This window comes from Galendromus occidentalis, unplaced genomic scaffold (assembly GCF_000255335.2).
Source record: "Galendromus occidentalis unplaced genomic scaffold, Mocc_1.1 scf7180000077515, whole genome shotgun sequence".
In the NCBI taxonomy this organism is placed as follows: domain Eukaryota; kingdom Metazoa; phylum Arthropoda; class Arachnida; order Mesostigmata; family Phytoseiidae; genus Galendromus; species Galendromus occidentalis.
Genome location: NW_003805503.1, coordinates 854965 through 922871, shown reverse-complemented (window position 1 = coordinate 922871; position 67907 = coordinate 854965). Strand labels below are relative to the sequence as shown.

Genomic DNA, 67907 nt, shown 5'->3' with positions numbered 1-67907 from the left:
ATTTGCTTGAGAGCCTTACTCAAGGCCGGTCCGATGCGTCTCCCGCTAATAGGGCACTTGAGGTCGGCCAACAATTTGTCCTTTTGTTTAGTATCGTCACATCTATCGAAGGCTTGAACTAAGGCCGTAACAGTCGGATAAACCGCGACTATTGTCAAGGCTCGCTCTAAGGACATCGCTCTGATCACCATGAGGGCGCGTATGAACATTTCCCTCGTGCAGATTTTTTTCCGCTTGTAACCAGCCTCGTTGTATTCCTGCCATGTCATCAAATGATTTTCATACATTTGGGCCTCTTCCTTGAGACAGGAACGTAGATGCAAATTCCTGTATTTGACTTCCAAGGCTCTGGTTAAGGTTGTCAGGTAACGTGCACTTTCCTTGGTGTTTTTTGTGATTTTCACAATGAAGTCGTTGATAACTTGCGTATTCATCTGAGCTTGCAGCAACGCTTGGTCGGTGATGCCTCCCGTCGCGAATCGGTTGTACTCTTCGATAAGGTAGATCTTTCGCTTTATGCCCGAAGTGAGTAAACGATGCTTCTGTTCGGCGTAGCGTCCATCCTTGATGGACGAAGCGAGATCATCGCTCCGCTTGCGTTCAACGACACAATCTAACACCAATTCGTGATCACCGCTCTTCGCGATCCAGGCAAAATCACCGACGTTCATTTTACGAACTTCCATTTTCACGCCAGAGTCCTGCAGAGCCTGAATCATGGCCTCTTTTTTCTTCGTCGCAACACCTAAAAATAACGATTCTTTAGGGAAGCCCGCAGCTCTCGGCAACCGAATCGATGGCCGCACGGACGAGGTCGACGACAGGAGCTAAGGTCAGAGGCTATGACGTCGAGTATATTACGACAGGGGTGAAGGTTTTAGACGTCTGAGCGATTCTCAGCGTCGATTCGAATCCGGATTCTCGAAGGAAGCTCATCATGGAACTCCCTTCCTGGCGTTTGAGACACCATGGAACTCACCACCAGTGGCTTCACAGCTGTCGACGCAGAGCACGATGTCGAATGTACCAGATGGCATTGAAATCCGATGAGGACATTTCGAAGCAGGATGACTTATATGATTCGATACCGGAAGTCGGCTGCCTTCAGGGACATAACGTAACTTGAAAACTCGAGTCGGAACTTCCTCCGCGGTTGGGCCCTTGTTCTTTTGTTTTCTTGCTGAAATAGGAGCGATCTAGAGCCGCGGCATTCGACAGGAAAAATCTCCCATAGAAAGATCGAGATGACTGGGAAACTATTATTCACTTGAAGAGTCGATGAATCTCGATTCTTAAAATCGTTCCCTTCCATCGGAAAGAATGAAATCCAATTTGATACTAACGCTTCTTCTTCGGAGCGGCATCCCCATCCAGATTCGCTTCCGTCTCCTTCGATCGTTTCCGTGGCCGCTCGATATCCGGTTCTATGACAGCATCGTTCTCAGTTGATTTCATGACTCGACAGACTGGTGGTGTTTCCAAGTTTTCCACCAGGAGCGCGAAAGAGTCTTTCCGAGTTGGAGTCTCGGCTGGTGCCTTATTCAGTTTCAAGCGTTCGGATAGTGGTACCAAGAGTTCGTCATCGGAGTCCTCGGAAATCACAAGCGGAGCGTTTTCCCTCGTGGAAGTCTTCTGTGCTTCTCGGAGCTCATCTGGAAGCTCGGCCCCGCAGTGGTTCTCCTGACAATGAGGATAGTCCGGAACGGTTACAGCGACCGATGAGCTCGGAGAATTGAGGAAACTCGAGTCTGGAGCCTCCGAAAGGATAGCCTGCTTCGGAGGAGCTTGTGAGGCGAGTTTCTTCAAAAAACTCTCTCGTTTCTTCCTTATTCCGGCCGTTATATCCAGGATGGAATCATCTTCTTCGATCAATGCTTTGTTCGGTCGCGGAAGGAGATCATCGAAAGAATCTTCGATGGCTTGATCTCTGACCTTCTGCTCTCCTATGCGATCCATCAGAGAATCATCGGAGCGCCGTTCTAGAGATAGAACTCCTCTCGCCGGAGACACCGTTGGCGTTGTGCTTTCGGTGGGTGGACGAGACCGTCCCACGAAATTATCTGAATCATCTTCTTCCTCTTGATTTATATCACAGTGATCCTTCTCATTGTCAGCGGTAATATTGGGCATCCCAGTCCCCGCTGACGCTGCGGCGAGTAGATCATTGGTCAGCAGGAGAAGAGAATCTACGTCTGGCTCGGGCGGGTCGTCTTGCTGACTGAGATCGATGACTTCTGGAGCGGGTTCGCGAGCCTTCCCGATCGGCGACACGGGACTGTCGAGTGAGAATCGGGGCATGAGAGCTCTCGGAGGCGATGCGGGGGCGGGTGGACTGGGCGAACGCGGTTGAGGCTCGATGACCGCGACCGGAGCTTGCTGACTAGAATTCTTCCCGCTGGATTTCCGAGAGCCGATTTTCACGCGGGGTGCTTTGGTGTTGACTTTTTGGATCCTCAGGCTAGCCATTGCAGAAGATTTAAGAGCTGGCTTAAGTCGGGCTTTGGCCATATTTGGGACTCCTTGGAATTTAGAGCTGGGCTTGGCAACTTGTGGGTTGGGTCCCTTCGATACAACGCCAGCGCGCACTCCCGAAGGTCCCGGCTGTTGTTCGGAGGAACTTGCGGGAACCCGCTTTTTCTGCGGCCGGTTGGCCGATTTTTCTCTCGGTAGCGGTACCGATACCGTAGCATTTTCTTCGAATTCCGGGTGGAGTCTCCGGTATTCTTCTAGCTTCTTGTCTAGCAGATCACAGATTTTCTGACCAAAATTTTTCAATATATTACACTCCTTCCCCGATTTCAGGGGCAAGGGGAACTTGTTGAGGGATTGCAAAGCTCTCGCGTAGATGAGCTTCGAGTGCGAATTCTTGCTGGCAGCTTCGTCCCTCCACTCCTTGAGCCACTCCGTGAACAGAGGGTTGGCAGTGTTTTCACGTACTTTTCTCGCTCGGGGATTCTGCGACATTTCTGATCCACGGCGCAGCTGACCCTCATCAAATCTCAGAGGTTGTCATCTCCCACACCTGGAGCGCGTATCCAAGTCTAGTCATGGACTGCTGTGAGAACTGGCTTCCCGCCGAACGCGGTACTCCTTCTCTCCGTCTCGAGAAACTATACCTTCAGAACGAAGTCATATCCGATGAGACATTGTTCTCGAGCTCTTCCCGCGCGTTCGACTGAATTTCAGACCGCAGTGAAGAAATTTGCGAGCGCAAACCATGGATTTCTTGTATTCCGTTTTGGTCGTTTTTAGCGCTGAAATCGAACTCGAAAAAGTAAACAGGCTTCCGTCGTTTAAGGATTTGCCAGATCGCGCGTCGGAGAAACTGATCGATTTCTCTAGCCAATGTCTCGGTTAACTGAGACTATAGACGAAATCGATCATCGACAGTGATCCGGGAGATTCGTCAGACGGGGACCAGCCATATCCATTTTCTGAGCTAATCGAGTTTACTCGGTATCCGACCTTTAGGCAGAATGTTCGAGGTGTTCTCGAAGCTTCCATCGTAGCAGCACTGCAGCGTGGTGGCCCTCTCATCTATCCCGAAGTCGAGTCATTTCTCGTCCGGCTCCAAACCTGACTAGTCGCACCATGGTCAAAGAAACGAAGTTCTACGACATTCTTGGGGTGAAGCCCAACGTGACCAACGATGAGCTGAAAAGAGCCTACAAGTGAGTCTCTCTTTTCCCCTACTTTAAAGGGCTTGATCTTTTATCCCGATTTATCCGAGTCTTTCTGCCGTCGTTTCTTCCGTGCTCGGGGAACACATCAAGCTTTGGGTTTGCGACGTATTTTGCGAGAATGCGGGCCATCTTTCCCGGTTCCGTCGGTGCGCAAAGTCTGAGCCCCACAAAGGCCAATGGAGGCTGCACCGATTTGCCGAGTCGCGGATTAGCTCTGACTGAGAATAAGCGCTCGATCTCTTGTTCGGGCTGGCTCGGATCTGATGCGGCGAACGTGTGAGGAATTCGAAATTTGGGAGACTTCGATAGGTATTCGTGCGAATTCCAAGATCTCATTCCTCCGAGACTTTCCTCCAGACTGTGTGCTCCCGGTGGCAGCTCTGTGATCGCAGTCCAATGGTGCGCGTATTTTCTAGAATGGCAGCGAACGTTCCACTACGGCGCGGCGGTGTATCGGTACTCCCAGCACGACGCTCACAGTCACGAAATATTACTCAGATCCCGAACGACATCCTACTACGAAAATTCGCTAATCGAAACGCGTTTCTGATCAGATCTCTGTAGCTGTTGTCCAAGAGCACATGGTATAAATCTGTGCCATCTGCGACGTTCAAGCAACGTGCGAGCGGAATCCAATACTCATTCTATTCTTTGTCCCGTAGGAAACTCGCTCTGAAGTACCATCCGGACAAAAATCCAAATGAGGGCGAAAAGTTCAAACTCATCGCGGCGGCCTATGAGACTCTCAGCGATCCCGAGAAACGAAAAATCTATGATCGTGGCGGTGAGCAAGCTCTCAAGGAAGGTGGAGGCGGCGGCGGCGGATTCCACAATCCGTTCGACATTTTCGAGATGTTCTTCGGCGGCGGAGGCGGTGGTGGTCGTCGACGCGCGAACCGAGGCCGAGATAAGGCTCATCCCGTCAGCGTGTCACTCGAAGAACTCTACAATGGTTCCGTGAGGAAGATGGCGTTGAGAAAACGCGTGATCTGCCAGGCCTGCGAAGGCAAGGGAGGCAAGAACGTTTCGGTTTGTAGTTCTTGCAAGGGTCAAGGAGTTGTCATACGCGTCGTGCAGATCGCTCCTGGCATGGTCCAACAGAGCCAGAGCATTTGTGACGATTGCTCGGGCCAAGGGGAGAATTGTGCGCCTGGAGACCGCTGCAAAGTCTGCGATGGCCAGAAAACCATTCAGGAGCGGAAGATTCTCGAAGTTCACATCGATAAGGGAATGGAACAAGGACAAAAGATTCCCTTCGTCGGCGAGGGTGATCAAGAGCCAGGAATGGAGCCCGGGGACGTCATTTTCGTTGTCGACGAGAAGGAGCACGAGACCTTTGCCCGCGAAGGACTCGACCTCAGCATGAAAATGGAAATCAGTCTCACCGAGGCCCTCTGCGGCTTCCAGAGACCGATCAAGACTCTCGACAATCGAATGCTGGTAATCACTCAGATGCCGGGAGACGTGATCAAGCACGGCGACATCAAGTGCATCATGAACGAAGGCATGCCCACGTACAAGAATCCATTCGAGAAAGGAAGGCTCATTGTCCAGTTTGCCGTCAAGTTCCCCCAACGTGTGGATCCGGCGATCGCTTGCCAATTAGAAAATCTTCTCCCGAAGCGCGAAGAGGTCATGATCACTGAGGACGCCGAGGAGGTGTTCATGGAGGATTTCGACCTCGAGAATGAGCGTCGTAGACGACGATACGAGGAGGAAGGTAGGCGCGAAGACGGCGAGCGACACTACATGGGAGGTGAGGGCCACGGACAAGGAGTCAGCTGCCAAACGAGCTAGACAACGACGCACCGGCAGCAGTATTCCCCTCTGATGGATAATGTTCGGACCCTGAGGGATCCGAAGTTTAGAAAAACTTGAAATTGAGTTTCCGTACGGAAAGAGAAAGCGAATGAGAGTGAAATAGGATACCGAAATCATGCAACTCAGTTGAGGACAGCGTTGAGAGGTGTCCGTCATCTGTGTAAATAAACTATTTATATCGGTAAACAGAAGCACGACGAGTATGGGGAAAGCGTGTGGCACGACGTTTCCAATCCTAACACGCCGTTCCCGAGTCCCTCAACAACGGTCCGAAGTCGCCAGCCATCTAATCGGCGACGGGCGGTGAGGGGGGACTCGCGAGCGACCCGTACCGGAGTTAGCCTTCGTTATGTACAATTAGCTCTTCTTTAGACGAAGTCCACCTGCAGCGTGCAATTCTGTATTCCCTCTTAATGCTGTTTTGTTCCGGCTTTGAGTTGATTAACACGGACTGCAGGTCCTGGATCTGATCTTGATGCATTGGTGTTGAGCGGGTATTCCCAGTTATTCCCTCCAAATGATTCCATAGGAAATTAAATTGAACGAATAAAGCCCCGATTGCAACCCGAGTCGATTCGTCGCCCTCAGTCAGACTTTTCTCGAGCCCTTTCGATCGTGCAAGTTGCGTCGGTGGCTCCCTCGTCCTTGAGCTCATGCCGGCATCGGTTTCCACGTTTTCTGGACACGGCCAGAAGCGATGGAAACCCGACATGCACCATCCGCGACACCGGACTGATCCCCTTTAAATTTGATGATTCAACGGATTCCAACGACTATCCGTCCCCCTAGTGTCCAGAATTATTAGAGCGCCGTCTAGCGAATATGCGAGGCCAGCCCGGGAGCGACGCTGGAGACGGATGAGGAGTTCAAAAAAGGCCGCCACAGCGACCCATGCTTTGAGTCAGCAGCAGAATCATCAGTGATGGAAGCGCCCACGATTTTCGAATGTTTTGCTGGCAGCGTACAGTAAGAGCTCACACGTCAACAACATAGGACAGGGGGAATATCTACCGTTTCCTTAGGCCGTGTTCTACGGAATTTCCGGGAGTATAATTCGACCATGCTTTCCACGGGGTTCGGTGGCTGTGCGTAACGTCAAGCTGAAAGTGCTCGAAGTAAGTGTACTGAAGTCCTCATTTGTTCCCTTGACTCGATCCGTCAAATCTTTTTGTTTCAAACATCGCCAATTCACCTTGACGGTCTCCATGTGCATTTATGACGGATTCCGCCTCATGCTTCTGATTGTGCATCTCCACCGATCCTTTAGGGCCGGATGGATAGCGACGAGGAACCGGCTGTAGTGTTGCGGCTCCGATGAATTGAACGAAATGTCCCCTAGACTGAGTCTTGGATATCTTCTCTAAACCTAATTCTCTCGATTCCCATCAGATGGCATCCTTCCTGGACGAGTCCTCTCATGATCTCTGCTTCGATCGGGAAATATTTTTTAGTAGCGACTTCTCCGTGGATAAGTTCGTTTGCGAAAAAAGGAAAGCAGTCGGGCTCGAACAGTTGCGCCAGGATCTGCGATCACATCTGAAGTATCTACAGGAATGTCTGCTGGAGCTCATCAACGAGCACTACACTGATTTCGTCAACTTGTCATCAAATCTCGTGGGGCTCGAAAAATACATCGGAAACATCTCCCAGCCGCTGACGAAGTTGAAAGACGAAGTCACGGACGTCAGCAACCTTATCGAGGCGGTTCTGCGAGAAACCGAAGAGAAGCTCGACCAGCGCCAAAAAGATCGCCAGCTCAGAGGTCAGATACTGTTGGCCCTGGAAGTTTACCGGGGTGTGCATCGACTCCCCAAAGACAACCAACCCTGGAATCCAGATCTCGTTGAGCGGACTGCCAGCCAGATCCACAGTCTGGCGGTTTCCCTTGAACGTTGCCGGGGAGTGTCTCTCGCGAGACGGGCGGCCGAAGCTATCGACGAAGTTAAAGCGCGCTTGCAGGCTTACCTCGAGATTAAATTCCTCGATGCTCTACAGGACCACGATGAGAATCAGCTCCATCACGTACTGCAAATCGCGGTTCTCGTCGACCGGGTTCACTTCATCGAGGGCTTCTACTCGGACCGAATAGTGAAACCTGCTCTGGAGGAGATCGTCACGGAGAGAGTGCTCCGTGAGGTTCTCAGCGACGGTCTTTTCAATCAGGTGATCATGTTCGTTACGACGAATACCGCACCGCTGACCAAGTGCTCGCCCCCCGAATACGACTTCATCCTTCGGGCCGTATTTCCGGTTTTCGTTTCCCTAGCAGAAACGAGGATTCCGACCCTCTTCAGCCTGACGTCGGCAACAATGTTCCACGTGAGGTATAGCGAAGCCCGACGATTCCTAGAAACGCTCGAGAACCATCTACCCGAGAAGTCGATTCAACAGTTTCGAGACAGCGACGCGTACAAAACTTTCATGAGCAGATGGAGCATCGGGGTGTATTTTCAGCTACGGTATACAGAGATAGCGACGAATTTCGAAACGGCTCTGTTGGTGGGCAATGAGCCTTTTTCGAAGAAAAATAGTATGCTGACCGTAACGGAAAATCTGTACAAACAGATAGCGTATTGTTGGTCCGAAGGAGTTTTCATAGAGGGTTTGAAGTTAAAGTTCCTCAAGCTGACCGTCCAGCTTCTGGCGCGGTACGGCACCTTTTTGGAACATTTCGCACGACAAACGCATTCTAATGAAGAGCGGAGTGCGATAACCCTATTCCAAGCAGCCTCGGACTGCCAGCGGATTACGGTCGAGTCCATCTGTGAGTGTTGTGATGCTCATCTGCTGGAAGAAGAGAAAAAACTCTTCGTAGAATGCCTCGAACACTCTCTGGTGGCTCTGTCAGAACGAACGAAAGAACTGTCGAGCACAGCGATCGATATCCTCTGCCAAATCGCTCAATCCAGCATCAGGCAAATCACGGACATCCCTCGACTTTATCGACGCACCAACAGAGACATCCCTAACGCTCCGTCTGCCTACGTTAACGCACTGTTTGACCCGGTATTCAAATGTCGTAGCTCTTCAGAAAATTGGAAGCCGGATTGGTCAATTACGTTCGCTCAAAACATATGTGATTCGTTTCTTAGTACCACGCAAGACGTTTTGGGATCCGTCCGAAAGATGGAAGACTCGTTGAGACGTTTGAAGAAAGGTAAAGTCAACGAGACCCAGGGAATAAGCGACGACGATAAAATTCGATTGCAAATCATGGTGGATGTCGAGCATTTCGGCGAGCTGCTCGATGAGCTAGTGAGTGTAAAACCGGCGAGTTACGAAACGCTCTTCGAGACTGCGAGGAATCAAATGAATGGGAGCGTCAGCGGTGCTCAATAGAGAAAGAGCCTGAAGAAGCGCCGACGGGAATTCATAGCGAACGATCAGTCAGGCTGGATCGCGAAGCAGCCCGCCTATTCAATGTGATCCGAAGTTTATGCGAAAGTAAAACCCTAGTTTCTAGAAACTAGCGCGCTTGTATATAAAAGGAATGCTGTGTGTCATTTATTTATTCAAATACACTCGCAATCATTCCATAGCCGGTTGCTGACCTGGCACCGCAGTTCATCTAATCCAAGGGCCAATCATTCTCTTGTGGGAGGTGAGATGGGTCGTCCGACATATAGAGAAGAATTATTATGAGCTCAATCGGTGGGACCATTCAAGACTTTCATCTCTCCAGATTTGCCCGGCCGTACAACTTGACAAGATTGCCGAGGCTGTAGCGCAACTGGCTCCATATATACGTGCAATACATGCATGTGCTTCGTCGAAATCCCGCTACCTGAATAAATGCTCCGCAAACGATAGAAATCCGTCTCCTATCCTCCTACGGGGGTTCCCAGTACAGTCGAACCCGCTTATAAGAGACCTCTCGGGGAATAGGAAATGGTCTCTTATATCCGGTTTTCTATTTTAAGCGCTTTTCTTATAAGCGGGTTCGACTGTACATTTTCTGCGAGTGATCCCATTCTCAGAGAGGAATCAGAAGACAAAGCTCACCAAGGAAGAGAAGTGGTCGCCGGTCAAGCGGACCGCATCGCGAATCGGATCCGTAGGCTCTAATTATTGGGCTTCGTTCGTCTTCAAGGCTGATGCAGTTCGAGGTGTCCTTTACCACTGAGCAAAGCGCATCAGAGATCGGAGCGCCGCTTCGCGTGTATCTCAAACGGTGTGAAGTGTTCCCGGATATTTCCACAAAGCTGTATAGTCCACATCGAAACGATAATAATTACGACCATTGCGGCTTTTGCACAATACGCTCGATTCAACCCACCACGGCTTTTCGAAGGTACAGGTGTGATGAGCGAAGAACGTGGCCCTTGAATGGAAGGACTCCCATAGTTTCCAGATGAATTAATTTTATTATCCTGTGTGATACAAGAACTGTCGGCTAGTCGTAGGAAGGTCCGTCAAACTCAGGAAATCTACCAGATGAAAGTGGAGGGAATTAACGGCGGCGTTGGTGAAGAGTCACGAGTATTTCAAAGTTGTGTATTCGAAAGACGCGAAGTGATTCTTGTCCGGATACACGCAAGACTCACATAACAACACTACGTAATCTTAAAAAAAAACGCTCTCAGACTTCCGAGGATCTACCCATACCGATCACCTCGAGTCAACGACAATCGTACGATTCTTGATGCTTTCAACCAACTGTACTTTACATTTACAGGAACGAACTCATGTGCTCAGGAACATGTGCTGATTACAGAACGGCCGCAAGGAGCCGGAGCGGCCTTGAGGAGCATATCCGTTGAAGTTCGTCGTCTGTCGCGTCAGTGGCGTTCGGATCCAATCAAGTATAATTATTTAGAAGACATAGAGAGATTCCCATGTATAATATGTGAATGTGATTATTCCGATCCGATTCCGATGCTGTCTCCCTTAGTTCCGAAGTTCCTGAGGCCCACGACTCCTTCAGCGCCAACGATCGACGGGGAACGAAGAGAACACTGTACATCACGCTACATTCAGCCGACGAAGCTAGGGCTACCTAGGAGAAATTGATCGAGGATTTGTGATGATACTATCCACCCCGAGAGCCCCACATTTGCATTTACAGATCTACAATCGCGTCTGGCACACAATGTATATAGTTACTGCGATGGCCTAGAAAGCGTGCGTCGCTGTCATACGACCTCCTCTTCCAGAATGACGTCCTCGGGAACCATTTTATAGATGGAACCTTGATAATTTTGATAGGGTAAACTCTGAACTACAACGTTTGACGCGACACTGGCGGCTCTCGAAGAATCTCTCGCTCTCTGCATTATCGGGGTCGGCGTGACCATCCTGACAGGCCTGGTTGCGTGTCGAGGAGATGAGGACGCTGCCACGGCGACCGTCGTCGTCCCGTGAGAATTTTGAGCACTCGTGGACATTTGAACTATTTGAACCGTCTTCGTTTGAGGGTTTGCTGAGGACGCTGCGCTGCTCACGGGAACACAGTTGCTCGCTGATGATTTCCGTTCCGTAGACTCATCGCCCCCACCGACACTGATTCCCATCGCTTCTACCGATGTCGAAGACGGAGCTACACCTGGAGGTTTGGCCATCACCGAGTGGTCATCGTAGTTCCACTGACTTGCGGCTTTCATTATTTTAGTGGGGGGTGGTCCAGCCGAGTCCGAACTGGTGCTGGACGACGACTGCGGTGATCGACCATTCGATTGGGTGAGCCGCACGCCGACGGGCGTTAAGGTCGCCACTGGTGCGCCTAGGGCCCGTATTTGAGCTACACGAGGTCTTTGAATAACCTTTAGCTCCCCCGTTCGGTTTGTGTTGAGCAATTTCGTCACGACGGCCGTTCCAGTCGACGGTCGAACCTGAAGGGTCTGGGTCGCTCCGTGAGCGCTGATTTTATGTACAATATTATTGGGTGTCGTGATAACAATTTGTTTGCTGTGCTGATTCGCCGAGCTGCTGACAACAAGATGCTGCGATGTCTTTTGAGCATTGACCGGAGTCATCGAGGCGACAGTCGGCTTTACGACAGTTGGCATACTAACAAGTTTCGCCTGACCCTTCGAATTCACGACCACTGGAATGGTCTTACCGATCGTCTGCGAATTTATCCGCACTTGACGTTGTCCGCTGGGATTGGCGTAGACAACCGTAGGCGTAGTTTGGGTGCGAGGGGAGCTCACGACGACTAATTTGGGATTGACGATGGGCTTCGGCGGAGTGACGGTTTGAGTTTCGACCGACTTGCATGGAGCTTTGGGCAACTTCACGAGCGCTGGAACCATTTTCGGTGTGTAGGCCGCGTACGGGGCAGCCCAAGTCGATCGCGAAGGGTTCCGTGGCAACAGGAACGTATCTCGTCGGCCTTCCATGGCCCATGGCGTGTCGTCGATGTCGCTGTAGCTCCTCGCCTTGGCTACGGCGCGACGGATTTCCGCTTTGTATCGCTCAGAGGATATCGTCAACGAGTTGACCGTTAACTGCAGCAGAGCTTTCTTCTCTTGGGTCAGTGCTCCGCCTGCTCTCAAGGCGTCGATCAACGAAGAGAACGACATCAGCTGCAGCTTCCGTTTATTGCCACAGCTGAACATCTGTAATTCACTCATGATTCCGATTTCGAATGGACGACCTGAAACAGCGGCTAAGAGTGTTCAAATGTAATCAATGTGGATAGTCGAAACAATTGGTACATGGGCTGCATAGATATTCCCCATACTGCTTAGTGGCTTACTCTCGAATAGCGCTTTTGATCCTGAGACCGTTCTTGACAAAGTTACATTTTCTCTGGCACAATTTCAGGCTTGATTGTCACCAATATGAGCACCAAGAGCACTAGTTTGTTTGGAACACAATGAGTTACTCCGTCAAATATTCGCCTGCTAAACGACGGACCCGAGCAAAATAGCTGCTGCGAAGAGTGCCGCCATTTGTAAATGACTCAAACACTCCGCTCCGATGGCAGCAGCCGCCAGCCCGAGAGGAGAGAGCAGCAACTGGAGCAGCAGCGGGAGAGTGGCAGCAGACGGCACCGGCAGGGAAACGGTACAGCGATCGATATCTCTCCGATGCTACAGACACCTCAGCGATGAAGTTCCAGAGACCGATAGGTGACCTGAGTTCCTGATCTTATGGATATCCATACCGTAATCTCACGGCGAGGCTTCTCCGTCGTGTGCGGAGCGGTTGTTCGTCTTCTTCAATCACACGATTTCTAGTATCCGAATTCGCCGGCACCTCTGGGCGAATCTCACGGATAAGGCGTTTGAGCTCCCCTGTACGATAGCGAGGTCGGACCTCGCTGTCAGTTCCAGATGTGACTGCTCCCGAAACTAGTACTAGGTACCGGTGAGTTGATGTGACTCCTTTCTGCTCCTGTGATCAGATACTGCGAGCAAAATGCAACGAACCACATGTTATCTGTAGTAGCGATTCTCACTGTGGACGAGCTGCCTAACCAATGCTGGAGGTTTCAAGGCAGCGCCAGTGGCTCCTAGCGATTCAGGAAAAATCGAGTATTCTCACAATCGGAGTAGATCCTAGTGCTATTCGTTCTGGCTTGACCAGTCCAGAGAGATCGTCGGACCTTGCTCATCCCCGTCAAAGCGTGCCCGCGGCGGAGAAGGGTGGCCCGATTTTCTACTGGGAGTCGCAACTCCAATCAAGGTCGAGAGTATATCGACAGAGGGTGTATTTGAATATCTTGGCTCGTAGCATACCAACGGGATCTCGCGAGCTGTGCTGAAGTGCTCCGCGGGTCGCTAATCTTCCGAAGTAGAAAGCTGCAGGATGCTTGCCATTGATTCAAAGTTACTCGAGCTCCGCTCGGGGCTTCGAGGAGGAACCGCCTTTCCGCTCGAGTCTCGGAACCGATTAACGATATTTCCCTAAGCTCCAGGCATCAGCGAGCTACAAGGATTCCAGCGGACTTTTTTCTCCCCTGATGAGTATGAGTTTGTCCGGCATCGTGTTCTGATAATTCTCTAGGGGGGAAACTGCGTTTCCATCACGATTCCTTCTCAATCTCTGGGCCAAAACAGAAATCCGACTCAACTTGAAGTCGGAACGACTCTGAAGGATTCAGAAGTATTCGCGCGTCCTCGTTTGGGATACGCTTGCTCAGGTCCCAAGTCCCACGGGTTGGGCATTCCTCGTCGAGGTTTCGCGTACCCTACGCGGTCTTCCTAAGAACAGAAGGTACCCCATGAGGGGCAGATTTCGAAGATTCCGGCCTTGTATCGCACCTCGATGTGGAACTCCGAAATACTAACACTGATAAATGATGACGTTCCGTTGTGATTTCAAGATTGCCGGCATTCACTGAGTCCTGAGAAAGGAATGCCAGCTTCGACCTTGCGGGCCCCGGGAGGGTGCAAAGCAAACTCGACCCGAAAGAAATTCCGATATAACCATGAGGAGATACTTATTTTTCGAATGAAAATTTTTCGAATAATATGGCACCGCGAAAGATCGTCTGTGCGGAAACTTCCGGCACTCAACTTCCTCGATCACAAGCTCGATACCTATCGGTTCCTTTCCGCCGATAACCGACCGGAGCGGTCTCCCGCTCTTTTGGAGTGGTCGGAGTCACCTCTCTGATTGACAAAGTTCAATGAGTTTCACTTCCCTCTTGGTTAGCGTTTCCGTAAGCGCTATGTGGATTCGATGAAAAATATGGATTCTGAAGCTGCTCGTCATCCTATGACGTGGGGGCATGGCGTCACAAGGGCGTGAATCAGCTCTGAGACCTAGGAAAAACACTCTCAGGTGCTTGAGGAGCAAGCTCCAAGGGAAACAAAGAAATTGCTATCATATGCGCATGTTAGTCGCGAGTGTTTTCGACCCTGGGATACGTCATCGCTCTCATGGAACGTTTTGACGATTTGACGACGAGGGGATCTGCGTCTGTGGGGAATTACGTGCGTACCTGCTGGTACGACATTTCTCCAGTATCGTTATCTTTGTCTCGGGGTGGGGCCGAGTCGGCTTTCTACAGGAATGTTTGGCCAGGTCAGCCTCTTGACTCTAAGGGAGTGGCAATCGGAGCGCTCGGCAGCATCGATTTTCCCAAAAATAGTGAGGGTGCGTTCAGCTCCCTGGTCGATTCGTCGAATCATTCAGCAAAACTCTCTGCTTGATCTCAAGGAAGGACGTCTCCTTTACTTCTTAATTCCCACGAATTCATGCGATTCACGGAGAACACCGTTGGCTTGTGGAGATAATGTCGATGTGACAATGTGTCGTGTATGAAGCGCTCCTAGCATACCCCTCGATTTCTGAACCGTAATCAAAGGATTGAATACCGAAGAAAGGTAAAGCTTCAGTGGACGCGGACGGCGCAAAACAGAAACCGAGAAGCTGAGGCCCCGAGATATAAACACAAACAGATGTAACCCTTTGAGTGTCTGTAAACTGCCTCCGCGAAAACCGGAGACGCCTCTATGTACGCCGATCGACTCCAGACTACGCTGCAGAATATCACAGGATGACGTGGCTGAGTCTCTACTTAACCGTTGAGTTTCTGACAGGGAATCGGAGAACAGAATTCCAGGAATTGAGTAGCGTCCTCGATCCCAGCAAACGGTCTCTCCGGCACATCTCCGTTTATGATCGGACTGCTGAACGAACACAAAAGAGAACTCAGATGAGGGATGACCGACCTAGCGACGGACCGAACGGTGGGTTGGCCGGCCGGACGGTCGGACGGCGGGCTAACGCTCCTAAAGAAGTCTCCTCCCAGAAGACTCGAGGATTTTTCGAAGAAACCATCCGCAACCGGCATGGCTTTGGCCGGCGCCACCATCAACGACGCCGAATTCTTTGTTCGGATCTTCTCTCGGTTCTTCCTTCATGTTTGCTGGCTCGCTTGGGGTACGCGTGCCCCGTATCACGAGATCTCACGAATTTAACTCGATATCCAGCTCTCTTGGCGATAGGAATTATTTCTTTCAACGGAAGAGCTCGATGCCGAGCGCTCAAGCTTTGCCGAAAAGTCGGGACGCAAACGTAGAGTTTCCAACGCTCACGCCCGCTCGGGAGAGCAATCACGGATAGGAAGTCTTAACGACTGCAGACTAAATTCTGATGACTACAACAAAGCTGGAAGTCATTGCCGTGAAATTTTTAGAGAAGGCGTGCTCGAGCGAGCGATACCCAGAAAGCAGTCCAAAGGCCAGAATGTGCGCCTATGGATTCATCGAGAGTTCCAGACGATGCATTGTGTGGAAGGAGACTTCCGATTTCAGACGGACAAGTCTGATTTGGGCAGTTCGGCTCAGCTCCGACTTGATCCTGTGCCTGCGACCACAATCGCTCCCTCATCAGTCGGATATTCCAGACCTCGTCATTCGTTGAGCCAGCCGATTCTCGATTAAGGAACCTATTGGCAAGAGATTCTCCGGAGTCCGATGGGGCTTTCACTGGTCAACCCATATTGATTACCGGAGAACATTATCCACCTCGCGCGGAAGAGAGCTCCGGAGAGCGCTTGGTCTCCGAGAGAGCCCAAATCCTCGAACCAGATTCCAGCACCCTCTATACTCGTATATATCTGAAGGTTGCCGAGAGCCGTCAGATGGTTTCCATACGATGGAGTACAAGCAGAGACTCTGAGATATCTGATCTCATCCTGGGAAGACAGCCCAGCCAGTCTCTTCCGCCAAGCCAGAATGCTGGGCCTCTTCACCAAAGGAGACAATACAACTCGGTCTTTCCAGAGATAATTAACGACAACACTCCCTGTGGCTCAATAACTCTGAGCGCTGCTAAAGATTTTTCCTCCGTCCGGAAAATGAGGGGAGCGTTTCGCCTCCCGTGAGATCAAGACCTCGATGGGACCATCAACCTGGTCACTCCGATGCTTTTGATTGTCTGATATTCCGTCATCATCGATCTGTTTGAACAGTAAAAAAGGTTCATCACGATGGAATCTGCGGTGCACTCGACCAAAGAGAGCCGATGGATTCCGGGCGGACCATGACCGCCGAATTCTGATGTTCGTACGGGCGACATGAATACCCACAACTCGGTCGCGGATCATCTGCGTTTTTGAAAGTAACATACGCACCCTATGGAGCTGTTTCAGAGCTGTTCGGGACGGCTCCGGGAGGCCCGATCTTCGACCAGAGGGACATTAGAGGCGCACGCTGTCTTGTCACTTATTCCCTCTTCATACATCACCAACCCAAAATAGGCCACACTTGTATTTATTGAATGAGTTGCTCATGGAGACTGCTGTCCCACAGCGTGGCGCTCCGGCGACGCTATCTAGCCCGCACTAAATGAGTGGAAACCCTCTAGATGAAGTCACAGCGATAACTCTCTCAGATTCGACGGTATCGAGATCATATGCCGCAGGCTGTCTGCCGAACCAGACGTCACCTTGGTTCCGAGGGCTTCGCCTTGGAAGGGGACCATGTCGCGCTGACTTCTCCTTCCGGTCGAGTCTACTCCGCTTATATTCGTTGATATTCGGAGTTCCATGGATTTCGCTCTTCAGCGTTCTCGAGTGTGTGGGTGACCGTCGAGGAGGCCTCATGCAGAGATCCATTCCAGATCTCCCAGTGCCATTTGCTTTCTCCTCCAACCTGTTTATCCCCCCCGCTTCCGAGCTTTCGAGGCTTTAGGGTTACGCCAGTTCCACACAGAAGTCATTGCTTTTAATTGAGGAATTCTTCCCCTTTGGAGTATCCTCGCTACTCCCGGCGTTGACTACAGGCACAGGCCCGTCCCGAGAGTTCCGAACATTCGTCGTCGGAGACAGCGGACTATTTTGTCTTTTGAGCCGGGCTCATGGTATGGTCTCTAGAGACAGCCCGCAATTATAGGGAAAGAGCGGTATCAGATGTAATTTCGGAATCGGAGTCGAGCTCACAGGATCTCTCGACCCCGGATTCCGCCGCGTAGAGCTGTCGTTTACCTGCGATCATCTAAATATTACAACCAGTGACTCTAGCTGACCATGATAATAAAATAAACAGTCCCGTCGCGATGCGGTCGTGATAAGTGCTGAGCTGCGATCCAACGAGCAGCTCGGCGAACGGTCAGACATGGCTCGAATTCACGGCTGGAGATCATTCCAGGCTACCGGTGGTCGCGCTCCGCTTGACCAGGACACCGAAACCGTGTATCTTTCTGCGTTCATTCAGCATCAGAGCTGATTCCGTTTGCTTGATCGATCCCCGGAAGGTTTCGGTCTTGATTTACCTGAAATGAAAGGATTGAGCCTTAGCCGATGACCTCTCAAGTCTCTATGGCTGCTGATCATCTAACTAGTATGATCATTGATCAATATTCAATCCCGTGCCGGCTGGAGACGAACAGAGAAGCTCAAAGTCCCGAGATCCACCGCTCAGCTCTGTCTGTATCAACAAACATCGAGCGTTGAACCGGGATCGCTGTCAAGCTTTCCACTTGGGATTCATTTTGAATCTAATAGGTCAGAACATCTCGCTCATGATGGCTTGTAGACAAGCGTACACCTCAATCAGGCGAATCGGTTAATTCCAGCAGCCCATCCGTGCGGTCCGTTCTCCGAGCATTGGTAGGAGAGGGACAGGTTTCTGGAAGGGTATCAACGCGAGCGAGTTTTGCCACCAGAGGCCCCTGGAGATTAGGCCTTGACTTGTGAGGGAAGATTTCTCCGCCGGTGCCCGGCGCCAACGAACCCTTTCGCTGTATCGAAAACTGAAGCGAGCCGATGTGGATTGGGCACACTTCGTCACCTTGGATGGGACATTTCTGCACGAGCCGACGTCCTACACCATCCCGACTCGCCTTGATAGTCTAGGCAGGGACCTCCACCCCAATTAAGAATAATTCGTTTCGGCCTCCGTCAAGAGTTTTTCGTGAGTTTCAGATTGTCGAATTATCAACTCTCGTTCGCCGTAAGCCACTGCCTCGGTTCGATTCCCGTGAGGGTTGGAATGCTGGAGAGTCGCTAGGAAATTGGATACTGGTCTCAGAAAGCAGAAATCCAAACCACGTGCTTCTGTTTGATCCAGTTGAGAGCGCTCTCTGGTGAATCGATTTACTCAGACGGGGATAGCGACCCGAATCGCGCTGCGGACGAAGAACAGGCTCATGCTTTTAAGGAAAAGGATACAGAAATCGCTAGACGCTCTGCTCAGCGTACTGAGCCGACGAAACCCCCCGAGAGACGACGTGATCACGAGGGACAACGTTTCAGTCCACGTCACTTTGATTCTCATCGGTCAAGACAAGCTCCGATCCGAACGTACAAATTTCGCATCGGTAGCCGACATCCTATATATCGCGAATAGGGGCCGCAGAGCAGATTCCAGTGAGCTCAGCTCGGATCGAGCCATAATGGAATAGATACCGGCTCGCGATCGGACCAATGATCATGGACCACGGATCATTCAGACTCCTAGGGAAGAAAAACGAGCGGTGGAAGGTATGGGAAGATCCGTCCGGGATCGGGTGGAAGTGCCCACCGTGGACGTTTGGAAGATCCGAAGGAAAAGTCGTGGAATCACAATGGTTCTTGTGAATTTGTGAAACAGACTTGTCTGTATCCACATTCAGTCGATTTATTGATAGAGAGTTCGGCATTCCAGGACGGCGGTGTTTTTACGGTTCAGGGTATCCACGCACAGAATGTAACACTGCCGCTGATAGACCTCGAAAGCCGTCACCGGGAACAGTTCTGGCCTCACGAGGTTCACGTTACCGAAGAGCACGGAACGACATCGATCGTCTTCAGCTGGAACGACTGTGAGACAATTGTTTTGGATACATTTTCGGTTTGGACCACAGACTTGAAGGTCCGAGTCCCCTCGGCGTTTCCGGTCGACGCACTGGTCTTGCCCGGACGCGACCGTCGTCCAAATGAGGAAAATTGACAGAGTCGTCAGAATTGAACACTGATTGGCGTTCATGTTCTCCGTACTGGGCGTTGGCGATGACTGAGCGCGAACGCGTTCTGATCCCTCCGGATAAATGGAAGTCACGCGCGACTTAAACGTGCTGTCACCAATGGCGTGACTGAATTGGTAATAATCACTGAAAGTATTTTGAGATCGTGCAACGAGACGTCTAGTATTCAATTCTTTGATGTTGGTCGTCCCAGACGATGAGATCTCGAGCCCGCTCCCACGGCTGAGTCGCTCACATGCGTCATATCCTGAACTGGATCGTCTCCTTACGGTTTTCCGAAAAGGAATCAAGCCCGCTCAGCTTGAAGTTCATCGGTCCTCTCCACAGCCAGCACATGAATCGGAATGACTCTTTCGATTGAAATGAATCGAGCATGAATAGAAATGAGGAGGTTCAAACGGAAATTCCTCAATCATAATCAAGTTGAGTTCGGAGATCATCGATGGATGAGCAGCCGGCCCATGATTCGTCTGAAATGAAGGAATCGTTCCGAATTCCGCTGCGGAAGTTCCCATGCGAAAAAAGTTTGCTTTCTACTTTGCGGCGGACGTTTAGAAAAAAAATTGAATGCATATGAACGTGGAAGTTAAACTGGGCATAATATCTCTCGACATTTCAAATATTTTCGGCGCCTGCGATACACAATGCGTCGAAAGTGAGATGCGGAACCCAGACGCTTTCGATCATTAGAAAAACCGACTTGTGGTTACGGCTCTTCGTGTCACCGACAGCTAGATCGTCTCATCTTTCCGACGCCAACGCTCCAAAACACACTCGGATGCTTGATCCGAGCTGAGTTTTACGATCGCTTCGATATCTCACGTCCGTTTCGAGAGAGCATGCCAAGAGAGGGGTTGGGGGTCACCTATGCCTTCTGTTTTATTTCAATGAGGGGCCCCTCGTCTGCTGGTTACGCGCGTCATGATAATGAACGTCTGGGTTGAAGAACGAGCGGCGGAGCAGCTGCCGGCCACGTTTCCGAAGAGCGCACATCAGACCTAGGTACGTAAGATTCTGATTCTGCCATTTCAAAACTTGGTGGAGGTGTCTCCTAACTTCTTGAGTGCCCGACTTTTCCCGAATAATTCGGGAGCGTGAAAGTTTACATCCAGGGAGTGTGGATGGCATCCGGCATGGATGGCATCTCGCGATGGAATTAAACTGGAGTAAATGAGGCTTCAGGAGGAAAGCGGCTGCTCGTGACCCGGGCGCATGAAAGACGGAATTTGGGGAAGCAGCCTTGTACTCAGACAGACAAAAGCCACGCTGACCGGGTCTCGCCGCGACGTGTAACAATGCTATAGCACCAACATAGTCGCAAAGATCTTCGCTAATCTCTCCTTTGGAGCCGAAGAATGTCGCTTCTCCCGACATAAATCTTAAGCATAGTAGACACAGCTTTGAGAATCAAGTAGAACGCTCCTTCATTCTTCTTCGCACGCTGGCGAGGGAACTTCGATTGACAGCGCTGAATTCGCTCCAGCCTGTTTTTGGACTTTAGGGGCAAGATCTTCGCCACTTCCGCCGCGTTTTCGTTGCGCGACAAACGGGTGCAAAGTGCCATCGCTTGTAGTTCCGGCGGCGCCAGCAGATCTGACTATTGAAGTTCTTCCCAGCGCAGCTAGATGTGGTCACAAGGCTTCTCTCCGATGAGGGCGGCCACCAGGAACACCAGACACAGGTGTATCCGCTCGATAACTTGGAGGACCGCATCGGGGAGACCCTGAGCTCATTCTAGCGAAGACCCGGGGAATGCCGCTGAGCCATGATCATTATCCGCATGCAGTAGTGCAATGAATCAGCGGATGGAGAAGCGGCTGTAGCGTCTACCGTAGCACGCCTTAAAAATACATTATTTATAATGTGCGCTAACAAGTAACCTGACGCGAGTTGCGTGTCTTGACGGACCGTGAGAGAATCCGATTTCGGAATCGCGAGAATTTTGCAATGATTTACTGCGCGGATAGAGCCCATCAGACGTATACAGCTCGGCTGTTGCGTCTTCGATCAGCTGTTCTCTTCGAATAGCGCATGCGCAAGTGACGATGACACGAGGCCCTCCGTACTATACGTTCATTGAGGAGAAAGCCTTTCAGGAGTGCAGTATCACAGTGGGTCAGTGGGTTCGTTGAGGGTGGCTCAGAGCAACGGGCTCGCCGTGCGAGGTCGGCTGTCTTAGTGACGGCGGAGACGCGCGGCTCCTACGCGGAGGGACTGCGGAAACTCCTCTATTATCTCCCAGACGTGATTTCAGGGCGGAAGATACAATTCCAGGCAAGATTCGGATCTTGGAAGAGAGTCCAGCTACGACTGCTCGGAAACTCGGCGATCGTTGTTCGCAGTAACTCTGCGGAATTTCACGGAACCTTGTTCTATCGACTCAGTCGCTTGAAGATATATCGGTCACGACCAGGAATCTGAGGACGCGATTACTTTTGTGAGGATTTCCCCCGCGGAGAGGGATTCTCATGATTCGTAAGTCTATTCGGCAAAATGTCTGAGCGTGCAGATGAGGTTCACGCGGATCGAAATTCCCAATCGAGGAGAGGCGAACCATCGATTCCACCGCCGCCAGTCAACGTGTTCGCTCGCATCGGCATATGACGTTGCACTGTTTCCGCACTCTCTACGCGCCGGGGAAGCCGGAAGAGAAGCCCAGACCCAACTCAGCTGACGCGCATGCCCAGACAGCGCGGGGGAGCAGGGCCCCGGTGAAATTCTCCGCCAGGGCATTGCCCTCCGCAGTCCGATTTTCGGGAATTTCCTCGCCTCTCGACTGCCGGAAAATCCCCCGGTGACCCCACTCGCGATTCCAGCAAGTGTGCAATAAAGTTCCATGCAAAAATTGCAGAATACGTAGCTATATTCAGTTCGCGATCACGAGGCCAGCCAATGTAGTTCACGACTCAGTGTGCTCTGAGAGAGCCGGCGCAGGCCGAACGGGGGCCTTCGCTGAAAGAGGAGCCACCGATCGGGGTGGCTGCTCCTGGGACGGCGAGCTCACAGCTGAGGTTAGGAGAGACCGTTCGGGAGGCTCGGCGAATAATTGTGGATGACGTAACTCCGAGCTCAGCCGGATTCCCGGGTACTCGAGATTCCGAAAAAAGGTTCAACACTGTTTCTGAAAATGCATTTCGGTCGATATTGGAGTGGACGATATTTCGTTTTATGCGTCCTATATATTTCGAAACCTCCAGAGACGATTACGGTGTTTGGGAAGCGAGAATCGCCGTATCTTTGGTGAGACACGATCTCGAACGCGAGGAGTTCCGAAGCAAGCTTCTCGACAAGATAACACAGACCGACGACGTGCGGTGCGCACCGTTTCGGCTCGTCTGATACGGGGGCTCCTCCAGTAGACGCCTGACATTCCACATCGCGTCTAACCGACAACGGCGGCTCAACGAGCGTCGAGGATAGAACGAATGGTAAAGCCGTCGTCGGACATTTATTGAATCACGAAGTTCCTTTTGAAAGGGGACTCTCCGAGCCGAGCTCCACGCTTTAAATCCTGACGCGCAGTAGGTCGGCACATGCTCGGCCACCAATCGCTGGCTACAGTGTCGTGCTGCACGCGTCCGACGAGTAGTTCATCCTCGTGGATCTTCAATCGGTCTTGGAGCAGCAGAGAATAAAGACGCGGGAGGATTAATTGTAATGACAACACTCGTCATAAATTGTTTTATTACTGGTAGTATTGATATTGGTTCACATTCCGTTTTTCATACATCGATGGATAATCGAAGCGTTTAAGTTTTCTGTTGAGTCGTTTGATTCGCTCGGATTTCCCCGAAGATGATGCAATCTTTGCGATTATCATCGGTGTCTGAGCAGTATAAAAGTATCCAACTTTGTTAAAACTAGCTCCTTCGATGATCAAGTCAAGGAGCTCCTTTACATCCTTCCATCGGAAACTCATTCTTCAGAGAACACTTCTTTTTCACACGATTCCGTCCCGTTTCTGTCCCGTTTTCGAGGGACACTCCGAGTTGTAGGACGACGAGAAGATTCCGTTCAGCGAAATCGGCGTCGACGACGCTCTATCGTCGACATAAAAACACACGCACGAACACAAGACTGTTAGGGTCGCGTTTCGAAATAATGAATATCTTAATCATACTCAAATACTATGGAAGATACACATCGGACTAAAATTCGAGGTTTTCGATTGCCGAGTGCGTTATTGCTTAACTAAGTAGGTAGTCGTAGGTCGATTGAGATGGTGCCGTCGCAATCGGACGGCACGTATACTGATCTGACGGCTGGTCGTCGGTTTTCCAACGATTGGGTTTTAGAGGTGAACACCGAACCGTGAAGGAGAGACAAACATTACCAACTGAGCAGCGCTTCAACAGCGGTTTAAGAGGGCGTTCGAAATGAGGGTGATACATAATGTGATCGTTGGGCCGACTGAAGACGTAAAGCGAAAATAAAAGATGCGCTGAGCGCAGGAGCGCTCGACAGAAGAAAAGCTCGGATTGGGGGCTCGCGCGGGTTCTCTCGAAACGATCCAGCAGTTGTCGTAGCCGGTTCGGATTTTCATCGAACAGCTATTTTTAGAGGAAGGAGAGCCGGCAGCGGCTGGCTGATTCGCCGGTCAGCTAAGCAGCGGCAGCCATCTCGGCAGTCCCATTTCTAGTCAGTGGGTTGCGGCCGCGGCTCTATTCCTCTTCGCCTGTTCGCTTTCTACTTTTTTTTTCTCGCTTGCCCGCTCGCTGCTGGCTCACTCTTTCGTTCGAGCGTTCGCATGGGAGGCGAAAAGAGACACTGCCGGAAACGCATTGTAGAAAACCCGGGGCGCCGAACCAGCTCCGAAGAACCATCACCAGAAGTCCGATATTGTCGGACCTTTCTCACACATCCAGGCTCACATGCGCACACACACACACATGAGAGGGTTCAGTCCTCGCATTGATGCTCCAACATTTCTGAGAAACACGGCGGTCGCATTCATTCCAAGACTCACGCTTGTCTTCGTTATGATTACAGTTGTCTCCTCTATTATCAATTCACGAGAGGTATCAAAAATAGAATCTATACTCAACTTTGATCTGATGTGTTGTAAGTTGTAATGAGATGTATATGCGCGGTATATAAGCGTGAACGTGTGTGTATTAGGGGTTTCATATCGAATCGAATAGGGGGGCTTGGGTAAAAGTGGGCACAATTGTGAGTTTGATGGGTTGGGGGTTTGCTTCAACGGCATCTCGTGGAACGTTCGTCGTCGGTTCACTCGTCTCGTGATCGAGTGATGAATGGAATTTTGGTGCAAAGTCTATCCTCGGTTTGGGCCGGGCGCGTCAAGTTTGTCACGTAAGGCCGACTTCAATCTCCAGCATCGCGAGTTTTCGGTGGGGTGCGATCGAGAAGCGACACAAATCTTCCGACGACGCTCCACGTTCGCTGCTGCTTGGAAACGACGAACAGACAGAGAGACTGAAATTCCGGCCTGGACCTTTTCTCGTTTCGCGAAGGCGTCTCTCAACCGAGAACTGAGACTATACGTAGTGGTTGCGGCGGTGATGGACTCCTCTATGAGCTTGGCGTTATTTCTCTTGTTTCGATTATTTTCTAAACAGATGAAGAAACGAATGGCGCGGATGGCTTATTGTCCAGAGAAGAGTTAGATGTTTGAGGAGAGCTAGTGAAGATGGAGGATTCGTACTTGGTCATCGCGCACGATTCCACCGACGAGGTGTTGTCTTCAGCGGCGTCCAAAAGTCAAACGGTCGCTTGAGCGTAGGGTTTGGATCCTTTTGCGTTTTCTTCGAGTTGCTCACGGAGCTTACGGGCGAACATCCTGTACGCCACCGAGTCGAGGTTCTTCGATAGTAGGCTCACCAAGAACCAATCGCCCAAATCACTTTCGTGACAAATCGTGTAGAGATCTTTGGTTTCGGCGAGACGGGCGCGGGCAGCCAGGACGTGGTATCTCGCAGGTGGATAGAATACGATCAAGGCACGGTAGATGATCATGAAGCCGGACACGAACGCCAGGATGAGGAACCAGAACCACATGAAAACGTAGATTTTCTCGTTGATGATGTTAATAGGCAGGATGCACATGGCATCATACTTCTGAACATCTCCAGACGATCCGTACATGTGGAAGGTACACTTGGTCAGGCGAGGGAACACCTGGATCATGGGATCGAAACGAACCGATGGATCCCATTCGGTGAATTGGAATACTTTCGAGCCGTACGTAGAGAATTCACCGCCGAGGAAGTTGTCGACGAGGTAGATCTGCCCGACGACGTTGATGAAATTCAAAAATTCACACAAGAAGAAGTAGAAAACGTATCCTCGGTGATATCCGCGGTTCTCTTGGAAATAACGGCAAAGGATATCGATATCATCGTTTCGCTTTTTGTCGTCGTTTATCGGATCCGATAGGTCCATGACCAGCGAGCTGATCTTGCGGCCCTCGGCGGCTTTCCACAGGTAACGCGGAACGTAGAACAGTGCAGCTTGGAAGAACAGCACGAAGCACACCCACTGATAGTACGCATGGTACACTCGTTCCTCTCCGGGAGTGTATTTGTCAACGCCGGGGTATGGTACTTGGCTGCCCACCTTCTTGTGCCAAGCGTGCTTCACACTGAAGGTGGAGTGGATCCAGCAGAAGCTGTCGAGGATTTTCGACGGCACCGAATCTTTTGAAATGCAGTCGATCGGATCGCCGATGTACTGCCTCGATGTGACCAGGATCGAGAAGCCCATCAGGAGGGCCACGGTGACTTTGTAGTGAAGTCTGAACACATGATTGTCGATCGAGAGCTTGTCGAGCTTGATGAAGCCCTTAAGACCGCTGAAGATTTTATCCATGCCGTCGGAAGCTGTGGCTGAAGATCTTCTCAGCTGAAGCAGCTACAGCACTACACTAATCGGCTTCTTTCGTCACCTGCACTGAAGAGTTTGACTCAGCTTTTCTCGAGCTAAACCATGCACACGCGTGGTCTCGTCGTGTTCTCGTGAAAACTGCGCGCACCCGGCACCACTGTCAAAAGCCTCTGCCGCCGCCACATATGAGAAAGGGATTTTCGCTGGAGAGTTCTGTGGACCAATCGTTCGCAGTCTGACAGCAACTCAGGGGCCTTATGTAGCGTGTAGAGGGCGCCACCGGTCCTCGGGTGGGGAGGCGAGCTCGGGGGTTTCTACTGATACGCAGTGCCGACAGAGTACGACCGTGTCGATAACAGAGAAATTCGGAATTTCCCTATCTGATCTCGTTCCAGGAGTCATGCTGTCGTGGGACGCGTTTCCGCGCGCACCGAGACCCGCATCTGATTTTCATGGACTTGTGGACACTTCTCGGAGTCCCGATTAAATTGCTTAAGACTCGATCTCCGTGCTTAAGACGCTCGGAATTTTCGATTGGACTTTGGTCTTATCGAGTGTGGCTTCTCACTAACATCATTCCGATACTACCGGACACCAATCTTCGACTGTGTTGCGAAAGCGGCGAATCGGAGAGATTACCGGGTACGATGGCTGAGCGAGATGCGCTGTCGGCACTAGCCCCGGGGTTCGTGAGGCGACGCCGGGGATTCGGCTTGGCTTGGTTCTCTTAGGAACCTTAGGCGTCGCTACAAGGAAATACTGACTGAGGTCATTTCGAGTGGACAGGTGACCGTAGTACTCCACGAGGTGACTGGCCGGAGTCCAGCTGAACGGCCTTCTTTTGCATCACTAAATCAAGAAGTTGCTGCAGCCATGAATCGAACAGACAGGAAAGCTCAGTAGCAGATTTGCCCGCCCTAAACCAGAGGGCGCCTACGAGCCAGATGGCGGTAAAGCCACTGTCCTGCACAAAGCAAAAACGAAATCTGCTCAAACATCATTCCCGAAACTGGTTTCCGATCGAAATATGATCCAATCGTACATGTTCTCACCAGAGAACAAAGCTTCCACCGGCTCCCCCGGTAAGCGATGTCTGGTTTCAGAGTATTCCTGAATAGGGAAGAATCATCTCGGAATCCGAGTCATCGCGGAAGCTCAGCGGTGAAAGATCTGCGGGATCCTAATCAGAGCCATGGATCGCCCGATCAGATGAGAGTGAAGTGTTCGGGGGAAAGTTCGCTTCATTGAAAAAGATCGTACCCTACACTAGATGGCTCCAGGAGAATTTATTATTGCATTTTTGTTATTATTCCCTTTCGGAGTCAGCACAAACCGATCACACATTCGCTTTTTTGTCTTCGAGCTGTTCTCGGAGTTGCCGCACGAAGAGTCGGTACGCGACAGAATCAAGATTTTCCGAAAGCAGAGTCAAGAGAAACCAGTCCCCAACATCACAATGAGCGAAAACCGTATGGAGGTCTTTAGCGTCAGCGAGACCGGCATGAGCAGCAAGGACGCGGAATCTCACAGGACGGAAGAGAACGATCACAGCTCGATAGATCAGCATCAAGCCGGAAAGTATGGCCAGGATCAGGAACCAGAACCACATGAAGACATAGATTTTCTCGTTGATGATGTTTATGGGCAGGATGCACATTGCGTCGATCTCTTGAACGTCTCCGGAGAGACCGAACAAGTGGAATGTGCACTTGGTGAGACGCGGGAACACCTGGATCATGGGATCGAAGCGGACGGACGGATACCATTCGGTGAACTGGAATACTTTAGAGCCGTACGTCGAGAATTCTCCTCCTAGGAAATTGTCCACCAGATACATCTGTCCGATGACATTTACGAAATTCAGCACTTCGCAAAGAAAGTAATAAGTAAAGTAGCCCCTATGGAATCCTCGATTCTCCCGGAGATATCTGCAAAGCGCGTCGAGACTACAGCAGCGTTTCTTCTCATCATTCACAGGATTCGAGAGATCCATGACTAACGAGCTGATTCTGCTGCCTTCGGCTGCTTTCCAGATGTAACGCGGTACGTAGAAGAGCACAGCCTGGAAAAACAGCACGAAGCAGACCCATTGGTAGTAAGCGTGGTAGACTCGCTCCTCGCCGGGATTGAATTTGTCGACTCCTGGATACGGAATCTCGCTGCCCACTCGCTTATGCCACGCGTCTCGGACGCTGAAGGTCGAGTGTATCCAGCAGAAATTGTCGAGCACCTTTGCTGGCACCGGTCCTCCGGAGAAGCAGTCGATCGGGTCCCCGATGTATTGTTTCGACGTGACCAGGATCGAGAAAGCGATCAGAAGCGCCACGGTCACTTTGTAGTGTAGTCTGAACACATGGTTGTCGATCGAAAGCGATTTGAGCTTGATGAGACCTTTGAGACTGCTCAACACATTGTACATCGCGACTCAGCAGGAGGGTGTCTTCGCTCACTCAAGGCAGAAGGAGCACTCTGGTGTCCCAATTCGTGTGCTTCAGGACAACTCGATAACCTCAAGTCGATTCCGATTTTCGACGGGTGTCACCGATAAGATCAATGGTCTCTTTGAAAAAACCCTGGAATTCTGCGGCTCATAGATCCCACTAGCTCGATTCACATGGGAGAGAAGAAACAGCCGGAGAGTCTGCGGATCGATCGCATCAGTTCATAGGGCATTCTCGAAGTCTGTCGAACCTTGGATTCGTCTGGAAGGTATATCGGATTCCGAGTAGACGATTCCTGGGAAGAAGCTCGAGAGTCCCAATATTACATATTCCGTGGGGCGAATCATGGCTTCCACAGAATCCGACTTTGGGACGGGCCCTCTAAAACATTCGAATGCTGGACTCTTCCGTAGAGTGGAGTCTTGCAGACCGAGACTCCGATAACGGGGAAGAATCTCACTTTCTTGCCTCGGATTTCTGCTCGGAAAGAGCGGCATGAGCGCTCTTCAAGTTGGTACTGGCTCGGCGTCACCATCGGCCTTCGGAGAAGACCCACTCCGCGAGCGTACCATTGAGCTTTCGAAAATACCCCAATATTTCACAATAAACTCGTCCAGATGAGTCTGATGGGTCGGCGCACATTGTCATCGGCCGTTTCCCACTTTCTGGCCCGAAGTGCGCTGGGAAAAAATCAAGCGAAAACAGCTCACCCGATGCCAGAACTTTGGCTCTGGGCTCGCGCATGCCGAGTCGGATGTGTCAAGCAGAACCCTGGAGGAAGGTCAATTCTTCTTGGAAAAAGGAGGTCTGCGCAACAATGGGATGTTCCAGCAGGGTCGGGAATGAAGCGATGAGAGTCCCGAGGGTTCCAAGCCGCTCGCACAAGGTATCATTGCCCCGGCAAGAGATTAATAGGATTTTCCCTCAAGGAGTTGCAAAAGGCAGCGATGAAGAGATTCCCAGGTGGACCGGCAATTTCCGAGGGCGTCATCCGAGCGCCTTTCGGGCAACTTCGAATGATTTTCCTCAGAAGTCGATGCTCCTCATCACATTCTATAGATTCCCGTTTGATTCGTCGGGATGTCATAGCAAGCGACCGACAATTTTCAGAAGAGTCGAAGCCTTGAATAATCTGCAATATGATCTATTGGTCTGCTCCTCCGCGTTCATGGAATTCATCCGTTTGGAAGAGTCCCTTCCCACACAGCTCTCCCTTCGACGGGACACCAGATCTCGAGTGACTGCAGACTCATCGTCGCGACTTCGGCGACGCATTTACCAGAATTCGCGGCGCCTCATCGCGTGTGGGGACCTTTCGCCTCGGAAAGCTTGAGAAGAATAATTTGACATATCGAAAGCGTTTTCGTTTGTAGGTGCTCGCCCAGCCAAACTTCCCGAACAAGACTCGTTAATACATTCCTGGAAGAAAACCGCTCCAGATTTATTCAATCCGAAGCAGTCGCGCCAGGTTCGGAGTCGTGTGTACCCCAGGGCTCGAACATGTGGGGTCAATCTAAGTAAGAAGTTTACCATTCTCTGATCGGAGCGGAATTCAAACAATGCCGTGTGGTACTGCTCGTCCCATAGTTGACGCACATGCGAACGAATGTCGCTCCGGCAATGTTCGTCCCAGAGATGAATTAGGCGAACGATGGTGAATTCAGAAGAGAACACAAGCAGCAATAGCCTCTGCGGGAGAAGCTCAGGGGGTGACTCGCGCTCTCGAAGCTCACTCGCACGCCAGACAGAGGCCCAGACTGAGCCGGCTAGAGAAAGGCTCGACTTATGCGGTGATCGTCGGTGGGGTTGCCATAGGTGGGGACGCGATGTCCCCGGTCGGGACGACCACGGGGGAGCCGATGCAAAAACTTCACCTATACAAAAGAGCGCTCGTTCTCAAGCTTGAGCCGTGCAACATTTGCTTACCCATTCCGCGATGTTACATTTCAGAGCTTGCCCGGTTGATTGAGGATCTTGGAAGTTGTCTCGCAAGAATAATCTGCTGTTTCTGCGATTGAAGAATCTCGGAATCATCCATCCTCCATCGTTCAAGACATCGGGGGATTGGAGCGATGAGCGATTTCCGAGTCATGAGATTTTGTTTCTTCTACTCGCGCGTTCAACTTGCAACTAGCTCGAGAATCGCTAGAAACATGGTGGACCTAGCACTTCTCGGTCGCATTCCAAGCGAGATCGAGGAGACAGACAGAAAAATTTCGGAAAACGGGCGTCATTCGAAAGAAAAGAGTCAAAAGGAGAGATTGATATTGGACTAGCCCACCCGGCTCTCGGGAGCTTCGAATGGATATTCTGCTAGGGCTTTGCTCGTATCACGTTTTCTTGAGCGAAATGATCACGCTTCTCCTCTCATAGCTCAGTCGCAGAAGAGGCAGAGTACGCTTTTCCCCAATTCAATAGTCGACCAGGGTCCAGGGTCCTATCAGTCATGGGAAAGCGCCTCGTCTCCGTCAGGAATTCAAGGTCTAGATTTGTCTCTCCTCGTTCAACGACAAGATACGAACACAAAATTAGCTCGAAATGCCGCTGAAGGGGCAGTCACAATGATACATGTTTCCCCCATTTTGACGGTCACTGTGAGTCTCTCGTCCCCTACCTCCTCCTTCCCAAATGAACGCTGTTAGGTCTCGCCAAGTCTAAGCTCGATCCTTATTCCGAAATATAAAACTCCTCTTCGAATTCCAACGGGCTGTCGCCTGGCGCTCCGTGTATATCAGCGGTCTTGGAGGCTTCCCATTGTTAGGAAACGCTCCTCTCGGCATCCCGTGTGGAGTCCATAAGGATCACTTAGTATGGATCCGCAGATTATCGAGCCGCGAACTCGCGCATGTGCGCATTCTCATGGCGCGTATTGATTTCGAAAGGCGATGAACGGACGCACAGTGGGGCCAAATCGAATTTTAGGTGGACAAAAGTCCATGGAAATCGATCCCGGAATTTTGATCGGTCATGGGTTTGAAAATGTTCGTGAGACTCTGAAAGTCGCGGGGGAACCATGATCCCCCCCAATCGGTAATGCTCGGAAATGAACACACTTCGTGCCCTCGCATTGTCGGAAATTATTTTCTGCGCTCAGTTCCCATACTGATCTCGTAATCCCACATGATTCCGGTCGAGTCAGCCGATTCTGGACTTGCTGGGAAGACTTTTTCGCCGAGACGAAAAGGTTCGGAAATTCGTTGAATTCTCGATGTCAGAAATGCGGTGTCCCCACGTGTCCCCCCTCTGATTCTTTTTCTTTTGGGGAGTTTCGGACCTCTACTGGCCGCAGGAAAAAAATTGAGGCGCGAAACCCAGCGGTTCTCGAATACTGTCCAGCCAAAGTTGGGATCTGATCTCGTGGATCGGGACCATTCTCATTTATTTTTTCGAATCCAAATCAGCACCAGTAGTTGGAAAATATTGTCGCTCTCAACTTAACTCTGGGAACGAGTCAAAGTCACGCCAAGACGCGACGCCTACGTCTCGGAACGGAAAAAAACGTCAAAAACGCCTCCGACATATGGACGTTCATCTCTTGGTGCTGATTTGGATTCGAAAGTTACACGAGATCGGATCCCAACTTTGGCTGGACAGTGTTCGAGAACCGCTGGGTTTCGCGCCTCAATTTTTTTCCTGCGGCCAGTAGAGGTCCGAAACTCCCCAAAAGAAAAAAAAACAGACGGGGGACACGTGGGGACACCGCATTTCTGACATCGAGAATTCAACGAATTCCCGAACTTTTTCGTCTCGGCGAAAAAGTCTTCCCAGCAAGTCCAGAATCCGCTGACTCGACCGGAATCATGTGGGATTGCGAGATCAGGATGGGAACTGAGCGCAGAAAATAATTTCCCCCCAATGCGAGGGCACGAAGTATGTTCATTTCCGAGCATCACCGATTGGGGGGAGAAATTCATGAAAATCGTCGTAAAAATAAAAAATCTTTATTCTCGCAGGTGCCAGGGTGGCTGCGGGATGCGGAAAATGCGGTAGTCATGGTTCCCCCGCGACTCTCAGGGTCCTAGGACCATTTTCAAATCCATAACCGATCAAAATTCCGGGATCGATTCCCATGGACTTTTGTCCACCTACAATTCGATTTGGCCCCACTGTGGGACGACTTAATCGAACTCTGACAACCTCGATAGATGTTCACCGACGAACCTCCGGGGAAAACACAATGATCGAGGAAACGTTCTTGCTTAGATTTTTCATACGGTGAATTGTTTCGTGCGCTTTCACATGTCAGAGTGTGTTCAGCTGTCTCTGAAGCGATCGTCGCCGATACGACGGAAAGACTTTCACGGAATCGGAAGGCTTCGTTGAAGTTGCGCGAGAACGGACCAAAGAGCTGCTTCGGCCGCCGAAAACCGTGATTGGAAGACTTTTCCCAGTTCACGTAGGACTAAGGTGAGTTCCTATACTGCCGGTATGATTGGCGGTCCTAGTGGGCATTTGGGACCGCCAGATAGCCGAAGAGCACGCTGATCGGTAATGGGTATCTTCAGATTCCCTCAAGCGACGATATCGCCAGCCAGTATCAGCGGAAATATCTGCTATTGCGAAGCTTAACGCGATCCTGGCGCTCGAACCGGAGCGTATAACCGTGTGGGACAGCAACCCTGTTCGAGCTTACTCGCCGGACATCGAGAATTCTCGACGCGGAAGACTCCGCGGGTGCCTCTTTCGACCTCGGATGTCCGATTAGATATTCGGAAAGCAAGCTCGAGTTTTTCTGGGGAGAAGAGCACTAAACCTGCTGCCTCGATCTTTGTGACAGAAAATCACGGTAGCGACATCAAGGACTTGAATCGAATGGGAACGTTGTCTGTTTGCTCGCTCGATTGATAGAGGGATGCACTCGCCGTACTTCTCTCGATTATTCCGGCGGGGAGCGTGTAAGTAGAACTTCAGCGCCGCGCCGCAAAACCTGCACGGTTCTGGTGTAGAAGCTACTCATTTGGACAGGGATCCATCCATTCGGGGAGCCCTCGCGATGCCTCGTGATTTCAGGCTGAGTCACAATCAGTTCGAGAAGGTGTCCATCACAAAGCATGACTATGACATCACTGCCAACCGCCGGGAGCTTTGCTTTGTCATCCGATTCCAATACTGTTTGTTGTGCGATTCAGGGCTTCGCTCACAGGGGAGGAGTTTTTTTTCTGTATCTCGATCCGGCCGTGCGTTCGGCACGCGTTCCATCCGCCGGAAGCGTCGCTTCGCACAGAACATTGATGAAGCTAGCTGCGATTGTCCACGAGGTGTTGCGAGTCTCGCAATCTTTTATATAGAGGACTAGCGGAACGATCGTCTCGCATTAGCTTTCTTTTCTCTCCCGACTATCAATCGCGGTGTTCTTGGCGTCTGTCATTCACGGTGCGCCACGCCGTCCCTCCACATGCAAATAGTGATCTCTCCTGCATAGTGCGCTGTCAAAAGACACACAGTGTACTCATCAGAACTTAAGGGTAAAAGTCCGTCTTAGCTCCCGCGTTTTGTCCGCTTGATGGACCACTCTGGTTAGGCCCCATATACGTGCTAGCTGTCGTGATAAGTCACTCTGTGGATTAGCTAGACAGGCTGAGAGGCGACTGGAAACGCGGTACATCATAGGTCTCATGATGCCCGAGCCACGGTAACAGCGGTCCTTCCACCGAGCTGTTTTCTTACGGTTCATTCGATCCGCTCGCATAACAAACCTCTCCGATTTCCTTCAGCGTTTCCTTCTCGAACGTCTGTCCGCCTTGTAGAGATAAGCGGATGTACCAGATATACGCCGCGTCATTCTGAAAGTTGTGTTCGAGGAGAACGTCTCTGCGTCTGATCAGGTATTCGCGGAAAATTCGGGGCGTATTTTCTTCGGCAGCGAGCGCTCAAGAACCGATCGTCCTCGGAGGAATTCTCTGGCTGGTGTTCGTATTAAGCTTGTGAGTTTTCCGATTGACAAAGGCAAGGATCGATCACGAGGTATTTAGCTCCGACTGTCACGATTCGATCAGAGTTGCGACTCTGTTTCTTGACTAATTGTAAGCGAAGAGAACGTCAACGGACAACGTGCCATACGGATGGGGTCTATCTTCTTCCACTGGTCAGTGTAGAAACTTCCGCTTGCTCCCGTCTCTATTATGCCGATCGCAAGTGAACCCCCTGACCTCATTCGGCTCTTCACTTCCCCGTTTCCGCTTCACCCTCCCTTGTCGTCCGATTCTCAGAAACCCAGAAAATCGTTATAGAGAACGTGGCGTTCCCCGATGTACTTCCGAGGATCAGATTTATTACTTCTAATTCAAGAATTGATTATCGAGCTCGCCTTGTGTGATTGGCTTCGAAAGTTCATCAATACGCCCCGAACTCACGAGCGGGGTCACAAATTGGTGACGCTACTCCGCTTGATGATGTGTTGGCTCCTGTGGTTGCCGTTGACAACTTTTGTGCTGGTCGTGTCCACGATGCGCTTCTTGTGGCAGCTTCTTGTTTCGACGCTCCTCAATTTGACGTCCTCATATGCGTCTATCGCGGCCTTGAGCACATTCGAGAAATGTAGGCGGTCCATGTTCTTCGACAGCAAATGCAACAGAACGAAATCTCCGAAGTCCGCTCGACTGACCATGGAGCGCGCTCTCCAAGCGTAATCGGAGCCAAGGTCTTTCGTTACCAAACTCCTTAATCTGCTGCCCGCCAAGTCCAAGACCATCATCGCTCGGAAGATGACGCTAAGGATAGTTGCGAGTAGTAGGAATGCGAACCAAAACCAGATGATCAAAAAGACTTTCTCGTTGAGGATGTTGACGTGGAGGAAACAGATCGCATTGACGTCTTGTAGTCCGCCACCGGAGCCGAAGAATCGCATTTGACACTGCGTGACTCTCGGGAACCTCTTGATCATGGGATCGAGCCGTATCTCCTGATCCCATTCGGAGAACTTGATCACGTCGAAACCGTACTGGTAGAATTGTCCTCCCAGGAACTTGTCCATGAGATATAATTGTGAAAGCACATTGACGAGATTTAGGAACTCGCAGCCGACGAACAAGATTCCGTAGATTCGGTGATCTCCTCGATAGTTGTTTATGTAGCGATTTATCTGTCTCAGGCGATCCTCAACTTTGCTCGGGTCCTCGAGCTGATTGTCGATGAGTCTCGCGAGCCGCTTCACCCTGCCGCCTTCGGCGACTTTCCATAAGCGATGCGGCAGGTAGAACGACACGGATTGGAGAAAAAGCACGAAGCACACCCACTGATAATACGCATGATAAACCACACCGTTTGAAGGTTTGGCAACGCCGGGGTAGGCGACTTCGGTCCCCACATCCCCATCCCAATGACCTACAGAGCTGAAGGTCTTCTGAACCCAGCAGTAGCGATCAACTGTGGACAATGGCACGGAAGTACGAGCGTAGCAATCGATGGGGTTTCCGATGTACTGGTGTGAGGTCACGAGAACGCCGCAGATGAATAAGAAGGTTGCTGTGAGTCGGTAGTGGAGTTTGCAGTGGAAGTCGTCGATATGGATCCGATCGCTGCGGTACGCGAGCAAACCCTGAACTTTCTTCAGGAACTCCATGCCCATGCACTCAAACAACGGTGGTCATCGGCAAAATGATTTTGAAATTGGAGTTTGACTTGTTCTCCGCGTCTCGGAGGATGTGGTGAGAGGCTTGTTTAGGTTCTATGGTTTGGCGAATGCGGATCTCGAGAGTTCTCCCCTTCCGACTGTGGAACCGGTCGCAGACCGGCCCCGCCATCCTGTTATCGAACCGTCTCACGTCGGACAGACTCCCTCGTCTCGATTTGCTGGAACTATCCTCGTGCATAGGGACTTGGGGAAAGATGCGACCAGGATTGTCGACTCTCATCAGTGATGACCGATGACGCATCACGTCAGTGAAAATTCCCTACAATTCACGGCTTGAATTTCCAGGATCGAGATGAAGATTTTCTTCGCGGTCGCCCTGACCATCCTCGTGTGCGAGGTTTCAGGTGAGCGTGAACTGTTTCCAGACTCGAGGCCGTTCCTCAATCATTCGGACTGGGAACGTCGTTATACTCGAACTACGGTCGGACTCGCTCAAACAGACATTGATAGAAGTCGGAATTTACGAGCATAAATTTAGAAAACGGCGAAAGAATACCTTTCGCATGCACGGCTTCCGCTGATGCAATCCATAGGGCGAGATCCCACAATTTTCCATACTCCCGACCTGTCTTCTTTGCGCATTGATCCGAATCTCTTTTGCGTAGCCGACACTGCTTCTGGGGACCACACTTCGGATGATAGCAAGTTCGGCAAATGGAGGAGTTGCCTTGCTTCGAAACTACCGGCCGACAAGCAGAAGGTCCATGAAGACTGCTTCAAGAAGCCTGGTGGAACCGATATGAGCAAGTTCCGCAGAGGACTGAGCTGCGTGCTCGACAGCTACGGCGTTGTTAAGGATCATAAGGTATGTGAGAAATGGGGCTCGACCGGGCATCCCCAAATCATGGGCTTGGAGCACGAACTCTACCGAGCCCCCAGACTTATGACTTTTCCTTCTGGGCGTAGCTTATGAAATCTGAATAGTCTTCAGCTTATCCTCCGCTCGACTTTTCCAAACACGGTTTCACTCTGGCATTCTATCTCTCCCTCAGATCGACCAAGCGAAAATGGCCTCCACCGCCACCTCGATCACGTCCCCGGAATTGAAAAAAGCCTTCACAGAATGTCCCAAAGACGACAAGAACGTCTCCGAGGACCGAACCATCAAGTGCGTTATCGATAATCTGGAGACTACCTGTAAGCTTTCAACTTGAGCGATAGAGTTCATCGTGAGCTATTTGAGAACCCAGAGGGAATCACGATCAATTCTATGGGGATTATGAATTCTGAACCTGTATGAGGACTTGCTATCCGAGAATAAATTCCAACGTATTTTCTTCTTCCCAAACGGGTCAAACCGCTCTGTAACCCGGCCTTTGATAGACATGCTTGTCGAGGTCTCGAGTGCCGATATTCATCGGTATCCTCTCGGATACCTCTTTCGCAGTAGGAATAGCGCGAGAGATTTCGTTCATGTTCCGAAAATGCCCGACGGCTATGACGAGACACGAAACATAACCTCTTCCAGAAGTCATAGCTTCGGCATCAATCTAGCCCTGGGGAACGGGCGCTGGTCCATTCATCAGAACGATTTTTTTCGCTAGATCCACGGCAAGGTGGCTCAATGCGTCGAACCGATCGGATTGTGCACTGGGACGAGCTCGATGAATTCTCGAAGGCCGTCCCAGATACGAAAATCTATGAGCCCTCGATGGAGAACCTCGAGACTATCAGTTGGAGCATGCGCGTCTCCGAAATCTTGAGCCATCCGGGACCACTCATCATATGTATAATACTTCCTCTCGATCACCTTGTAAGCTTCCACCTCGCACAGCTGGGGCGAATTATTCTCACAGTCATTCAGTTGGCAATTACGCAGGCAAGCTTCCGATTGGTATCGGCGATAGCTCTCCAGCCTATGTGGTACGCGGGCTCGCCCGGCCAGCTCAGGGGTTATTCTTACCTAAGTCAACGGCAGTCAGTACGAGAGTATTCTGGAGAGGCTTTTCTGCGACAACGCGATTCATCGCACAGGCTCAGCGCAGACGAGACTTTCGCCCATCTGATAAATTAAACATTAACAAGAACTTTATTGTCAATTTGAAAACACAATGTGGATCTTCCCTAAAAGCTCATTGCATATAACCGTACAAATCATTCAGCGAAGGCACGTAGTAGGTCGGAGCTTTGAGAGGGTCGATGTCTTTTCTATTGTGTACTCCCGTTTCGACCAACAACGTCTTGAAGCCCTGCCTCCGTCCCAGCTCGATATCTGTGTTGAGCCGATCGCCGATGAAGAGTGTATTCTCGGGATCCAGGTCGGGGAACTGTTTCTTAAGAAGTTCTATCATTGTGGGATACGGCTTCCCCACCACGATCGGTGGCCTCCCAGCGGCAGTCTCAAGGCTGGATATTATGCAGCCGGTTCCAGGCAGCACGAGATCTGTAAGGAAAAGACCATCACCACAGGTTGAGATGGTCGTTGGCTCCGTGGGGGAAATTCCACGAATGATGCATTGCGATCCCGACATGCGTGGTATTAGCACCGAAGAAGAGTCGGGAGGGGAAAAATGTTCGATCCGTACCTTTACGTTCTGACGGTAGACTTTGATCACGGTTTGTGACAATGAAATGACAGTCAGGATTGCGGAGATAAGAAGCCGCGCGGCAAACTTTCGCCAAGGAGAAGTGCTCATCGAAACCCGCAACGACCGCCTGGATCCCATCTTCCAACTTGATGCTCAGCCACGAGTTCCAGTTGCCGCCCAACTCATCGGGCCCGAGCCCCGTGCTCCTGATGCCCAACGCTGTCATCTCGTAGTGGAGGGCGGGGGAGCCGACGAGGTACACCGATCCGACCCCGAGCATCTTGAGGTATGCGGCCGTTGCATACGCGGTACCATACACATCTTCGAGCGAGGTCCCGAACTTCATTTTTGTGCACTTCTCTAGAATTTGCTCCCGGGTCTTGGTGCTGTTGTTTGTAACAAAACAGACCCGTTTGCCATCTTTCCGGAGTGTCGCTATGAATTCCCGCGCCCCTGGAATCGCGCAGTCGCCGTTCCACAATACTCCGTCACAATCAGAGAGAACGTATTTTAGCTTTGGGGAGAGTTCCAACCACTTAGACTTGGTCAACAACGAGGACATCGTGTCTCTGGGATTTCTGGGAGCCAAATGTCTCTCAAATTATTGAAGGAGGATCCGGTCGGGCTAGATCTCGTCGAGCAGTGTTTGACGTTCTTCTCGACCGGAGAAGGAGATGACACACGAAAACATTCGCAGCAAAGCAATACATGGCGAACGGCGCCCTCTGCCGTTTCCATACGAAGCTCCGGATGATAGCGGGCCACTGCCGAGAGGGCGCCACTGCGGAGCAGGTTTTGCCGCGAACAGCTCGAAGCCGTAGTGGCTGACGCAATCTATGAGCGTTTTCCATTTTAAGGAAAATGCTCTCGACACTCTCGACGGTTGATTCTTCGGCTTTTTACTCTCCGCGAGAACTCGATCATCAAATCATCATGAATTACGCGTTCTCCCCTGATAGGTATAACGAAGTCTTCCGAAGATTCGTACATGCATACATACATACATGTATATCAGAGATATGTTTGTATGGATATCTAGGTGCAGTCTGGACTCTCCCTGTTGCCCTCTGCCCCGCTGAACCGTTCATTCATTGCTCAGTCCCGATAAATCATGCTCGATCGTTACCCTGGGGAGAGCCTCATTCCTGGTGGGGAGCTCCCCGAGAAGTCCTTCTTGAATTTCGCCCCACGTGGATCCCCGGCTCAAATTGAGCATTGTCCTCGCCCACCTAGGTGGGATCCATCTCGTTTGCTTTCAGTGTCTGCACTTCAATCTCGTATTTGAGTCTGGAAAATGCGCCCGACTCATGGTGGGTGGTGGTGAGTTGTAGGAGTCAAGATTAGCACATCGTGGAACGCCATTTCCGTTCCGTGTCATGAGGCCGCACGGGAGGATCGCTCCTCCCGACGTGCCGCAATTCTCCATTGAACCTCGGCATCCGAACTCTCGACCCGCAGGTGAGATGCTGATCTCTCTCTGGGATTGCGAGTGATCGACGGCGACGTGGGTCGTGCTGTCGATGCCTATTCTTGACCCTGTCGAACGAGAAGAACCGGATGGCCGCATTGCTGATTGAGAGAGGAACGAGCTGAACACACGCTGCTCCGCTCCCGACGCGACGTCGGAGGTAACGGCAGCGGCTGCACGACAACACAGGAGAAAACAGTCGAGTTTCTCAGGTGCTCAATGTGCTCCATAGTCGAGAAGTCAACTCGGCTCACGCAGACAATATGGACTGAGTTAGCACCGAAGATCAAGTACGTTCTGACCGACTGCGATGGAGTAATCTGGCATTCGAAAGAAAGAGTGCCTGGAGCGAGCATCGTTCTCGAAAAGCTCCGCGATAGGGGTATACAGCTCGGATTCGTCACCAATAACAGTGGGACTTCTCGGGCTGAGCTCCTGGAGAAGTTTTCGGCACTCAAGATCAAAGCGAACCCCGAAGAGATATTCTGCGTGAACAATTTGACTGCGAAGTATTTGGTTGGCAAGGGAGTCACAGGAAAGCTGTACATGATTGGCCACAAAGCTCTCTACGATGAACTCCAAGCTGTGGGTCTAAGCTGCAATGAGCCCGGTCCGGATCCAGTTGATGATTATTATCAATCGTGGTCTGGGCTGCACTTAGAGGAGACAGTCCAAGCCGTGGTAGTCGGCTTCGATAACCATTTCAGCCTGGCGAAAGTATGCAGAGCGGCATCCTACTTGGAGGATCCGAAGTGTCTGTTCGTCGCTACGGATGCAGATTCCCGGATTGCCGCCCCTAAATGTCCGCGTGAGTATAATATTTTGAGGGTATGCGATAACAATGTGAGAAGCTGTCAGGGAACGCCACCCAAGTAAGAAAATGAGAAAATTAAATTTGAACCATTCGAATGAGCGTATCAGACTTCATTTCGATCAACTTCTGAGAGCTGGAGCATTACTCTTTCCAGACCTGGTGCTTCCGTGCACTGGATCGATAATTGCGGCGGTCCAAGCGCCGACGGGCCGGACACCAGAGCTCATCGGAAAACCGTCGACTCTTCTGGCGGATATGATTCGCACCGTCTATCCGGGTCTGTCAGGACAGAATACTCTGGTCATCGGAGACAACTTGGAAACCGACATCGAGTTCGGAAGACGGAGCGGATTCACCACGCTCCTGGTTGAAACCGGAGTCCATAAACGTCATCATGTGAGGAGGTCCGAGGCTCCCAGCTTTTATACGCCGAGCATCGCTGATCTCGCTGAATTCATGAGATGACCCTTCAGATAGTATTTTAAAATCGGATAGAAACATCTTCTCAATGCTTCCAATAATGTAAAAATACTTGTAAAATAAATTACCCTCTCATGCCATGCGCAGGCGACCAGAAGAGGGGATTCTGATCAGACTCTGTCGCAGAGGAACCGGAGGAGGAAGCAGCAACTAATAGTTATTGGTTGCGCTGCCTCCTCTAGGATCACCGGATCGGCGCCAGAGCGAGGACGGGACTCCCGTCAACGAGCCCATCGATGGATCGACGAGTTCTCATTCAACTCAGACTCTTTCTGCTCATCGCGACGGCCTTGAATTAGGAGGAGGATGGGAGGGGACCGCTAGAATTGAGGAAGAGAAGCTTATGGCCTGGTGGTAATCAGACTCTGTTTGTGTCAGAGAGTGGTACATGGCGTGAAGTGACCGACATCTCGTGACCGCTGCCGCTGGAATGGCGGTCACAAGACGAGAACCCGCTCATGATGGATGGAAACGACAATTTTGCTTCGTTCATCAGATGCACGGTCGAACTCGGTAATTCTATCACACCGGAACGGCCGACAAATGATTGAATGTTCTGGGATGAGGAGGTCTCTGCTCCCGAAGTCGATGACGATGAGCGGATCGCAGTCATACTTTCTCCCTAATTTCCTTGCTGATGTCTCCTCGCAGAAATGAATGCATATTTTTTTGGAGGAAGGAAGGAGCTCCGCGAGCGGAAGCTTTCCGTCGTAACATCTGCTCATAGCGAATTCGCGGGGCCACCAGAGCTATCCCTCAAACATAATTGCTGTTTGTAAATGCAGTCATTGAATCGCTCCTTCAGCTGTGCGCCTTTCATGCTCTGGAAACGGAAGCATCTACCGACCATTTCTATTCTCTTGTAGGTACCATTGTGCTCCGTGTGCCCTGGTTATTATTTGAGCCAAGACTAGGCTCTCAGAGCGAAAGCTCATTGTCGATTGCCGACGGAGGATCTGAAGTATTGCTAGTCCCAGCTTCGACAGCACTGTGAATCGAATCCATCTTACTATCTTTCTGGATCAAGTTCCAAAGTGAAGGGAACCGGTTTCGACCGCACGGAACATCATCCCGCCATGTCTGTGATCGCGACCGGCTCCTTCTTGGAATACACGATTCCATCTGTCCCGGCCAATTCGAAAAGTGGCCACAGATGGCGCCTTGGAGCAACGTCAGGACTGCAAGCGAACGAGGGAAGGATCCATGTGTCCGCGAGTCGATCGGGATCTCAACGTGGAAGGCGGATGTCCCGTTAACCGAACGAAAACGAGCCGTCATTTCTGCCACCTTCCCCCTTCTTGGTCCGTCGCGAGCTCATTTGGCGCGAAGAGAATATTCTCACTCGCGTATCAGGTGACGGCAGGTTCCGCGTACTTCCTCCGCTTCCAGAATTACGAATCGCTTGATGGTTACCGGTGACAAGCTGAATCCAAATCACGACTACCGTTTATCTTTCTGTAAGGAAGAGCACCGTTTAACGTCCGAATGTCTGCATTGGAAGCTATTCGGCGAAAACCGGGGAAACTTTTTCGCTCCATAAAAGAGAAAAGGCGATCCGTCGCTAGCTCGGCGGGAGTTCCCCTTTGCTGTTCGAATCCCGTGAAGAGTTCAATTCATCATTCCGGTCAGGGAAGTGATCCAGTGTATAGTTAGACTGGAACCTTGGTGGCCACCCGGTGAACTGGTGGAGGTCGGATGACGACTCAGTGCGTGCTGCCAGCTCCGTAGAGCGTTCGATGCCTCAGCCGTTTTAAGCTGCACTACAAGACAGACTTCTTCGTTATTCGGACGTGTGTCTGGCGGCTTTGGATATACTTCTTGCTGCCTTCTATCAAAATAAAAACTATGCCAGCGCCGAGCTGTCGCCGTCGCGTGGTTAAGATTCCGGAAAAGATTCAGAAAACCGCAAAAATATCAGCCCCATAACAGGGGCTGCTTTTTTCGTTGTGGACACTACTCCTCTGTATTCCTCTGTCCGCAGAGCGGTCATCCTTAACGTCGCTGACACCAACAGATCCGTCACAAGGACGCGGTTAAGGAATCTATTCGGATTCGCTGACACAGATCACAAGGTTCAAAGGACCGAGCCCGATTCTCGTCCCGTTTTTGAAAGGATAGAGAGTGTCGCTATGATCGATCGCTGGCTCCTCATCGCATACGTCGATGATCTCGACGGGCTTACGGCGTCACCCCGGCTTAAGGCCTCGTACAAATGTTTAGGTATCGACCGGAAACACTCATGATTGAATCCGTGAACTTGGTTGCTGGTTCTGGACGATTCGGGAGTACAATCGATGAGCAAGTCATGTCTTCGGTCGTTCGATTGATGCCCATGTTCGCTATCAGGTGACGGCCACCTTCACTCCTCATTGGGAAGGAAAAGCACAGCAGTTTGCCCAATTCGACAGGTACCCCCACCGATGCGAATGCACCGACGCCGATGGAAGAGGGCTGTTTTCTTATCTATTTCCGGATATCACTGGTCAGCGGAGAGTCGGTCGGGAAAATTACCGCCGCCCTTGACGAGAGCGAGGGCGACATCTGAATAGAGTGCAGACGCGATGATCAGTGGAATCGATCGGGCACCAAGTCGGATCAGAGTAATGGAATCGGAATAAAGGTGCTGCGTGGAAAAGCTCGAGCCCTTGAGCCGCATGGACTTCCGGGGCAAGAGCAGGGATCCAGCTCAAGATTCGCGTTTGACAATGTGGTCTCAATTTATTTATCACAAAATACTTCATATATATATTTACCTCGTATTTCGATACGATGTCGCTAGCCACCTTCTATTGTGACAAATGCTATTTCAGATATGCTGTCATGACTCCTTTCGTTCGAACGAAAAGGGTCCGATTTCCTGCGGAATATTTTCGCGACGCTGCGGACTCGTCGACCGGGGTAACTTCTCGTGATTCGTTAAATCAGACGTGGTTTGAGAGATTTTTTCCTGAGGTCAGCGGTCGCGACGATTCAAGAGATTCCATGATGAGATAATCAATATGAAAGGCATAACATACAATCAAGCGCTCGAAACAATCAGCTGTTCTCAGATCTCAGGATGAAACTTACACACCGTGGACCGGACTGTAGTCCAAAATGAAAGACGCTGAAAGGTTCTCCCGATACCACATTCGGGAAGAAAGTTCCTCTTGAGCACGCATAAATCGCAGCGCTCTGGAATGGAGTCCGTGGAAGACTTGAGTGATTTTGCGTGCATGGTGAAAGCTTCGAGATTCGTCGTGACGTCGTCGGAGAGGCTACAAAAAGCCTTCCGAGCGACGCTCGTTCGCTGCTTTTCTTCTGCTATTCGTTCATTTAACTACTCGATTGCTCGCTCGAGACTTATTTCGACTTTGAGATTCGGCTCGATCCCATTTCTTCACGTGTGGCTGAGTCGGTCCACATGGATTGCTATTTACATTCTTTAGTTAGGCAGTGTGAGAGTTCGATGCACGCCGCCTAGGGTTCGCTCTTGGTCTCGTAGAGACTCTCGTAGTAGTCGTTGATCAGATCTCTGAAATTGAGAGCATCGATGTTCTTGCACACCATATGAAGGATCAGCCAGTCTCCGATCTTCGAATGTTCGATGATACGCTCGAGACGCTCGCGGTTTGCCAGACGTCCTTTGGATTTCGTGACTCGCGCGCGGAAGCTAGGCAGGAAGAGAGTCGCAGCCCGGTAAACCAGGACGCCTCCGGACACAATGGCCATGAAGATGAACCAGAACCAGAGGAACACATAGATCTTCTCGTTGATGATGTTGATAGGCAGAATGCACATAGCGTCGTGTCTCTGGATATCGCCGGACGATCCGTACATGTGGAATATACACTTGGTGAGTCGAGGGAACACGCGGATCATGGGATCGTAGCGGACCTCTTGAGACCACTGCGTGAAGTTGAGGACTTCCGCCCCGTACTTCGAGAACTCGCCGCCAAGGAAATAATCCATGAGGAACATCTGACCAATGACATTGCAGAAGTTAAGGAGCTCGGCGAGCGAGTAGACCCAGAAGTAGAGGTTGTGGTTGTTCCGGTTGACCATGAGGTACTCGACGAGCAGCCGTCGGCCACTGACTTTAGCGGCGTCCCCGAGGATCGGGTTGTCCAGACCCAGTACGAGATTCTTGATGCGTCCTCCCTCTACCATTTTCCAAATGTAACGAGGGACGTAGAAGAGGGCGGCCTGTAGAAACAGCACGAAGCAGACCCACTGGTAGTACGCGTGATATACGCGTTTCTGTGAGCCGTTCGAGGACTTGTCGATACCCGGATAGGGAACTTCGACACCGACTCTCTTATTCCATGCATCGGGCATGGAGAAAGTCGTGTGGATCCAACAGAATGTGTCCAATATATCTGTTGGCACCGAGTCTTTCGTGATGCAGTCGATGGGATCGCCGATGTACTGCCTGCCTGTCACGAGAATACTGAACGCGATCAGTATGGCAACAGTGGCCTTGTAGTGCAGCCGGAAAATCGAGTTGTCGGTGTAGGTGAAGTTGGTCTTGAAGAAACCCTTGAGATTCCCGAAGAGTTGATCCATCTTCGCTGTGTTCGATTTGGTCGCACTAACTAATCACAACACGAGCGTCGTTACCGCGCCTCCAGAGGGCGCCACCGGTCGTCGTCGACGACGCTGTTGCCTGCTGTAGTTGGCGGCCGCTTTTGGCAGGGATCGGGCGGGCAGCAGGCAAGCAAGCGAACGAGCGACCCTCCGATGCGAGCGACGGCGACTGAACAAACCAAAGAACGAACGTCCGCCGCGATGCGGCTTGATTAGCGGTCTGGGAGCGACTGCCGGCGTCGACGTTCGCTGGATTCGTCTCTGGAGGCGAGGGGAGTTTCGATGTTGTCAGCTCGCCCGACCGCCCGCCTGCCGGCTTGCTTACTTACTTGCTTGCCGAGCGACCGACTGCCTGCTCGGTCTGGCTGTTCAAACGTGCGAGCGGGCGACCGTCAGACCGTCGATCTGTCCGTCCCTCCAACAGTCTTGCTCAGTCAGTCAGACAGTTGGCTGGTAGCTGCTCGAGAGGGCAGTCGCCGACTCGTTCACCGCCGCTCTTGTCGCGCTCAGCGTCGTAGATTTTTTTGATACTTTCGGCAGTCGACGTCGGACCTCAACACGGCGGCCGTGTTTCGATCCTCTATTCTCTATCGATAGAACGAATAGCTCAATGAACTGACCTTGGTCCCTGGAGGGAAGCTACGCCAGGGAACCATGACCTTCAGATTGAGCTTCCTCTGGCCCGATGACCCTGATGCTGATGTTCGAGTTCGATCCTGCATAGGATCTCGATTCCCCGAGATCTCTGAGCAGACACCGAACGAAAGGAGCTCAGAACTCACATTCAGGAGATGGGTCTTGACCTCACGGTTCTGCGAAGATCTCTCATCAGAGGTCTTGCACGGATGGGCCCTTCGCGCTTAAGCGAATTATTATCTTATCTCGAGTCCTTTTCTCCGGAATCTCTTGACTTCTCACGAATCAAAGTCTCTTGCGGTTGCCGTTCCGCTGCGGTCGGATATCCGCTCGCGACGAAGACGAAACGTTGTCCACCGCAGAGAAAGCCGCCTTCGCGCATTCATTCATGGAGTCGCGTGTGGCTGACAGTCCACAGTCAATCGATTTCACATTATTATTGATCTGATTCCACGCAGAAAGGACGGTGGCATTGAGGCTCATCTGAGCGCCGCTCCTCAGACCCGGAGAGGCAGACGAGCAGAGGCATAAGGCACATGCCGATCGTCCTCGAGCTGTCGATAAAATCGGATACTTGTGGAATAATCAGATGGACAGAGTATCCGAACGTGAGGCGCGGATGCTAAGCTCAGCGTTCGTCCTGACATTCGCTCGGCTGCGTCATCCAAGCCTTCCCGAAGATTCAATGTTCAGCTCTTCAAGAGTTAAGCCAACTGAATCGGCAGAAGCACGGACCCTGGGCATAGGAGTCTCCTCAGACAGAGATTGGATGGCCTATTTTCACTCAGACCGCAATCCAGCTCTCGATACATAGACCAGGAGATGCGCGGTGCTTGAGACCAAAGCTAGCGGAGAGGACTAGGCCCGCGCTCTGATCGATGAAGATCGACGGGAGATTCTCCGGGGTCTTTTTACTGATCGGGAATCATCACTCGAAGGGAAAGAGATTAATACGCTCTCAGCACTAAAATGCCTAGAGTTCTGGCTCCGTATATTTCCTTTTTCTCCTTTCTATTGGGAGCTTCGCCTCCTCTCTCGGGGTCATAAATACATCGTCGAATCGACTTCAGATCGCTGAGGTGAGTCCTCAATTTACTCGCGACAATGGGTACTTATTCCATGTCCCATGGTACCGATAGTATCGATGGGTACCGTGGAGACCACTGAGAACCCGCTCGCGTCTTTATGAATAGGCTCTGTCCTCGAGGCAGTGCAGAGACAGTATCGATGTTCTGAAAGATGCCCCCGATTTGTTTCAGTTTGGCGTCAGCCCTCCCCTTTCTTCGTGGATCCAGTCTTGTTGGAGCTCCGAGCTGAGCTCCGACCGAGTCCCGGTGCCCACTCCTAGGGGCTCCGGGAGGGACTCGAACCGTTCTGTGCCGGTTCCTGTACACACTTCCTTTTCGAGCTCGAGACGGAGCCTCAAGCATTTCGTAGATGGAGGAGAGGCTGCCTCCGAGGTCGTCCCGAACCTAAGTATCCGCGGGTGCACCAATCACACGACAAGCCCTCGAATATTCGATCTCTGCATCCGAGAAGCCATTTTCAGTCTTTGGTGGATGCACACACTTCTTATTCTCGTCCGATGTTTCACCTGAGATATATGGAGCCCCCACGGGATTTTATCCCAGAGATCCTTTTCAGGATCTTCCTATCCGTCTTCGAACTCCCCAAGAAGGGGTCCCCCATGAGTTTCCATCATTCGCTCGAATGCGGCTCTAGGTGTACGGTTGGGACCGAAGCAATGGTATCAGACTGGAGCGATGAGCAGCGTCTGTAAGCCCAGGCCCCACAGGTGCCGTCACGGCCATTGACGTCGCCCTGCCCTACTCCACTGTCCCCAGAAGTCACGCTTCAAGGAGTTGCGTTTTACAACTAAACATGCTACGGATCGGGCCGGCCAGCCAGCGAATAGGACCACGACGTCACAGCTTCACTTTCATCACATCATGGCGGCGAAACAAACGCAGGAAGGAGCCCCTCTCGATTAGGGCAGGCTGTTGAGGCATGGCATCGAGTCATGGCTCCTCTCAAGCATCCATCCATGTAGTTAGTGAATTCATCTAAACGGTGAACGGTCATCCCATCCAGACCCTATCCAACGCCAGATTGGACCCGCAATTTCAAATAGCAGCATCGGCTTCCCGGCACTTGACGATGTGGTCGACTACCACGTAGAGTATTAGCCCGCCGTCTAATGTTGGTCCAGCCGTTGTCCGAGGCGACTTCGGACAAAAAGTCCCTGAGAAGCGTCCATTCATCGATCCGTTCTGCCGTTCGTAGTCGACAACGGAAAACTTAGGTATTTCTGCCGAAGGCTCAGCACGAGCAAACATTTCTCCTCGCTCAGCAGAGGTCCCCTGCGGAAAATCAGCTGACGTGCCTGATGGAACTCTCCAATTCAACGCATCCGAATATTTCCTTCGAAAAGTTCGGCTCTTCTCAGCCCGCGTAAAATCGTCGACGGTATCGTCGACGTGTCGAGTAGCTCGTATATCTTCCGACAGCCGTTTTCTGAAACGATTTCGACGTCACGGCATCGTCGGGAGTTGCCGCCTCGGGAACGTTGCGGAAACCGTCTCGCCAGAGGCTCGCTGAAATGAGGGATCTGGCCGAGCGTTTCGTTTAGGTCTTATGAAAGGGATAGTTGTGTCGTCGTACACGCATCATCTGACGTTCGCGCGAATCCTGACCACCATTTGACCGCACGGCGAATCCAGCGGCTATATCGAACTCGGGTTAGTGTTCGAGCCGAAGGCTAGCGGAGTGCTGTGGACGGTCCGCGCACTAATACAAGAGACTGCCTTGAATCCATTGACGCCACCAGAGGTCTGAGGCCACTGGCTCGAGAACGGCAGCCGGCTCTCTTGAACTTGGTATTATTCGGCTGTTGGATACGATTCGGTCTTCCGATATCTTGTCCCTCGTCTTGAAACTGCGAGGCCCCCATCAATAAGAGAGACGAGGGATGAACAAGACAGAGCCGATCGAGGACAGAAGGGATATGATTCCGCTCGCACATTTACAGCGAGCTCTCGGTGGTAAGGAAGTTTTATCCTTTCGATTTTTCCGAGGAAGGGAGGGTCAGTCCCCAACCCAAACCATTTTCCACGACTCGATCTGTCGTGGTTCGTATCGAAAATGTTATGTCACTCTGTTATAATAACATAAATAATTTACTAATTTATTCATTCGTCGCACGTGAATACAATGTAACCAGTGGAACCATCATAGTGTACAAAGCTTCTGGGAGTCGATCACTGCCCTTTGTTCAATTCTATTCCTTCGTATCGCCACTTCCATCGTCCTCATTGTCGCTATCACCGTGGAGTTTCTGGGCTAAGGGGTCGCCCCGGATCTTGGCATACCTCTCGATGAATTGTCTGAAGTGCGAAGCATCGATGTTTTTCGAGACCTGATAGATGATGAACCAATCAGACGCATCTGCGGACACGACCTCGAGGAAGGAGTCTGGAACAGTGCGGGCCTTCCTCCTCAGCAACCATAATCGCATCGAGGGCAGCATCACTGTCGCCGTTCTGTAAACGAGCCATCCGGCAGTGGCGAACGCGAGCCCGACGAACCAGAACCAGAGGAAGACGTAGATTTTCTCGTTGATGATATTGATCGGCAGAACGCAAACAGCGTCCAGTTTCTGAATGTCACCGGATGTACCGTACATACGGAAGGTGCATTTGGCCATTCTTGGGAAAACTTTGATCATGGGATCGTAGCGTGCCTCCCAGTGCCATTCCGTGAATGTCAGCACCTTCCAGCCGTACGTGGAGAATTCACCCCCGAGGAACAAGTCCATGATGTACATCTGGAGGATGACGTTCGCAAAGTACAGCACTTCCACGAATACCATACCGCCGAAATAGAACTTGTGATTTCCAGCGTTCGCATCCATGTATGCGGTGATGAGCTTGATTTGTTTTTTGCAAGTGACTGAATCGTAAACGGGATCCGACAGGCTACATGACAGATGCTGCACACGACTGCCCTCGATTAGTTTCCAGATGAAACGAGGCGCATAGAATGCACCTGCCTGAAGTAACAGCACGAAGCACACCCATTGATAGTAAGAGTGGTAGACGAGTTTGTCGCCAGGTTTGTTGGGAGCCACTCCCGGGTAGGCCACCTCGTTGCCGAGTTCTCCTTTGAACGCCGTCTCTACACTGAACGTCTTATGGATCCAGCAGTAGGTGTCCAACATCTTCAGGTCGATCGAGTCTTTTGGTGCGACGCAATCGATAGGATCACCGATGTACTGTTTGGCCGTCACCAAGATGCTGAAAGCCAGCAGAATGGCCACCGAAGCCTTGTAGTGAAGTCTACACAAGTTGTTGTCGGTGACGACATAGCTGGTTTTGAAGTAACTTCGGAGCGAAACAAGAAGTTCCGACATGACGGAAGTCAACAACCGACGCTCCTAGAGCAACCAGACTTTGGCGCGGCTTTGCTGGGAGTGAATTGTGATCGCCAGTCGAGCAGCTCATGGGAAAGAAAACGATCGAGGCTATACAGATAACGGAACGCTGTGACATGGGAGGGTAAAGATTGGCTATGAGTCGGCTTGCCTTCCCGCCGTCCTATCCTCCAACTTTCTTCCTCCGGTCATTCTTTGGTTATTGGCAATGACTCACACGCTCGAAACGCCGCGCCGTGAACTGTTGCAAATAGACTTGACCGATCGATGGTCAATACCGTCACGGTACGAATTATGCAGCGGTATTCCTTCCGAGAACGGCGCGTATAGCATCCTCTATGCGAGTCGCTAGGAACATTTCTCGGGGCTCTCGGAGCCGAAAAAAATCGCCACCGAGAAGAGCTCCGAGTATTGACCGAAAATCCACCGACCGCCTCCCGGAAGCAGACGCTCGTCGAGGAAAACGGACGTCTTCGAAAGTGAAACTTCTGTTCCGCTGCTTCCTCAAACTTTCCAATTTCCTTGACGTCGTATCTGAGTCTAGTGCTCGGCAGACGCTCGCGCATGCCGACGCTTTTCTCACGGATACGGGATGCGAAACGCCCTACGTTAAGCCGTGGACCATTGTCTTGCTTATCTGCGAGATGTCAACTCCAAGAATTTCCAAAAACTCACTCCCGGAAGCGATGACAAGTTTTGGATGTCGATCAGGGATTCCTTGTCCATTTCAACTGCTTTATCGTTTCTCGACCCTGCTTTCAATTTTCGAAATCAGGCCCTGGCCAGACCGCGCGGAAATCTTTCGAGAGCATCGAGCACTTACTCCGGAACCTCAGAGTGGGACGTCTCGCATGTCTAGAGAAATTATTCTCGTTTCGAGACCGGCCCGCTAACAGGGCGATCCTTCACAGATGCCATACCGTCCACTGAGTAATCTAATCAAAACGACAACGCCGCGCCGCTCGATGTTGGCCGTACTTCAACCTGCGGTTGCGCGCTATCTTGAAGCGAGAACACTTGAAAGTGTCTTTCAATGCAACGATTCAATCCATTCTTCGTGTGCTAGAAACCAATATCTGCTTTAAATGGAAAAAAACTGCAGATAGCGCACCAATGGGATGGGATAATTCAAGAGAAAAGAATGATGCTGTCGCCCGACAGAATTCGTTCCATTTCCTTTTCTGGTTTCCGAGTCTTGCCGAAAATTCGAAACGCTATCATGGAGCTTCGCCGCATGTGGTTCCACGTGTACGGTCCGATTCGGAGTTCCAGCAGAACGGCGACCGCTAAGCGTGATAATGGTTCACATTTGGTGCTCCACATCGCGAAGGACTCTAGCGGAGAGCTACACTCTCGGCTGCGATCCTCGAGAGAATGCCGAGTCGGTATACATTTGGATTTTTTCATTAGTTCTCAGGGCCTAAATGGAGCATTGTCGTCGCCTGCCCGCTCAGGATCCACCCGCGCTGAAAGATGCTCGACATGTGCATGTACATATATGGCACGTGTAGGGGCCCTGGCCTTGGAGTGAGGCGAACAGTGCGTTTTCTTTTTTGACCATCTTCTGCTCCAGCGATGAGGCATTCCTTCGACGCGACGCCAAGCTCTCTTGGAGCATTGCCCCCCGAATACAGAAATTTCTTTTGATAGCGTCGTCTTCTGACCAAGCAAGCATTCGGCAGAGCGACCATCCCACCGCCGAACCGGCAGAGCAGAATTTATCCCCTGGTGTTGGCAAACCTGTTCCACCGTGCGCTGGAGGAGTCAAGGGAGGCCACGCAGAAACTTCAATCTGCTTCGGGATGGCGCTCGAGGAGAAGCGCCGGGTTCCAGCTCTGTAAACCTGAGCGGAACGGGAGAAAGATTGCAGTGATATCGTTCACGCTGTTTTGACCGGCTCCGGGGGTCAAATCTATTGGCGAGCTGAAATATTTTCGAAGAGTCGGAGCTATGGGAGGACTCCACGTGTTCGGAATACTTCCGACCCGAGGGGGTGTTCTCTACGTCATACAATTAAAGTCTCCATTCGGTCTGATGTTCTTGCAACGATGTCTGAATAATTCTATCCGGTGGTTTTCTCTTTTCCGCGACGTCGCCAGCGGTCACACCTTTGGTGCAGAGAAATTCCCCGCAAGCTAGAGGACGACCTGTCGGGCTTCGCTAGAAGTTTCACATTTCGAAGGAATCAATTCTGTCTCTGACAGTCAGTCACAGCTTCTGAACCGCCGTCAGAAGACTCCCTTCTGAGCGTAATAAATATTTCTTTCCGGCCAGAAATGTGCTCAGGATCAGCGGTTCTCTGAACCCAACTCGCTAGACGCCGTAATATGATCATTGATGATGATAATTGGCACGGTAGTGGTAGCCAGACCATTGGCTCGGTAGCTAAAGTCTGTTACGCGTTTCTGGTTCATCCTTGTGTTTGACGTCTCGTCAGGCAGATCGTGGCCAGGATTCTCCTAGACCGAAAATAGCTTCATCCGAGTGTGAAGACGAGCTGTGGCAGGCGGCGGATCAAATAGTTCGGTCACAGCGTGAGACATCAGGAACGAAGACGGAAACCCGATATTGTTACGGGTCTAAAGTACACGAATCGGTGAAAGCCTGACCGGATTCGATCACTCTGTCCCAATCGTGGTCGATGGAGAATCGAGCGTGTGGAAATCGATCTGTTTTAGAACCAGAAGACAGATGTAGCGTTTTGGGAGCTCCTTCAGCAAGCACCTCTACGTTCATCGAGACGATTGGGCGTAGAGTTCAGTGGAATGAACTTCTCGCTCCGATTCCAGGGACCACTACCTCGATCGACCAGCCTCCGTGTTTTGTAATTCGGAATATTCCATTGTCAGCGACCGTTGTCCTCCCTGGAATGTCCCCGATGGAATGACGAGTTTCCCCTCGGGTGTTTTGGTTCCGAAATGTGGATAGCTGAAGTAACTGGCGACAATAACATAAACTTCGATTCTCGTGCGCTGCTTGCGTGAGATCGGTTCGACCCACATTTCCTAAACGCAAACACTCGGCGGATTCTTTTCTGTAGGCGATCGACCGGAATCGAAACGCCGACTTCTCCGAAGCCTACGGAAGAACGTTCCGGATTTTCAGCAAAAAAAGGATAATCTACTAGATTATGCGGCTCGGGAGAATTAAAAACGGTATGTCCTCAATGACGCTTGAACTCGGAGCGCGGGAAATCCGAAGCTTACCCGACGCGACGGTTCGGGGAGTCGTCGCTGCCACGGAAGCGACTCACACCGCGTTCGGCCCGTCACAAATATGATAATGGCCATTTTGCAGCCGCGGAGGCGCAGGGGCGTCCTGAACAAAAACGCAAGAGGATTCTCCCGGGGCGGGGAGAATTATACGGAAGCGAAAACACGGCGGTCAAAGTTAATATATTCGTTGCTATGATCTGATTGAGAACGATCCAGAGCGGCCACACGATCGGGATCATTTCCACGGGAGCTGCGGTCCCTCACGCAACGTGACGATAGGAAGCGCCCCGGACAGAGAAGAACTCACTGTTCTCCGACGTCTGACTGTGCTGATTTAAGAGGATGCGATGCAGCCGAACATCTACGTGCAATGTCGACCGATGTCACTTCGAGCCAGCACTGGCTCGGTGGTGGCTCGAACTCTTGGCGTGAACAGTGATAGCTGGAATCGCGACCTTGTCAAGTTCCCGCTAAGATCACTCACTTAGAAGCACTCTCTGCGTGGCCATGCATGAATATGAAGCTGTGTGTAGAAAGGGCGTCACCTCGGCTTAGCTGTGGCGGGTCCCTAATCGGAGAAACGTGGTTATAGAAAATTAAGTTCGCGAATCTATCCGTAGAAGCTCAGAATGCGGACCGGAATCCACGAAGACGCAACCGACTCATTGGTTCTTCGAGTGTTTTCGACTTGTAGATTCACCGATGAGGGGTCTCCAATCGAAATTTCGGGATGATCGTTCTCGACCTTGATGACTGCAGATAATTGCTCCGCTTCCAGAAGACCTCCCATCCGGGCAGCGAAAGCGTACCGTATCGCTTCCTCTCGTTTCTCCATTTTTCCGCTTCTAGCAGCGATTGGCATCGCTGGTCCGACAGCTGCATCATGGAAAATCTTGCGGTGTAGGATGTCAGTTTTCTCTCGAGGACGTCATCCACCGAGCTGACACTTTTCTCGTCTCTCGAGTTGACTCTCGTTAGAGAACAGAGAAGAATTTTCTGAATCCTTCATTCGCAACTGATTCCGGAGTGTCCGATCCGTCCCGAAGCCTCGGAGCTTCACGCGACGATGACGGCGCAGCGGGGTCGCGGACCATGCTTAAAATTCGCAACTCGTTCCGGCGCGTTTCCGAGCGGGGCTTAACGGAGGTCCGAGTCGCCGTTCGTGAGAAGCCACCGTTCGTCACACCCTATTGAATCGTCAGGCGGAGACAGTCTACATTGGCGCCGATTTTTCCAGGGGAAAAGCTTCAAGACCCCAAAAACATTCTCAGAATGTTTCCTGAAGTGAAAATTTGATCTTTGTAGGAAGTAGTTCCTTTTTCTTCCGACCCGTGTGGTGTGCATATTTCGCCTCTGCGTGTGCCATGTTTTATGAGTTTTCATAGCAAGCTTCTTCAAACATCGGCGCCGGAGCCACTCTGAGCAGCAATGCGATCCCCTCTGGGACGCATTGACAGCATTTTTTTTCTCGTCCGTAGGCTCCCATGCCTATCATCAGCATGTGCTCCTGTCATGTGAACCGGGAAGAGAAGAAGATGATCTGTCCGACCAGAAGGTCAGACTTCCCCGATGAGGCTTCGAAGCGCTTTCCATTCTACAATAAGCATTGTGTCGCCGTGAGGTGCCAAATAAAGCTCATGATTGCCGTGGAGAATCGGTTGCATCGTGAACGATTGCATCGATGCATCCACGCGCGCCTAGAGCGAGTCGGAACGCTCACCAGTGTCTTCCCTGACGGATCGATCGACTCGCGGTGTCCGAAGCGGTTTCAAGTTCCGTTGGAGCCGATGCCCACCATTGCGAAAAGCGAATCGGCGCTGCGTCTCCGCTCTATCAAGGATCGTGAATCGTGACATGCACCACGAGCTTACCGAGAAGTCAAGCAATCCGAACCGATTACCGACTTTGTCGACAAAGTCGATTATCCACTCACCGGTCTCGGAGAATGAAGACCACCGCACCCGTCGATTCAATTTTGCCCTTCGGGTAGAAACGAATTCCGCCCGACGATGCCGGGCGAGGGGTGATGATAACGGCCCTATACGGGCGGATATTGTCTTTCTTCATATTCGTTCCGTCTCCGGATCGTTCCATCTCATCAGACCTCATTGTCAGCTCCTCGATATTTTCCTGCAGTTCTCACGGCTGGAGACTCCCAGCTCATTGTGTACTATACGATTGATCATTGACACTTCTCAAAATGCGGAGAAGTGAGCTCGTGTAGAGGTTGTTTTCATTTCCCCAGCGAATTCGGGCGAGACCGAAAGCAATCGATAGCTGTCGATAATCTCTTGTTTTCCAACGAGCTGCTCGAACAGAGACACTCATGTTTCTGATTGAACCAATATCGAGCCCGTGAGGAAATATTGGGTTTGGGTGGAATTCCGCCGCTTCTGATGGACTTACGCGACTCTGTCCCTGCCTGGTGGAAACCACGAGCTCCATCCCGATCGGGAGTTCGTTGAATCCGTGTTTATTTAATTGGACAGGAATCCCGTCTCTATGTATACTTTCGCAGGAAACTCAGTAAGCCTAATCAGAGCGTCTCGCTTTTGCGGTTCCCGGACGCTCTGTAGTCTCGTATCGAGTGATCTCTACGGGAAGCTACGCCGCGCCGCTCAGTCAGACCGGTCAGGCGGGCGAATGGTCGGTGACGGCTACCATGGGGACGTGATACTCACGTGAGCGGAGCGCCAGCCGCATTCCGAAATATACACAGAGGCTCCGAGGCTAGCAGCGGCCGACCAAGGACATCCTGGGCGGGAGGCTTTTCTTCCCATCCGTGTTCATCGGTGGTGTGAGAACTCGTGGAGTCTTGCCGTGATCGGCGTACGTGTTTTTTCTTCATCGAGGCATTTCTTCTTCCAATGGCACGGTGGAATAATCCACGAAATCTCGAACGTTTCCACCCAATGAGGAATCGGCTCGACCCAATGTGTGGCGACTCCCCGAAGATCTCTCGTCGTATGATGTCGTCTCGCTGATTGTTTGCAGGGTGTCGGGAATTCCATCGATTGATGTCACAGGGGAAAGTTTAAGGAATGAGGCTGACTAAGCGGACGGAAGAAGCTTGACCGCAACGTTCCAATGCCACGAAAAGGGAGCCCCAGCATCTGAGAGTCAGATCAGAATTTCCTCGCCTCCGGTATCTCTAGCGATTTGTTTTGGTTCCAGCATTGTCCCGTGAGCACAAATCTGTCAGCATGGATTCTCTACTGGCAACTCTCTTGAAAGAGAGCAATCCAATTCAGGCATCACGACTTCCGGTCGGGCAACGCATTTCGCTCGTTTGGATGTGCGTGCGCTATTATTCGGCGAGAAAGTGTTGAAAAAAATCCAAGCCTACGCTGATGGGACAGAGAGTCGAATTCCTCTTTCTGTCTGTCGCTGCCGCTGAACTCCGTCGCGCGGAGACGAGGGAGCTTCTGGTAGCATCGAGCCAACTTCGGGGAGACGATACCCGAGTTATTTCACTGAGAGCTGTACTCGCAAATTCGGCCTTCGGAGCTCGCTCTGTTATTCATCAGCCTCTCCCGTCAAGGGAGGTGTCAAAAAGCCTCCATGTTGACTCAGAATGACGACAGATTGAATAAGGTTCTGCGTCGGCTTTCCGTCTGTCCGCTCCCAAATCGATGCAAGCTATTCTCTTTTTCTCCAGGCGGGACCGGTTATTCGAGTCTGGGCCGGGAAGAACGGATTCGGTCTTCCTTGGAACCACGAAATTGCTCACTTGATGACGTCATGGCATGACGCGAGTCCTCGCTACCAACAAACCGGTAAACGGCAATAGACTCCAGAGATCAACCAGGCTTGCACACTGAGCGCTTCTGACGGGGCTTGCGAACAACAATTGACTGCCTTGCGGTTGTACGCTCGTTCTTCCAGTCTTTGTTTATCAGCGTCTGGGGTCATTAAACCCAGTCTACAGATGTACGAGGAGCGGAAGTCATATACCGTGTATACTTGTACCAGGTATTAAAAGTAACACTACTTTCATACACTTCTCCGACTTGCGCCGTCAAACAAGCGAGCCCTTTTCTGTGGCTGGAATATTCTGGACAGGTGAGTCGGCGGGCCGGCGGCTCCATTCGCGATTTCCGAGAACGAATGCGGCCGGCGTTGTCCGGTCTCACTTTTTTTCTGGAAGAAGCTCTGGAAGCCAAATGACGTTGGCGAAGAGAAGCGTGTGCTTGAATTTCCGACGTGGGTTGTCCGCACCCGGATTCCTCGGACTCGTCGGCCGACACTCCAAGGAGACTTACTCGTCGCTCGTAGAATCTCTTGTGCATACTTCCGATTGCGCGGAGAAAATTATGGGCTGGAAAACTCCCATTTCTCTCTTCGAACATTCCGGCTCAATTGATTTTTATCGATTTGTGCGTCGAGTTCTCGCTCGATTCACCTCAAGATTCCCTCAGATTTTTCCAACGACGCACGCACCCAGACGCAACGTGAGGTGGCCCGGCGGCGAACCTGGCGAACCGACGCCCTAGAACGCAGAACAATGGACGAATATATTAGTCATCGGAATGACAAACAGGCAGACGTTCGGTTCCCGATGAAATAAATAAGCGCTTCGTATCTCCAGATGTATGGTGTTCTTTCTGCCGCCCTATTCGGCATCGTTCGGCTACGATTTTCTCGAACGAGGCGGCCTCAATTGCGGTAGTCGGAGCTTCGTCTAGCACCGATTCTTGCTCAAACAATATTCGGGGACTTGTCGCGACCCGAGCGCGGCTATTCAGTTATGAGCTCTCATCGCATTCTTGATCGAGGGACAATACGTTCTTGAACTCTCAATAAAATAACAACAAAATACCACATCAGAGAATCGAGACGTCCACAGATTCCCCGCGAGGTCCACCTCTTTCCATGTATGATCGGGACCGATGCAGCATCGTATAATCACCCAGACGGATGGAGCATCGAGCTCGAGAGTTTTGGCTTTCGGCGCCGAACAGACGGACGATCTGTCTTTTGTGTTCGGTTTTTCCCTCTGGTTTGATTTGTTCACAGTTTGAGCGTGGCTGCTGAAACACTCATGGCCGCCTGAACGACGCCCACTTCTTGTCTATCGCCTCAAAAACTGTAAACCAGCGGTTGGGAGCGAATCAGAGAATAATAATTATTAATCCGCTCGGAAATCCCCGGGATGGGGTTCCAATATCGCTCTCGCCGCCCTACCTCCCATCGGAATATCCGGTGGTCTACCGACCCAGCCGAAGCATCTCCGACACGGCCCGAAAGCTATTTGCCAGCTATCCAGATGTTTTCCTCGTCTGTTTGTACATCGGATTTCTCTTTTCTGCGCCTGCGATGTGATCGTAGATTGAAGTGTTAAGGTGCGAACGAACGTGGGCAGCGGACCTCCAGAGTTGCGTCTCATTAGAATCGAAACCCGTGTTTCACGGAAATTTTCAAAAAATCTTCGAAGGCCCCTCAGGCATAGCATGGTCATGTTTTCGTTGGCTCCGAGCTTTCCCCACTCAGTCAGAGGTGGCTCCCTTCGTTCCCGTAGCCCGTATGCGGAGCGTTCTTCGATGTTGTCCGCCTTGTCTGACTCTCCACTGATTCAATAATCGAGAACAGTGTACTTGGAATGCCAGCTAACAGCACAGCGATGGTCCCTTGGCCAGACAGACGGGCAAACGATCGATTGGCCGAGCGATCGAAACGTCTTGAGCCGCCCAGTAATGAAAGATTACGAGCGAGCCGTTCCGGCACCGAAAAGCTGTCCTGCAGCGCGACCGGTCACAGTGAAGATCAACATGGGACGAGGCATGCCTAGTCGCTTCGTTCAGATTGTGAAAAATGTATGCATGACTTGTTCGAGCCAAATGCACACGGCAGGCACAAGGCGCTCATGGAGCAATCTTTCGAGCCGACTCCTCCGCGGAAGCCCAGCGAGGTGGTCAGAAGCAGCGGCTTTGCTTTTTTGGGGAAGAATTGCGGGTTATTCACTTCCACGAGTATCCGATGGCTCGTCCGACCACGTGAAATCGATCCGGACGATATTCCGCGCGATTCCATCGATTGACGGAAGGAGCCGTAGCGGAGGCGAACTGGTCACAAACGCTACAGCCAGCAGAACAGAAAAGCTACCAGCGGAGCTTGGAGAGTGCAATGCAGCTTTCGGTTTGAATAGTTCCCCTCGCGAGGCTTCCCGACAAGCTTCGACTGGAGGAGGATTCCCTAATCGAAGGCTCGTGGTCGGCTCTGTGAAGAACAATGCCACGTGTGTCGCGGCTCCCCACCTCCCTTAATGGCCGCTTCGGCAGCGGCAGCAGCGCTGACGACGAAGACGACTTCGGTCGGTGCCGCGCGGCGACGTCGAGCAGGGGAGAAGAAGCGAGCAGCAACAAGAAAAAGCACACTGACCAGTGACTCGAACAGGCGAAGCCGGTCAGGAAACACGCGGGCGAGTCGAGCTGCTCTGCTATCTCCAGCCAACGCTCGCCGACGTTTGAAAAATGACCCCAATACAAGAGACGAAAGCACGTAGACACAGCAGATGCTCAGTACCGGACCAGTTAGCCACAGCGCTCAGAATATGTAATAATGAAAACCATCAGACGACAACAATCCGGAACAGCAGCGACCATTCTTCCACCAGAGCGGACGAAAAGGCTTCTTTGTTGGCGGAAAAGGCACAGCAGGAATTCGCAGTGGACGATAACAACGACGACATCATCGGAACGCGTCGACGCCGTGTGTGTTGCGATCTTGTTGGGAGGCTCGCGTATTTGATAGAGCGGGTATCAGTAACGATTCGGGAAATTGTTCCCGCGGGTTTTGGTCATATTGAAATTTTCAGCGCATGTCGATATCGACGAAGGTCCAGAACGGTGAGTGAACGCTGCTGGATCGTTCAGGGAGCGGTCCGAGCCTGTCTCGACCGTTAATCATAGGCGGCCATTTTTCAAGAACGAATTTCGAATCATTTTTCGCGGATGATTGCGGTTTTTTCTTCGTCGTGGGGTATCTAGGAGATGTCGACTCTGAGTTTGTCGCGGACGGAGTCATCACTTCACACGGGAGCGCATCCAACAGGGAAATTTTCGCTTCCGACCATCCCCGCGTACAAAAAACGATCTCAGCTTCACCTCGGTTTCTCGTGGGTTTTCGTCTTCGTTGGCGATTCAAGGTCCCGGGATCACCTCAATCTGTGTCGCTGGTTGCCATGATCGTATAATTTCATGACATTGAACATCGCAAGATCGTCTCATACATAGGTGAAGAGAAGTTTTTCATCGGATTTCCGCCTGGTCTTTGAACGGCCGAGCCGCTTAGGGTCCTTCGTATGAGAAAATGAATTGATCATCCTTGTGACGGCGTGCTGAGTTTTTCTTTCGTGGAGCCTTGTTCGTTCGTGTTCCAGAGCCGTGCCAGCACAGCAACGACCAACAACCCGCCTCACAACGAAGACGCCCGCTTCGGACCCGAGTCCGGACGGAATAAGTAACTTTCCGTCTTTCTTCAACCGCGGCTCGCTGTGACCCGCTTCCATTCATCTTCGGTTGACTTTAACGATACTCTGCCGGAGAGGCTCCCTTGGGAGCATCTCGACTCGGAACGCAAATTCCAACATCGTGTTGAATTCATTTCCTTCCCAGAGCTATCCCAATTGACAGATTCACCGCTCTAGGTCCAACAAGCACCCAGAACGGCAGTTTTGAGTGTTAGTCGACATTCTTAGCGCTGAGGAAAGCTAGGAACGGCACTCAACATCGTCAGAGGTTAAGTGTCATTGACTGCTGCACCAGAAATCTGTGGCTTCGACTTCAGAGTGGCGTGAGATATTTAGGCTGCGGTCCGAATCGGAATCAGCTCCCTATCAACTAAGAGGAGCCTTCTGCGGTTGCTATCTCGATTAAGACAAAAACCGAGCTCCCATCCGTGAAGAGAGAGGAAACCGGTGCCAAGTCGCAGCTGTCTTGAAAGTCAATCCCTCGTTGACGTTGACCGACAGAAGATCTTGGGGAGGAACCTCTCTCACAGAGTTTGAGAGTGAAAAATCTACATGTACATTAGGCTCTTCGCTCCTTCATGAACACTCCGAAAGCCAAACTGTCAACACAACGCTCGAGTGTTCCTGTTGCTCAATTGAAAGGCTTCTATATTGAGCGGATCGTTTGGAATCTTTTAATGATGAGTTCCGACTGATATGTTGATGCGTTATCAAGTGGGGAGCTATCGACTCAGCTGTGAGCGACTCACTTTTTGCGTACATCTAATTGAGACCAAATTAGAATTGAAACTAACTCTGCTCCCGCGGATTGTCATCCGTGTAAATTAAATATCGCATGATAATATTTCTCCATTTCGTAGCTTGAGACGTAGCAGTGGCCCCGGGAATCTATTCTCGAACCGTCGGCTAGACCCTTCCCTCAAAAACTGCTATCCCTCTCAAGAGTCAAGATGACAATGCGTGCTCGATGACGTACTCGAAACGCAGAGTCCGGCGTTTGGGAGCGATCGTCCGTGAGGTCCTTGAGTCTCAATTGGAGTTCACCTTGATCCCTTTGCGGCAACGGAACCGAATGTGCGCACAGCGCTATGAAACATTTATTTCCACCATTTCTCGATGGAGGCATGTATGCTGCGTTCAAATGGTCTGTCCAGTCTTTGTTCCCTCCCAGCCCATTCTAGGGGTATAACACTACAGACGTGGCTGCCTCAGATCAGAATCGAGTTCTTGGAACCCGCACACCGCTACACAGCGCGCTTCAACTACATGGGGGGATCCGATACACATGCCATTGACCGCTACCGATTCCCTTGGTTTGCCGCGCACAAGCAACGGTTGTGGACCTCGTGACGATAGGAGCGTGAGAGGACACAACCGCCGGCGCCGATTCTGGCGGTTGCCCCCCCAAAAATTCAGAATCCTATTCTCTACACGAGCCCCCTTCCTCCCCCCTTCCCTTTTTCGGACCCGTTCTGACTTCCTCTTTGTGCATGTTGTAGATGATCCGTATCAGACCCGTATATGTAGAACTACCAGTGGTGGGTAGTAACATAATTTCTGCTTGCGATCGCTGTGATCGAAGGAGCGGATAGTATTATCGTCACTTCCTACCGCCACTTCCAGGTGGCATGTCAACCGTGCGTCCGCCTGTCTGGCTGAATTGATAACGATGCCCTACCGTGGCGGTCCAGATCGGAAGCATATTTCCATGAGCAGGCCCTGGACATCCTTGCCGTAATAAAACTATAGTTGCCCGATAAAGTGCACAGTGCGAGTTCCGCTCTGAGCGGATTCATTTATCGACCGATAATGTTTTGTTTTCGAACAGTCTGGACTTCGACGTGTCGGATCGCATTCTATCCATTGGAGAGGGATCACTGGATCACTGGGATAGTCTGGTTCTTCGACCTGAGTACAGCCTCTATCGTCCTTGGCAAGATTTCGGCATGGGGGGAGAGCTCTCGAACGTTCATTTGTCGTCACCATCACATATAGTGATATTCTAGGCCTGTGGACCTGGTCCGGGAATGCGAGAACAACCAATGAAAAACTGTCAACGCTTCCACAATTGTAGACTATCAGCAGAGAGTCCTTTGGAGAACAAATTGAGAACGGGTGCAGTGGGAAAAACGACCTCATGCCCACTAACAGGCGGAATCGACCAACGTTTGATCGAGCCCACAACGACGGAAGAGAAAAATAAAAGATCGGGAAAACCAGACCTGCATTGTGAGTAAAACGAAAGGATGCCTTCGATGTCAATCTCGGCGTGACAGCAACAATTGATGACGAATGCTGAAAGCAATGAACTATTGTCGAACAACTCGAGAGCGTCCAATGGTCCGCGGCCTTGGCGTCGGCTCGGGGAGAAACACAGTGAAGCTTCAATCTGACAACAACAACTAAGTGTTCCGGACAGATCGCTCTCTATCTCATCATGTCTTCCAAGGTCGCTCCGCGCGGAGAAAGGTCTTGACCGTAGAGGTCAAGAATTCTCTGAAGATGTGTCGATATTCGCCGAAGACCGGAAACAGAGAACTTGTGCATGGTACTCGACGCCAGCGCAAGCCTGCGATGCGGATTAGCGAATCAGAGTTGGCTCCACTCTAATATCCGAGGCGTGCTCCGGTGGCCTACAGCGATTCATTCGGTCGGCTCGACGATCTCTCAGCCAAGTCGGAGGCCAGAGAGGCACCCGGGACTCCACTGACGGACGCTCGCTCGCGGTAGATCGACTGCGAGGAGACCTCTGGCATTGATTAAGCGCAACACTGTTTTTTTGTGCTCGTGGAAACTTCAAGGTTCCCGCCCGCGTACGTGTGATGGAAGAAGGACGCAAGCTCTGGAGGTCAAGGGAGCAGGATGCTCCCATTGTCGTTGAGGACTTGACCGTATGATACGAATACTGAACTCGGCAGAATCCCGATTCGTGGAAATCTTAGGAACGCTGAATTCTTAGGATATATTTCCATCTCTACCCGAGCAAACGACGACGGAATTCATGATAGACGACCAGAGAAAGGCCACAGAGGGAACATCGTGAAATGTCGGACTAGCTGCCACGCAGCGGATTCGCTACAATCGAGGTCCGATAGATAAGATAACGACTGCTATAGCAAGTGTGACAAAATTCGGATATGTTTATGGGGGCAATCGAGCTCGTTCACGCCCATCGATTGTCGACTGAGAGGGGGTGAAGCCATAAGGTTTTGGTGGCTGTTTCGGAAATGTTTCGAGGAGCTCATTGTTTCGCTGTAAATCCCGAGCGCTGAAATGCTATCGTCCTCGGTGCGGTCCAGCCATTCAAAGTCGCCGCGCGCCGTCCAAACAAGAGCGGAACGCCGCCGCATTTGAGCTCGTCGCTCGACTGGCATCTTGTCGGTGCATAGGGTTCGCCATCTGATTTGCTCCGGCTCGCGCTGAAGGCTTAACGTGGCCGTCGCTCCTTCCGTGGGATTCAAGAATCGTCTCGACAAGAACTGCGGAAGTCGGTCAGAGCTCCCGCTGCCGGATCACATCCGCGCGGACCATCAACGCTGGCTTGGGTGAAGCCTGACGAGGTATCGCTGACGAGCTAGATACCCACTGCAGTCGACACCTGATATGGGACGATGAATTCCGAGAACAATGGTTTGATTTTTCCCTGGAGAATCGACTCGGGCCAGCAGGTCTCTTTAGGCCAACGTTTAACGAGTGGCCTTGTACTGTGAGCTATCGCGAGTTGGGGCGTGAACGTTCGATAAGGGAAGACGATCTTCGAGTGTGGTACTGGGTTACGGCCGTCGTAAGCCGACGCCGTCGAATTCGTGTCGTGCGATGAGATCGAATTGTCAGATGTTTCGACATTCACGGCGTGGACAGAAATCCCCGTGTTCTTTACTTCATTTGAATGTTATTATTTTGAATGTTCGCACCATTATCGGTCTCGCAGAGAAGCATCGCCGAGTCTACCGAGCAATTGTCGCTGTCAGCGAAAGCCACATTGATTAGGGAACCAGTCTTTCATTTTTATTGAATGAACGAGGAGATTCCGACGGCCTTGGAGAAATAGGTCGCCCCATCTACAAGCTCTTGTTCTCAGGATTAGTTTACGCTGGCCATCGGCGGACAGGCATCTCCAGTGTTCTGATTTATGTCATAAAACTACCCGATGTTGCTTTGTGCTGATTTAAGCCTTGCTCTCTCCGATGCGGGAATCAAAATGAAGATTCATCAGAGATAGGCCGAGAGATCGATCGGGAATGCGGTGGAGCCTCGGTATCGACACTGTTCAACATTTGCAACATGATCGGGACGCAGATGGCGAATGGTCATACGATCTAGATTGTCAGTTTTCCGATTCGAGTGAAATTGACCAACGGGCTGACCGAACGTCTGCTGTCTCTGTAGAGCTCTCACATGGCCTTGATCATCGAGCGGGTAAGTGTGACCTCAGTCGGAACAATCAGTTGACGAGTTGATTGGTTTTCGCGGTCAAGATTTCCCGATTAGTTTGAGCTCATCATTTTAGCGGGGAAGCTGCACCGTTACAACCCACGAACGTCATAGGTGAAAAGGAAAGCAGAGAATCGTGTCGAGCTCCTGCCGTATCAGCCTTCAGATTCCGATTTTATTCTACGTTCTCGTGTGATCTCTGTCGCTTTTCCGGAAATGCGCCTGAGCTAATACGACAGCCAACAAGATGAGGTCTCTCGAGAGCTTGGCCTCGCCTCGAGCGTCAGTAATTCGCGGCGGCAAACGTGCAGCGCAGACGGAAAAAAAACGCCGCGACAGCGGAAGGAGCAGAGCCCGATAAATCGAGGATCATCTCAGGCGATCATTGAAACTGCGAGATACGATCGTAAGGAAGATTTAGAGCCCCCGTCGTCAATCGTTCAAATGGCTCCGTAGGGTTGGAGGGAAATTTATTTCAACAGAAATTCAAAGACATCCCGCTTCTATCAGACAGAAGCTTTGGTCGTTGACCGGAGGTGAAGCGAGTTGGATTTGTGCTCGGCCCGAGCAATGAAGAACCACCCATTGCGGACCAGAGCCACGCAAAAATAGAACTTCGGTCTTCCTTTCTTCTTTCGACTGTTCAGCGTAGCAAGCAGGTCGGTTTTGTGAGTGAAAGCCTTCGGGCGTGCCTAAATATTCTGCCCGGGTCAAACGCGTCAGAAGATCCACCTCCGCAGCGCTGCCTTGCCCGAGTCTTCAGGGGGTTCAGCCTTCAATCTTGGAGGTTTTTACACGACACATTGAGTAACAGTGACCATTTTATAAGCATCTGTACCCCAAATGGGCAGCCGACCAGGGTTGTCGTAGCGATGGTCTACAACCGAAAACGAAGAGATCAGAAAATACGTGAGAGGCTCGTTCGGGGATCGTCACATGTTGAACTGTTTAGGCGTGACGGCATGTGGTGTGGGCAGATGTAAAATGGCGTCGTGTGCTCGAAGGGCTCGTCTGCCGGTGGAAGTCGGACCGTCTGCTCTTGTTATTCCCGAAATGCATGGACGGTGATCGCTGATTCGAAGTCCACTCATCGATAGCAGTATCTCACAAATGTGCACCCCGTTCGTCTCACCTGTTTCTAATCGGAGACATATTCTTCCCGATATCGACGCGCTCCAATTATTCCTTTCGAGACGATTTTAAGCTGGGGCCGACGGAACAGATGCTACGAGAACCCGCCGAATCACTCGGACTCTTGACAGACCCATTACGGAAAGCGAGGACATCTATCCGAAAATGGAACCGACGTGACTCGAGAAATCGCAGGCATCCTCATTCCAAATCTGAAGCGGATGAAACTGAAGGCGCTCAGAATGAGTTCCAGAATCGAGTCGACGCTGAGTCTGTTTCCTGTCGAGACCAAGTCGCTTTTCTTTCCTGTGGACATCACCAACAATCATCGACCCGATATCATTTTCTGAATCTCGCTCTGTCCAGCCTGGTTGATGAGAAACTAGAGTCGTGGAGCGTAGCGGGAACTCTACTCGATCCATCTCCAGCTCGCAGACACACTCGTTAGGATGCCCAT

The 67907-nt window shown here is 51.3% G+C and overlaps 11 protein-coding genes across 11 annotated transcripts in view; 4 read left to right on the top strand and 7 right to left on the bottom strand.

The window, feature by feature from the left end:
• mus81 (mus81 structure-specific endonuclease subunit) overlaps positions 1-3036 on the bottom strand; it is a 3064-nt gene extending 28 nt beyond the window's left edge. The window contains exons 1-3 of the mRNA XM_029112560.1: positions 1344-3036; positions 980-1180; positions 1-745 (exon numbers count right to left, since the gene is read on the bottom strand). The exon at positions 1-745 is cut by the window's left edge and continues 28 nt beyond it. Coding sequence (XP_028968393.1) covers positions 1-745; positions 980-1180; positions 1344-2964 — 2567 coding nt within the window. The 5' untranslated portion in view covers positions 2965-3036. The remainder of the gene's footprint in view (positions 746-979; positions 1181-1343) is intronic.
• A 463-nt stretch (positions 3037-3499) lies between these two features.
• Droj2 (DnaJ heat shock protein family (Hsp40) member A4-like) lies at positions 3500-6073 on the top strand. Its single transcript, XM_003747255.1, has 2 exons — positions 3500-3671; positions 4346-6073. The coding sequence occupies exons 1-2, from the start codon at positions 3592-3594 to the stop codon at positions 5478-5480; spliced, it is 1215 nt and encodes a 404-aa protein (XP_003747303.1). The 5' UTR covers positions 3500-3591; the 3' UTR covers positions 5481-6073.
• Positions 6074-6893: 820 nt separating this feature from the next.
• Positions 6894-9029, top strand: Cog2 (conserved oligomeric Golgi complex subunit 2). The gene has a single exon (XM_003747293.2). It carries the CDS (start codon positions 6894-6896, stop codon positions 8841-8843), a length of 1950 nt encoding a protein of 649 aa, XP_003747341.1. The 3' UTR covers positions 8844-9029.
• Positions 9030-9885: 856 nt separating this feature from the next.
• LOC100900997 (BRCA2-interacting transcriptional repressor EMSY) lies at positions 9886-12346 on the bottom strand. The gene is made up of 2 exons (XM_018640980.2): positions 12202-12346; positions 9886-12099 (listed from the first exon to the last, which is right to left on the bottom strand). Exon 2 carries the CDS (start codon positions 12074-12076, stop codon positions 10637-10639), a length of 1440 nt encoding a protein of 479 aa, XP_018496496.1. The 5' UTR covers positions 12077-12099; positions 12202-12346; the 3' UTR covers positions 9886-10636.
• Positions 12347-23019: 10673 nt separating this feature from the next.
• On the bottom strand, positions 23020-26339 carry LOC100900849 (innexin inx2). Its single transcript, XM_003747253.2, has one exon. It carries the CDS (start codon positions 26190-26192, stop codon positions 25086-25088), a length of 1107 nt encoding a protein of 368 aa, XP_003747301.1. The 5' UTR covers positions 26193-26339; the 3' UTR covers positions 23020-25085.
• Positions 26340-27543: 1204 nt separating this feature from the next.
• LOC100906716 (innexin inx2-like) lies at positions 27544-28626 on the bottom strand. Its single transcript, XM_003747292.1, has one exon. It carries the CDS (start codon positions 28624-28626, stop codon positions 27544-27546), a length of 1083 nt encoding a protein of 360 aa, XP_003747340.1.
• Positions 28627-32954: 4328 nt separating this feature from the next.
• LOC100900705 (uncharacterized) lies at positions 32955-37563 on the top strand. Its single transcript, XM_003747252.2, has 4 exons — positions 32955-33055; positions 36567-36625; positions 36887-37086; positions 37274-37563. Exons 2-4 carry the CDS (start codon positions 36574-36576, stop codon positions 37433-37435), a joined length of 414 nt encoding a protein of 137 aa, XP_003747300.1. The 5' UTR covers positions 32955-33055; positions 36567-36573; the 3' UTR covers positions 37436-37563.
• A 696-nt stretch (positions 37564-38259) lies between these two features.
• Positions 38260-39486, bottom strand: LOC100900565 (glycerol-3-phosphate phosphatase). Its single transcript, XM_003747251.2, has 2 exons — positions 38807-39486; positions 38260-38664 (listed from the first exon to the last, which is right to left on the bottom strand). The coding sequence occupies exons 1-2, from the start codon at positions 39369-39371 to the stop codon at positions 38354-38356; spliced, it is 876 nt and encodes a 291-aa protein (XP_003747299.1). The 5' UTR covers positions 39372-39486; the 3' UTR covers positions 38260-38353.
• A 982-nt stretch (positions 39487-40468) lies between these two features.
• On the top strand, positions 40469-41556 carry LOC100906424 (glycerol-3-phosphate phosphatase). Its single transcript, XM_003747290.1, has 2 exons — positions 40469-41085; positions 41246-41556. Exons 1-2 carry the CDS (start codon positions 40497-40499, stop codon positions 41554-41556), a joined length of 900 nt encoding a protein of 299 aa, XP_003747338.1. The 5' UTR covers positions 40469-40496.
• Positions 41557-44275: 2719 nt separating this feature from the next.
• LOC100900424 (innexin inx2) lies at positions 44276-46383 on the bottom strand. Its single transcript, XM_003747250.2, has one exon. It carries the CDS (start codon positions 46114-46116, stop codon positions 45031-45033), a length of 1086 nt encoding a protein of 361 aa, XP_003747298.1. The 5' UTR covers positions 46117-46383; the 3' UTR covers positions 44276-45030.
• Positions 46384-49926: 3543 nt separating this feature from the next.
• Positions 49927-51314, bottom strand: LOC100899997 (innexin inx2). The gene has a single exon (XM_003747249.2). It carries the CDS (start codon positions 51179-51181, stop codon positions 50051-50053), a length of 1131 nt encoding a protein of 376 aa, XP_003747297.1. The 5' UTR covers positions 51182-51314; the 3' UTR covers positions 49927-50050.
• Between the last annotated feature and the right edge of the window lie 16593 nt (positions 51315-67907).

Excerpts from the sequence above, each read along its gene's own strand:
- Droj2 (XM_003747255.1), top strand. The coding sequence starts at position 3,592 with ATGGTCAAAGAAACGAAGTTCTACGACATTCTTGGGGTGAAGCCCAAC. Across the intron at positions 3,672-4,345 it reads GAGCTGAAAAGAGCCTACAA|GAAACTCGCTCTGAAGTACC; the intron begins GTGAGTCTCTCT and ends TTTGTCCCGTAG.
- LOC100906716 (XM_003747292.1), bottom strand. The coding sequence starts at position 28,626 with ATGTACAATGTGTTGAGCAGTCTCAAAGGTCTCATCAAGCTCAAATCG.
- LOC100900565 (XM_003747251.2), bottom strand. The coding sequence starts at position 39,371 with ATGTCCTCGTTGTTGACCAAGTCTAAGTGGTTGGAACTCTCCCCAAAG. Across the intron at positions 38,665-38,806 it reads TCTACCGTCAGAACGTAAAG|ATCTCGTGCTGCCTGGAACC; the intron begins GTACGGATCGAA and ends TTTTCCTTACAG.
- Cog2 (XM_003747293.2), top strand. The coding sequence starts at position 6,894 with ATGGCATCCTTCCTGGACGAGTCCTCTCATGATCTCTGCTTCGATCGG.
- LOC100900705 (XM_003747252.2), top strand. The coding sequence starts at position 36,574 with ATGAAGATTTTCTTCGCGGTCGCCCTGACCATCCTCGTGTGCGAGGTT. Across the intron at positions 36,626-36,886 it reads CCTCGTGTGCGAGGTTTCAG|CCGACACTGCTTCTGGGGAC; the intron begins GTGAGCGTGAAC and ends TCTTTTGCGTAG. Across the intron at positions 37,087-37,273 it reads GCGTTGTTAAGGATCATAAG|ATCGACCAAGCGAAAATGGC; the intron begins GTATGTGAGAAA and ends TCTCTCCCTCAG.
- LOC100906424 (XM_003747290.1), top strand. The coding sequence starts at position 40,497 with ATGTGCTCCATAGTCGAGAAGTCAACTCGGCTCACGCAGACAATATGG. Across the intron at positions 41,086-41,245 it reads TGCCGCCCCTAAATGTCCGC|ACCTGGTGCTTCCGTGCACT; the intron begins GTGAGTATAATA and ends TACTCTTTCCAG.
- LOC100900849 (XM_003747253.2), bottom strand. The coding sequence starts at position 26,192 with ATGGATAAAATCTTCAGCGGTCTTAAGGGCTTCATCAAGCTCGACAAG.
- LOC100900424 (XM_003747250.2), bottom strand. The coding sequence starts at position 46,116 with ATGGATCAACTCTTCGGGAATCTCAAGGGTTTCTTCAAGACCAACTTC.
- LOC100900997 (XM_018640980.2), bottom strand. The coding sequence starts at position 12,076 with ATGAGTGAATTACAGATGTTCAGCTGTGGCAATAAACGGAAGCTGCAG.
- LOC100899997 (XM_003747249.2), bottom strand. The coding sequence starts at position 51,181 with ATGTCGGAACTTCTTGTTTCGCTCCGAAGTTACTTCAAAACCAGCTAT.